Consider the following 71,778-nt stretch of genomic DNA (forward strand, 5'->3'; position numbering starts at 1 on the left):
GGAGGAACTCATCTTCCGTAGACCCCCCAGAAACGGGAGCGTGGGAGGCAAATGCCTTGAGACCTCACACAAGGTGGGACAAAAGCAAGTATGTGAAGCACGAAGTTTATTCTTGTATTATTATTTATTATTGTATTATTTTTCATACAAACAATTGTAAACCTACTTTTGCCCTACACTGTAGGTCTAAAAAAAATCTCTATTTTGCCCTCAGTTTTGAATAATTGTTTGGTCAGATATATAACTCTCAGGAGTACATAATTTTTACTTGCAATTTTAAGGACATTTCTTTATTCATTTTGCTGGGTAATAGGTAGCCCTTTCATTCTAGAAACTCATGTCCTTTAATTTTGAGATAGTTCCTTTAATTACTTCTAGAATAATCCTTTTTATTTCTCTATTCTACTTTATAAGGTGCCTGCTTATTCTCATTGGATAGATATGCTATTACTTTGATTTAGGCTAATGTTCCAATTCTTCTCCCCCCCCCCCCCCCCATTTGCAATTTATTTAGCTTTTGGTTTTACATTCTGGGAGATACCTCACAACCTCCAACTCTGATAGTTTTTTTCCATTTCAGTTATTTTATTATTTAATTTCCAACTCTATTATGTTCTAATGTAACATCATTTCTTGCTTGCCTGAGAATATTAAAGTTTGCTTTTTAATATGTTTTTCCTTTGGCTTATCTCCATTTCTTCCAAGCTCCACTTGTTGTTAATCTTGACCTTTCATGGTCAGGAGCTTTATCAGATGTGTAGTGACTTTTCAGTGTTTGCTAATATTTAAGAATATTTTAGGGTTGCACATACACACGCAAAAAAATGTAGATTGATTTTTTGAACTTGCTTAGAAACAAATATGCAAATTCCTAAATAAAATATTAGTGAATTAAATACGTAGTTTTTTAAAAATACATTAGGGTGAAGAGGAATTTATTCCAAAAATGCAAGAATGGTTAGAGGTTATGAAAACATTAATATTCTCTAAGAAGAAAAATTATTTGAAAAAATCCGTAGTTGCAGAAAAGTCATTGGACAAAAGCCAACACCAATTTGTGTTAAAAAACTACTTAATGAAATCGGAACTACTGGAGTGTGCTCACTGGTAATTCTTTGCACTCCGTGTGCACACGTGGTGTGAGTACGTAGACGAGGACTGTACTCACTGAGGAAACACTCGGGCCAACCCACTGAAGACAAGGCTCTCTGCACCGGCGATTGTTTAACATTATATCCGAGGTTTAATTACAAATGTGATTAAACAAGGAAAAGCAAGTACAGGCATCTCTGAGGAACCACGGACCCTGGAAACACAACTTGAAGGTCTATTTTTTAACATGCTCGCCCCATTAATTATTAAACGCACACATCAAGTTGTAGCAATTGTCTGAATGGGGTATCCCCTTGGGTGCACCCACGGAATAGGCCATACGGAGGCGAAAGCCCCACACAGAGTCGCGGGCGCTGGCCCGAAGCTGCCTGCCAGCACTGGGGCCACTCCCAGGGGCACCAGTGCGGCTGGCCCCCTCTGCCCTCGCTGCACACACCCTCCTGCTTCCTGGTAGGCTTGTGGCTTGGTCACTCTTGAAACACCACTCCTTGCTCACCAGCAGATCTCTGAGTAGCTTCAACTCAAATGATGGCTTCCCTCACCCTGGTCTCCCCCTCAGAGCTGCGCTTCAGCCAAAGTGGCAAATTCCTTTATCTGAGTGTTTAAAAGCCTGCTTCAATTCAGCCTCGGACCCGGCTTGCCAGTGTCCCCGTCCCAGACAAGCATGTTGGCTGACGCATGCAGGGGAGCTGGGTCTCCTGGCTCCTTGCAGACAGTCCTGGTCAGCCCTGCCCGACCATCCAGCATCAGCAGAGGTGAGCTCCTGGTTGTCAGGTCTGCCTCCCCTCCCCTGGCGGGTGCCACAGTGGGCATGCCCGGCTGGGTGCTCATGGGCCCTGCAGAGGTCTCCGGTGCTGCCCCTCCGGTGCTGCCCCGGCACCCTCCCTGGGAGCTTAGCAGAAAGCCAAGGCTCTGTGTGCTCACCTGTTTCCTCGGAGCCAGCCCTAAGCGGCCGCTTCCTCTCTGCAGGACTTTGTCCTGGGCAGTCCGAGTCGGTGCCCCCAGGCAAGGGCCCTCAGCCTCCAAAACCTCCCCTCACTGTCCAACAGGCAACTCCAAAGAGAGAGTGCAGCGACTCTGTCCCGGCCTCACACCGCGGTCGCGGGTGCCGCGGGCCAGTCCCTGCATTCACTCCAGTTCCTGGCACAGGCATGTGGGTGCTAAGGGTCCTCTCTGCTTTAAGAGCATGTGGGTGTTAAGGGCCCTCTCTGCTTTAAGAGCATGTGGGTGCTAAGGGTCCTCTCTGCTTTAAGAGCATGTGGGTGCTAAGGGCCCTCTCTGCTTTAAGAGCATGTGGGTGCTAAGGGCCGTCTCTACTTTAAGAGCATGTGGGTGCTAAGGGCCCTCTCTGCTTTAAGAGCGTAACTCTAATTTCACTCCTGCTTCCAGTGCACTAAGTGCACCTGGATTTCCTCCTGCGTAAATATTTATGTAGAATCAACAAATGTTTTTGACCAATTTGGAAAGATCTGGAGAACTATTTTAATTAAAATCTGTGTTTATCCTCAGATAGTTGTTTGGGGTTGCCTTTAAGAAGTTCCTACAAATAGGCCCAGTGAAGCATGCCCAGTGCAGGGCCGCGGCGGGGCTCCAACAACCCCGGGCCTGCAGCTGTGGCCGGGCCACATGGAGCACATCCGGAGCCTGGCCCTGCCACGCGGCTCCCCACGCGGCTCCCCATGCCCTGCCCTGCGCCAGCCTGCAGCCAGCACCCCCCCACCCCCCAGCACTGTCCCGGTGTTGGAGGTGGTGGCTTATGTGTGAGAGTGATGGAGTCAGCACTGTGCCCGTCACGATGTCCCCTACTGGCTTGTAGAAATGCCCGTTCATAAACTTAAAATCCTTTAGTTCAACGGGTAGCATTCAAAACGCTTACAGATGTGCCCTTTTGGTAAGGCATGCGGCATGTTGCATAATTCCCAGCCGCATACCCAGTTGTGGAAGAGTAGGAGACAGGAGAGCCACTTCTGTAGCGTTCACGGTCTTCTGGGACATGGGCAGCTCGCTGGAGCCTCCTCCCGGCAGCCCAGCCTGGTGAAGCTTCATGGTGGAACTGGGAGCGGGATTTCGTGGAGTGAAATGGAGGTGCCACGCCCATGGTTGGAGCAGGCTCCTTCCTCAGCCCCCAGAGCTCACAGCTCGCCCACACTCGCTTCCCTAAGGGCAGGACTCGGCAAGCACCGGCTCGGCTTCGCATTCACCTCTACGTGGCTGGGCCATTTTCGCAGGCATCAGGTAAAGAAGGTTTTTCCAGAACCTTGAGTTATATGAGAGAGACTTGTCAGCCTTCCACTTCAGAACCGTGTGAGATTTCAAAAGCTTCAGTGATTGGGGCAAGAATGTGAAGTCACTGACGGGTGCAAATTCAATTAAGATTATTTTGATTTTCCTTTCCACCAGTGCTTCATGGAGTCCACTTTCAAGTTCATACCTCACTTCGTTAAACATGTAACTTGTACTTAGGACAATGATTAGTCTTCGGCTTTGCTCTATCAGTGAATGGATTTCATCAACAACAGCTGAAAATGCAAGGCATGGAATATTAATTTAAGAGAACTGAAAGGGTGAGCATGAAGTAAAAATCATTCTGCACAGTCTAACTTTGTATTATTTAACTCTGAAGTTCACAAATAAGTTTTTCCTTAAGACAAACCATGTATTCTCAATTTTATATGCCTATTAAAAGCAGTTATCAAGGTAACAATAATAATGAGTACTTACTTATCACTTACTCTGTACCACACCCTTTACTACCTGTTTTATGTATATTAACTTATCTAATCATCATGACCCCATAAAGAAAGTATCACCCCCTTTTACAGATGAAGAAGCTAAAGCACAGAGTGGTTGAGTAACTTGCCCAGAGTCACACAGCTAATAAATGGCAGAAACAGAATCTGAACCCACGTGCTCTGTCTGGAGTACTGGTTTCTAACTGTGACACTGTCTTCCTTCCCACACACCTGGAGGAGCGAGCTGACATCGGAATTTAACAATAAAACCAAAACCTGCCATTATTTTAGACCAGAGGTTGACAACATTTTTCGGTTTGGGGCCTGATAGTAAATATTTCAGGCTTTGCAGTTCATACAGCTTTTGTCACAACTCACTCTGCTGTGGTGACTGAAAAGGCACCTGCCCTGGCCCTGCTGCAGGCGGGTGGCAGGCCTGGCAGCCTGGTTGGGAGATTGCCCCCCTCTGCTCTAGACCTTGATCTCTTTCCAAACAGAGGCTTTAATCGAAGCTCATTACCACTGAGGACAAACTTTCTTTATTTTTACAGTATTTAGGAACTAAGAAAAAAAATCAAATTTTCAAAATGGCTGCTAGAAAATAATGATAAATAATAAAATGGATGTAAAGGCCAGCAGTGATGCTCACTACGTTCTAGGAAGCGTTAACGCACGTGAATATCACAGTGTCACCTGCGTCTGCCAATGTGGCTGCTGTTCCTTCGGGAAGTTATTTATAATTAAGTAGCAGCATATCTTCTCTAACTAAAAGAAGGAAGGGAGGAGGAAGGACACGCTCGTTTCTCATTTATTGCCACGTCTGCAACTCCCAGTTCAGACCCGGCGCAAGGATGGCGCCCAGAGTGTCGAGAGATGAGTGAGGGACGGTGACCTGAGTCACATTGTTGGTGACACAGCAGCACCCACGGCACCCACAGCACCCACTTCCAAATGCTTGCTCTGCAGACTTCAGAGAAAACACGGAGCTGCTTCTCACTATCTTTGATTCTCACTGTGCTTTGCTTCAAGACATGCGTGATGGCCATTTGTATTCACATATAAATTTAAAAACTGAACTTTATAACTCAAACATGTGAACCACCAATCTCCTTTTATTTATTTTCCCAACGTCCCTATTCCCACTGAAGCTCTCTCCCCAATGTCAGCACAATAAAGATCAAGCACCGCCTGTGTCTGTGCTCGCAGGAGCACGCGTTCCGCTCGGACCTGCTGAACGAAGTATTTTCAGAAGAGGCCTTCTCAGTGGCTGCCAGAGAACCGCCTCCTGAGGGTGCCAACTCAGGCCCACTTCTGAAGATGCTGCCCCCATCCTCCAACCCCCATCGCACTAGTGGCAGGTCCCCACAGGAGCGGCCAGTCAGCTTCCCTCGCTGCTCACTATTTTGACTTTGCTGGTTATTTCTGGCAAGAGGACCAGGGTAAATTGCTTGTTTTTAAGCAAAACAGGGTTAGCCTAAGTTATTCATCTTATAAAGAGAAAGTGTCTCCACTAGTTTTCTACCTGCCATGCCCTTTCTCACCTCCTCCAGGTGCCACGTCCCTCTCGAATATGCATAACTTATACCCGAAGCGCTCCTCCAGCACCCGGGGCAAGACCTCCACAGCGAAGGCATGCTCCTCCTCGTGCTCAGGCCGGCACCCTTTCAGGTAGGACACAAAGGCATCATATGTCTTCCCATCTAGGAGGCAAGGTTTGTTCCTTTAATTAGTGCGTAAATAAAAGTTTAAGTTCAAATTTGAATGAAAGTCACGAAAAATGAACATGGAATTATTGAAAAAGAAAAGTTAAATATGGCATCCTTGTGTCCATACACATCAAATTGTAGAGATTAAATATGCACAGGTCTTTGTTAATTATGCCTCAATGAAGCTGTTAAAAAAATAAAGAAAATATTTTTGATAGAAAACAAATTGAAAAACAAGACTGTTTGGGTAATCCGTAAGGTCCCTACATAGTCTTTGGTTTTATTATCTTTTTTATGCATTACTAGAGGCCTGGTGCACAAAATTTGTGCACAGGGGGTGGGGGGATGTATCCCTCAGCCCAGCCTGCACCCTCTCCAATCTGGGACCACTTGAGGGATGTCCGAATGCCCATTTAATGGGCATTCAGACATCCCTCTCACAATCAAAGACTGCTGGCTCCCAATCACTCACTTGCCTGCCTGCCTGATTGGCCCTAACTGCTTCTGCCTGCCAGCCTGATCACCCCTTAACCACTCCCCTGCCAGCCTGATAGATGCCTAACTGCTCCACTGCTGGCCCGATTGCCCCTAACTGCCCTCCCCTGAAGGCCTGGTTGCCCCTAACCGCCCTCCCCTGCAGGCCTGGTCCCCTGCAACTGCCTTCCCCTGCAGGCCTGATCACCCCCAACTGCCCTCCCTTGAAGGCCTGGTCCCTCCCAACTGCCCTCCCCTGCTGGCCTGGTTGCCCCCAACTGCCCTCCCTTGCAGGCCTGGTTCCCCAACTGCCCTTCCCTGTGTCCTGGTCTCTCCCAACTGCCCTCCCCTGCTGGCCTGATTGCCCACAACTGCCCTCCCCTGCCGGCCATCTTGTGGTGGCCAGCCATCTTGTGTCCACATGGGAGCAGCCATCTTTGACCACATGGGGGCAGCCATCTTGTGTGTTGGAGTGATGGTCAATTTGTATATTACTCTTTTATTAGATAGGATTTTTTATCTCTGAATTTTTAAATGTCAATAAACAATGATTATATTCAAGTATCATTAAAAAACAAAAAATAGCATCCTCAAAGCTCGTATGATAATTGAGCAATCAATAAGCAAGTGTTTTTACTTTTAAGCAAGTGCATTGAGACCTCACTGTTTGACATCATGGAGGGACAAAGAGAAATGCATGTCACAGGTCAGAGAAATAACAGAGTTTAAAGGTAACAGAGGACCAAGTAGCCCAAATTCTAGTACGTCCTGGACCCAGGGTTAGAAAGTAAATGTCACCTCAGCTTATTCCACTTCAATCATTCAATTCTATAACCATCCCATGTACACCTTCATACCATCCCAGGAAGTGGCGATAAATTGGTTGTTACAAAATAGTCCTGGGATGTAAAGCACAGCCTGGGGAATGGAGTCAACGAAACTGTATTCACTATGGGTGTGCCAGGTGGATGCCTGAAATGCCAGGGGGGTCACTTTGCAAAGCATAGGATTGTCTAACCATGATGCTGTGCACATGAAACCAATACAAACTAATGTGAATGTAAACTGTGATTGAAAAATAAAATTTAAATTAAAAAATACAATGCTGAGTGTTTACACTGGCGAGTGGGAGGAAACAATGGAGGGAATTGAAACGGTGGAACGTGGAAACCCATGCTGGCATGGTGAAACTGTAGGGAGTGGTTATAGGGTTAAGCCTCAGAATGACCTGCTGGCAAAGTCGCAAACAAGTCCCAGCTTGGAGGGCACGGTCCTCTAAGAATAAAGCTTGATCTTGTGACTGCTCCCTAGATCTTTCCTGGGTAGCTAATGGGCTGTGGGAGGGGCAGCAAGTGCTGCCAAAACAAGTGAAACTTACAAGAACATTGTAGATTACCTTGTTTGTCCCTGACTATAAATAAAGCATCAGCTTTGCAGTCTGGATCTGTTCTGTGGCTTCAGCAAGGCACAGAAGATCCACCTAGACTCAGCTTATTCTCTTGTTCTGTCTTATTCTTCATCCTTCACTGCCCTCCCTCAGGCTCGCCAAACCCTTCGCTGTGCTGGCGCGCGGCACAGAAACTTTACATAATGCCAAAGGCCAATGCGGAAACTCCGTTGGTGGAAAGGTTTGCATTGACACATCTGCTGCTGTTTTATTCCCAACAATGAAGCAGCATTGCGTATTCAGATGACTAGAGACACATTCAAGAGGAATGCATTACCTAAAAACTAAGACCATTCTACTAACCGCGTTACTAAAAATTTATTTACATTTATTTCTTCTACCTTCTACTCGTTAGAGACGACGAGTTCGCAGACAAATGCAACAACTTGAAAAGTTTACAAATAACACATTGGCAGACACAACAAAGTGTAACACAAACAAAACAAAAAATAATCTGGTCAGAGAATGCGGAGTCACCGTGGACATGTGTTCTGAAAGGACATGTGTTTTAAATAACATATGCTTGTGAGAGGCCAGGAGAGGAAGAGGGGGCATGGGGACTCTCCATCTTTATTCCAGGGCAACTGGTTAGCTGATGGAGGAGTTAGATGTAAGCTCGGGTCTAGGATTGGGATTGATGAATTTGCTTCTGAGTTGAAGACTAAATATTGGCTCCTTTATTAAAATTTAATAGGACAAAACCATCTAGGCCCACATTCTTTGTGGCACCACATCATCTATGCTCAACAGCCTGGCCCCATTCTTCACAGCATCCAGGTTCACAAAGAAACACAGTTTCTGGCAAAAGCTGCTTCAGTCTCACTTATAGCCTCTTGTCCTGCAGTTTGAGTCAGAACCCATCATGGGTGTATTGTAAAGCAATTGCTCTTCAGAATGACATGCATGTGAATGACAGGACATTTTCATCAAAGTTGCAAAATTATCATGCTTATCAAAGATAGGTTAAAAGTTGGTAAAATAAAGTCAGTTGTTAATATAATAAGTAAGTAGTCCCTGGATTGTTCTGTCAGCTTGTCGTGAACTACAGCTCTGTATTAGGATGAGAGCTAGTGCTTCCATTAGCATAGTCATCATGTGAGTGAGTGAAACAGGCACCAAGATGCAAGAAATAAATGAGTACACTTTTTAACAAGGTATATTTTTCTCATAATCAGAATGTAACTACTTGCAATAAATTGGAAAGATAAATCAGTCAAATTTATGTAGTGATATAGCTTTCAAATTCATTTTTATGCAGTTCTCTTCTTGGTTTAGCAAATATACTAATCTATATTATAATTTATTTTTCAACCCAAGGAATGAAAGCTTTGGTGGCTGTAATAACTGATAAAGTGAGGTGCCCAAACTAAGCAAACTGAAAGCTAATAATTTTGTTCTGCATAAATGAAACCAACATGTGAATGGATATTCGGGACTACAAAGAGTCAGAACATGCTTCTGAGACAAACTCTGTGTGGCAAGTGGCCATGTTTTAACTTAAGTTTAGTTTTTGTTGTTGTTGATTGGTTTCTTTCATTTCCAATTATTCATAAACCAATAACTGAACACATTCTTGGATAGTGCAGCAATATAAAATTGCTATAATGTAAAAGTCTTAATTTTTTTGCACTCATTTCTCCATTTTTACTTTTCACGACTGCTCTCTGTGCATGGACCACACTCTCAGCAGATCTGCTGTGGAGTACATCTCCGTCTCCAGGCAAGCCACCCGGGGCGCTAAGAAGTGAGTTCTCCGTGCTCAGAAACAGGAATTTAGAAAAGTATCTGTGCACTGGGTCAGACACAACTGGAGGGTAAATAACATCTTAGTTGAAAATCGAAAGATATCAGTGAATGTCCATTCTGAGATGCATACTGGTCTGTGCCTGTAGAGACCTGGCGATAAAATATCCCACACAGACCTTCAGGCCTGGCTCAGGTGTTGGAGCATCATCCATGCACCAAAAGGTTGTGGGTTCGAACCCCAGTCGGGGTGAGTACGGGAGACAATGGATTGATGTTTCTCTCTCTTATTATTGATCCTTTCTCATCAATAAAACATCAATAAAAACACATTCTTGGGTGAGGATTAAAAAAATAAAAACAGACCCCCCAGTATGTTGGAGCATCTCTCTCCATAGCAAAATCACACACACATGCAGATTCAAAGCTAAATTAATTACCTTTGCTAATTTTATATCATTAAACTAAAAAATGTAAATGTGAATAATCAATCTTTAAAAATCTCAAAAAATATAAGAATTCTTTTATAACTAGAGCTTAGGAGGGTCTTTCTACTGTGACCATAAATCCAGCACCATAAAGGAAAAATAAATTTGGGGAGAAACCAAGATGGTGGCATAGGTAAGCACCTAAACTGCTGCCTCTCACAACAATTTCAAAACTACAACTAAAAGACAGAACAGACACCATCCAGAACCACAGGAAAGCTGGCTGAGTGGAAATTCTACAACTAGAAGGAAAGAAAAGCTCACAGAGAATTGGAGGTACGGCAAAGGGTCTTTGTGTGCGCAGAGAGAAAGGGCGGCTGAGAGCCTGGCTGACTTTCTCTGGCGGGATGGGGAAGGAAGCCCCCGACTGCACTGAACCCCAGTTCCGGGCGAAACCCCGTGGACCCAGGCTCATACAGGGGGAGTCTGGACTGCCAGGTAGAGAGAAAGGCACCTGGAGACTTAGAGACCTGGGGGAGACCCGGGGGAGCCCCAGTGGGCAGGGGTCTGGTGGCACGCGCACCAGTGTGCACAAAGACTGTGGAGGTTGCCACAAGCTTTCCTTAGCAGAAGGGAGTCGAAAGATCCTGACTGCACTGAACCCCAGTTCTGACTGCACTGAACCCCAGCTCCAGGCGAGCCCCTTGGGACCCACGCTCTTGTTGGGGGAATCTGGACTCTCGGGCGGAGACTTGGGAGCCGGGGAAGGCAGAGGTCTGGAGGCGTGCACGCGCAAGGGCAAGGCTGACGAAGCCAAGACTGTCTGCTCCCCCCTGAGACTCCACCCCATCCAAGCTGAGCACAGAGGCTTTTGCAATTTGGCAAGTCTAATCCTATAAGGCTGTCTCCAGCACCGAACTTCTCCCAGCGTAGACACAGCTGATCCTCACAGCCAACTGGCCTGGAGGTCAGTTCCTCCCAGTGATACCAACAACAATCAAGACTTAACTACAACAAGGCTGTACACACAGTCCACAAAGGGGTGCACCAAGAGTGTCCACCTCAGGTTAACTGGGGAGGCCGACCCACTGGGCCATAAAGGAAACCTAGCACACAAAGCTACCCTACCAACTCAGGGAAGCAGTGAAAATGCCATGACAAAGAAACAGATCACAAACAAAAGAAATGGAGGAAAACAAATGACTGGATATAGAATTCAAAACCACGGTTATAAGGCTTTTCAAGAATATCCTAGAAAAGGCCAATAAATATAACGAGACCCTCAAGGATATGAAAAAGGACCAACTAGAAATTAAACATACACTGACTGAAATAAAAAATATTATACAGAGACCCAACAACAGACTAGAGGAACACAAAAATCAAGTCAAAGAATTGAAATACAAAGAAGCAAAAACACTCAACCGAAAAAGCAAAAAGCAAAAAAAAATCCAAAAAGTTGAAGATAGTGTAAGAAGCCTCTGGGACAACTTCAAGCGTACCAACATCAGAATTATGGGGGTGCCAGAAGAAGAGAGAGAGCAAGATACTGAAAACCTATTTGAAGAAATAATGACTGAAAACTTCCCCCACCTGGTGAAAGAAATAGACTTACAAGTCCAGGAAGCGCACAGAACCCCAAACAAAAGGAATCCAAAGAGGACCACACCAAGACACACCATAATTAAAATGCCAAGAGCAAAAGACAAAGAGAGAATATTAAAAGCAGCAAGAGAAAAACAGTTATTACCTACAAGGGAACACCCATACGATTGTCAGCTGATTTCTCAACAGAAACTATGCAGGCCAGATGGGAGTGGCAAGAAATTTTCAAAGTGATGAATAGCAAGAACCTACAACCAAGATTACTCTACCCAGCAAAGCTATCATTCAGAATTGAAGGGCAGATAAAGAGCTTCACAGATAAGAAAAAGCTAAAGGAGTTCATCATCACCAAACCAATATTATATGAAATGCTGAAAAGTATTCTTAAGAGGAAGAAGAAAAAAGTAAAGATAAAAATTATGAACAACAAATACATATCTATCAACAAGTGAACCTAAAAATCAAGTGAATTAAAAACCTGAGGAGCAGAATAATCTGGTGAATATAATAGAATCAGGGGCATAGAAAGGGAGTGGACTGATAATTCTCAGGGTGAAAGGGGTATGGGGGGTTTAGGAAGAGACTGGACAAAAATCATACACCTATGAATGAGGACAGTGGCGGGGAGGTAAGGCAGAAGGTGGGGTGGGAACCTGGTGGAGGGGAGCTATGGGGGGAAAAAGGAGAAACAATTGTAATAATCTGAATAAAGATTTATTAAAAAAATAAAAATAAATAAACTAAAAAATATATAAATTTGAATACATTAAAGAATATTCCACATAAAAAAGTCAAAAGACAAATACAACCTGGGAACAATATTTGCCTTTCATATTATAGATAATAGGCTAACATCCTTAAAATAGAAATTGCTCCTAGAAATAAGCAAGAAAAGCAAAGCAAACGACCCAATTAAAAAACGGACCAAGGAAGGAATGGTCCTTTGAGAAAGGAAATACCATGAGACTCTGAAAACGCAAAGCTGCTCCTGCTCCTGTGCAGGAAGTGAAATGCAAAGGAAAACCACACTGAGCTACAACTGTTACCTAGCATTTTGCCAGATACCACAAGGTGGTGGGTGAGCTGTGGGGAGCAGGTATGCCCTCCTGTGAAGGCAGGAGGTTGTAGAGCAGTGGGGAAGGCAAATTGGCAATATTTTTCAAAATAACAATGGTGTCTATACTTTGTATTTCCAGCAATTCCACTATGGGGAATTTTTCCTTCAATTACACAGCGCACATATGAAATAATGACAGCACAAAGCCATCTGTCACATCCTTTATGTAATGACAAAAGATTACAAACAACCAAATGTCTATCAAAAGGTGACTAAAGCTCTAGCCGGTGTTGCTCAGTGGATAGAGCGTCGGCCTGGAGATTGAAGGGTCCCGGGTTTGATTCTGGTCAAGGGCACATGCCTGGTTTGTGAGCTCAGTTCCCAGTAGGGGTGTGCAGGAAGCAGCCGATCACTGATTCTCTCTCATCATTGATGTTTCTCTCTCTCTCTCCCTCTCCCTTCCTCTCTGAAATCAATAAAATATATAAAAGGTGACTAAATAAGCAGTGGCATATCCACAGAAATAAACCTCTGCAGGGTTTTATTTCTATGGATAAAAAATGAGAGACTTTATAAATTCATATGACAGCAGATCTTGAAGGAGAGTGAAGCAAGTTCAGAGCAGTGTGCATTATACAGCAAGACTTGTTTTTAACAGAAGTAGAACAAGATTCATACTTGCTTAGAGATACTCTCGGTGTGGGTGAGGTGGGAAGCACAGGCATGGGAAGGCTGAGAAATTTCTGTACAATTTCTTAGACTGTGCTTTGAATGTGTGTGTCCTACACAAATACATACACACACATACACACACATGCACACACACATACATGAAAACAAAAGCAAGTACAATGGATTAGACTGATTGGTTTTTTTTTAAATTCAGTAATTATATGGAACCTAGAGGACTTCTCGCTGCTCTTAAAAAATAGGGGAACCAAGACAGAGTCCCAGATAGAAACAGTACTAAAACCTGGCAGTCCTTCAGGCATGCCATGCAGCCTCCTTTGTCAGGTTAGAATAAGGAGCCATCATACAATTCAAATCAACTTAAATGATCTTTATTGAGTGACCACACTGTGTAAGGTGCCTAGATGGTGTGCAAACAGTGACGGTGAGTCCCTAGGAGCAGGCATCTCAAAGGGCATTTAGGAGGACACGACATATACACATACATGAAACAATTAGAGGACAATTTGGGGCAACATCTAAGTACAAAAGAAGGTGGCACAGACAAGAGACATAATAATGATACATTCTGAGCAATGTTCCATCTGGAAACCCCTACCACACATTAAGTCACAATCTAATGTAAATAAGATGAAGATTAATGTTTCTTTATCAGGTTTCCTAATGAAACCATAGGATAAGAAATCCCAACATTCCAATATTTGTTACCTGTTAATGTTTCATCTCTTCCCATGAAATGCCTATAAAATAGAGCCAAGTCAATTCTATAAATAACAGCCACAATCACTAGGCACACAACTCCCCCCGAGATCACAACAGCTGTGATCATTCCTCCAGTGAAGACATGGCCTGGGATGTCACCCCGATCTAGAAAGAAGAAGAAAACGGGAAGAATTAGTCACGGGCATTTTGCCACTATTGTCCACCATCACCCTGCAGATGTCAGTGTTCACCATGAACACTAACCAGCTGTCGGGCCCGACAGTCCGTTGAGCTGCTCCACATTCCTGCCTTTAGTTTGGAGGGGTGATCTTTCTACTCCCATTTTTAACGAATTCAAATGTGCACAAGGATATTCAGAGACTGAACTGAAAGCGTTATATTGTCGTCTATTCCTAGGGTTATAAGATGCTGGGTGAAATACACAAATCTCTGGCAGCAGCTGTGAACGTAAATGGAGGCGAGAGTCTTGGGAGAGCAAACACTTAACTAGACCAGTGGTCGGCAAACTCATTAGTCAACAGAGCCAAATATCAACTGTACAACGATTGAAATTTCTTTTGAGAGCCTAAAACCGACTTCTGTGCATGGGCCATGAAGTGTCAATCGCACTGTATGTGCGCGCCCGCACGCGGTATTTTGTGGAAGAGCCACACTCAAGGGGCCAAAGAGCCGCATGTGGCTCGCGAGCCACGATTTGCCAACCACTGAACTAGACTATCTGGGCTCCTAGCCCGGGGCTGCCACCAGTTTTGTGTCCTGGGAAATGTCCCTGATGCCCTCAACGCTTAGTGTCTTAATCTTCAACCCGAAGCTAACAGCACTTTGTGCTTCACTCAGGGCTGCCTTCTGCAGGAGATTCGATGAGACCTTGCCCTCAGCAGTTAAGACAGCATCTGGCACACAGCCCTACGAATGTTAGTGCACTTTCTATAAACCCCCTTTGGGGAAAATTACATTTCTTAGATTGATTCAGTTCATGCTCAATATAGAAAATACGAAATAGTACAAAAGAGTAAAAACTATAAGACAATTTTTAACAACCATCCCACAATGTGGTGATGGGCATGCTAACATGCTTATATATTTTGTTTTAGGTTTTTATTTTCCCTAAAAATATTGACTTAATTGGGGTCATAGGGTAATCACTCTTTCTTGCATTGCACTATATTATGAGCAGTTCGCTAGGTCTTTATAGTTATACTTCACAATATCCCAATATTTAGGTTGATTGTAATGTTTATAAATATACCAATGCTCCAATGAACAGCTGCACAAACCTTTGTGCTTGTGCTTGATGATTCTGCTAGAGCAGGTTCTAAACGCTGAGGGGTTTCAGGTCAAAGAGTAGAAATACATAAAGCTCTTGACATCTTGGCACAAATTTTAGTAATGATCTTTCCAGTGAAATTTACTCTTAGGATATAAGTAAGCCACCACATTTGCTAACTAAGTGAACTCCGAATAAAGCCAGTCCCCGGGATCCTGGTCTGTGAAAGGCCGGCCTGTCCGTGACTGTGGCGCACGCGCACGCGCATACGTTCACACGGGCGCACACTCCTGCGGGGTCATGGTGGAGTGGGAGGCCCTGTGCCGGGTGACATCTGTGAGCAGATGGAGGGGCATGGCTGGGAGGAACCCTCTGTGGCAGGGACAGGACATCCAGCACTGATAAGAGGGGAGGTGGCTGGTGAGCCATCACAAACCCAGGTGTGCGATAAGCAAGCGGAAGCATGTTGGAAACCCTCCCTGCACATGCCCATGGCCACGGCACGTGTGCCCATGAGGTGGAAGGGCATCGTGACGATCCTACAAGAGGCAAGAGCCCAAGCTCCATAGTTAGTCTCACAGCCCGTGGGGTCTCACAGCCCGTGGGTCTCACAGCCCGTGGGTCTCACAGCCCGTGGGTCTCACAGCCCATCAGGTCTCACAGCCCGTGGGGTCTCACAGCCCGTGGGGTCTCACAGCCCGTGGGGTCTCATGCCCGTGGGGTCTAGCTCTGCTGTCTCCACTTGTGTGACGTGTGGTACAGGTCAGGGTGAGCGGTGGTCAGAGCCTTGCACTGCCTGCGTGAATGCACATAAGGAGTGTCAGCCATCCTGTGAGTGTGTGGGTAGATCGAAGGCGTCGCAGAGGTGCTCCAGATGAGTCCTGGACGGGAACCAGGACCCCACACCCGGGGGGAGGAGGGAGGCTTCAGGCCTTAGCTTCTGTGCCCCTCACTCCTTCGGTTTATCACCAAAGCAAGACATAGCACACACTTCTCCCTCTCTCTCTCTCTCCCTCTCTCTTTCTACCTCTCTGTCTCTCTCAGATCCCGGTATTTCCCTGCATGTGGGTGGTGCCGGCCTGGGAACGAGTGGTGAGTGAGTAGTCACTGGAGCACAGCTTTCCGCCTGGACACAGCCATTGCTGGGAGCTGCGGCAGAGGCTCTGGGTGGGCTATTAGTGGGAGATGGGGGCGGCTCAGGAAAAACTCGAAGGGTCCTCTGACCAGGGCCGTCCATTGTCCACTTGTCAAGTTTGGGGACTGGCCCGAGGCAGGGAGGCCTCTGTTAGCTGTCATTGAGGAATGAGCACCCCGGGGCCATGCTTGCCCAGCTGCAGGAGGCTGGGGGCCCTCCAGCGCCGCTGGCTGCATCCACACTGAGCTGTGTCTTCCCCTCCCCCCGCCCCATGGCTGCCTCCCCGGACTCTCTCCTCACCACCCACCTGCCTCCTTGCTCTGAGCCCCTGGCTTCTACATAAGGATTGGAGCTGAGGGCAAAAGGATAACTCGTGTGCCTCCTGCTCTGCTTGGAATTGGGTCCCGGGGGTTCCGGCGCGGGCTGACCCCAGTGTGCACACCTTGTGGGAGCCTGCTTCATGTACACAGTGAGAAAGGGGTGATCTTTGAGGACTCCCTCAGCAAGCGTTCAAAATCCCCAGACTTCCAAAACCAACATTTTCTCAAACCTTTTATCAATAAGATGAAGCGTTTGGTGTCTAGGCCTTTCTCGCTGGATACAGTGCAATTATATGAAAAATTTAGGTTTTTTTCATTAATATTCTCAATTCTCAATATTCTTGAAGCATGCCATTTGCCTTCTGAAGTCCTATAAGGGAGGAAAGGAAGTTAGCAGAAGCTTCGTTCACTGCAGGGCATTACCAAGGAGGGGGCGCAGGCGCAATGGCTGCCAGCAGCAGCCCTGCTGACCCAGCTCATTCCCTTGGGAGTGCCTGCCTCCAGGGGCCTCCTGCTCTGCAGGAAGCCAGGGGCCGAGGACCCAGCCCCAGATGGAGAGCAACTACCTAGAATTGGTAAAACGCGTGGCAGGAAATGGCACTAAATTAAAATACAGGAAACTATTCCCTCTCTTAAATCTTTGTCCTGTTTCTCCTCCCCCACCTGCTCAGTGCTCCTTCTAAAGCCAGGCTAACTGTGGCAAGACTTCAAGGGGCCGGCCTAGACCACGTACACAGCGCTGCCCGTGCAATACCTAAGGTCCCTTTTATTTTGTTCAGCATTTAAAACCCATTTTAAACAACACTATTCCCAGGCACCACCCGGGGAGATGAGGACCAGGTAGGCTGCTCAGTGAGCGCCAGGAAATGACAACCGCTCAGCGAGGTTCCTCTTTCGGCCATGGGACTCACTCACGCTGTCCACACTGGGTGCAGGGGAACCCTCCCCCGCTTAGGGGTGGCTCCAGCAGGCAGCAGCACTCCCAGCATGGCCACCCTGCCGCCCCTCCCAGCAGGTGTCCCGCACCTGGGCTTGTACCCACTGTGGCCCCGAGCATCCCCAGCATGGTGGAGCGGAGTCACCAGCACAGAAATACCCGCGCTGGGACACACTGAACAACCTGGGAGAGAGGCCCCCAGGCCACGGAGAGGCCAAAACAATGACCTAAGAAGCTCGTGCACCGACAGTGAAAGAGACCTCCTGGCTTCTTAGCTGGCTTCAGCTTCACTTCAGTAGCCTGCTAAGTGGCCTGCTGCCTCGCCAAGGGTTACCGATGGGCACTGGGGGAAACGCGGGGTCCGTGGCCCGCGCGGAGGAGCAGTGGCAGCCTCGCCGCGCAGACTGCGAATGGCCAGAGGGGCTGTGGCCCAGGCAGCTGAGCTGTGGGCATCCCAGGGTCACTGCTCGCCAGAACCGAGGGTATCCGCGCACCAGCAATGACCGCAATGGCCCAGTCTCTCAGAACGTGTGAATGACAACACACTTAGCTTGTTTTGTTTTCCGAAGTCTGGCCACTACTTAAGGAAAGAATATAGGTGACTCAGGGATCAATACATGTCACTTGGGGCGTTTTGCACCAACAGTGCCTCCTAGATGTTTATACCTCATCACTGTTCGCTTTTTTTTCCTGTTCTTACTGTGTTTCTAATTTCCGTGAATGAACTCTGACAAGAAAATAATTAGTATGTTCAATGTCAATCCAGGTGACTGGTGATTTACATTCGCATTTGCTGAGACAATCTCTGGAACCTTCCATACTTGATACAATCCCTCAGTGCTCTGTTAATTATTTAAGGAGGTAACCACTGCCAGGGGTGTTCTGATATGAAGCTACAAGCCGCCTTTAAAGGGCAGGAGCCAGCGGCTATGTCAGTGGATCGCTTACCCATAAGGAAATTCCCAAAGCACACACATTATTGCGTTTGCACGACTATTTCCTTCTTTGTGATTTTCAGGATTTCTCAAGTTTCTCATAATGGATCATTTTCAACCATCAGACAAAAGAAAGGCCTGCGTGTAAGGACAGGATGGAGACCGGCCGGCAGCTGCTGCATGGCCTACGGGACTGGGATGAGGAGCTGCTGTGCATGCAGACCCTACTGCTCCCATGGTGGCACGGGGACACGGCTCCGGACACCCACTGTTCACAGCGCCCACATTAACTTGCACATGTCACAGGCTCCGGACCTGGCCTTTATTCTGGCACATTTGTAAAAATAAAGCACTTAACAGAATTTTCAAAATCCGAACACCTGTGGGCTTGGTGCAGGTACAACCTCTATCCCCATCAGAACCTGGCGGACTAGGGCTGCTCCTGTGAGGCGATGCTAAAGAGCCTCCTTGACGTTCTTTCCTCAGTTTAGATCTCAGCAATGAGTTTCTGCACAACCCATCAGCACAGAGTGTGGGAATTATAATTATAACACATAAATTACAACTTATGCCAAACATTCCGTTAGCTCTTCAGGAGTCTGGAGTGTTTAAATCAGGCCTAGATGATACAGGGACACTCACATATGTGACGCTGTCCATCGCACATCGCATCTACATACCTGGCCTTTATTTCCTCCCCTTCGTGCTCATTTGGGTCCTGCCCATCGTCTCTACGGAAGTTCCAATAGACGTAATCCTTTTCATTCAGCGAAGCAGAGCAGTTGAGCTGCACATCTGTTCCTAAGAGAAGTTGACAAAGTTCTGATTTTATTTTTGTTTTTCATATGTTCTCTATTGATTTTAGAGAGAGGAAGGGGGAGAGAGAGAGATCAATGTGAGAGAGAAATATCTAGCAGTTGCCTCCCATAAGCATCCTGACCAGGGCTGGGGATCGAACCTGCAATGGGTAATGGAACCTGTGACCCTTCCATGTGTGGGCTGGTGCTCTGCCCACTGAGCAACACCAGACAGGGTCAAAGTTCTGATTTTAGAAACTCAGATTTCCAAGTTTTAACTTAATATAATCAATATATGCTAATGGATATATAATGCGAATATAGTGCTACTTCCAGAAAGAAAACAGACATGCTTTGTTTTAAATATGAAAAGTATATCAAGCATAGAAATTAGGTATCCGTTATAACTCATCACCAAAATATGAATTGGCTTCTCTTCAAATTTATGTTAAATAAATGATTAAAACATAGGTGACCTTCAGCAGAAATATAGTAGATAATCTCAACACATATACAGCAAAGCCCTGGCTGGATGGCTCAGTTGGTTGGAGCATCATCCCATGCATTGAAAAGTTGTGTGTTCAATTCCTGGTTGGGGCATGTACAGAAGGCAACTGATCAATGTTTCTCTTTCATATCAATGTTTCTCTCTCTCCCTCTCTCCTTTCCCCTCTCTCTAAAAATCAATAAGAATATCCTCAGGCAAGGATTAAAAAATTATATACATAAAGCAAAAATTAACATAACTAAAGGATATACAGACAAATTGGCTCTCCTAGAGATTTAACATCTCTCTCAGCAATAGTTAAAGAAAGCACACAAAAGATTAATAAGGATATAAATGACTTATCAACTTCACCTACTTGACATTAATAGGACGATAAAACCAAAACATGCAGATGCACATTTTTTCAAATGCATTTCAACATTCATCAAAATACACTATATTCCACCCGGCTGGTGTGGCTCGGTGACTGAACGTCGAACTGTGAACCAGGAGGTCACAGTTCAGTCCTGGTCAGGGCACATGCCTGGGTGTGGGGTCCATCCCCAGTAGAGGGTGTGCCGGAGGCAGCTATCAATGATTCTCTCTCATCATTGATTTTTTTTTCTATTCCTCTCTCCCTCTCCCTTTCTTTCTGAAATCAATTTTAAAAATATTTTTAAAATACACTGTATTCTGGTCCTTAAGCAGGTTACTACAAGTTTCAAAAGATTGAAACAATATGGTATATAATCTTGGATCATAATAGAACTAAACTGGACATCAATTACAGAAAAATAACTACAAAATTGTCCAAATATTTGGACAGTAAAAAACACAAACAATCCATAGATGAAAGAGGAAATCATAAGAAAAAGTTTTTTAAAGTTTCAAAGGAACAGCAATGAAAATCTGGTGTTTCAGTACTTGTGGAACAAACAGCTAAAGGCGTGATAAGGGAATTTAGAGCTGAAATTGCATATACTGCAAGAGAAAGTAACTGGAAATAACTCCCTAACTCTCCGTGAGGACAAATACAAAATGAGGTGCAAATTAAACCCAAAATGAGGAGAAAAATAATAGACAAGTTCATAAAGCAGTAAAAAATAGAAAGCAGGAAAACCACAAATACAAGTGGCAGAGTACCCGAGCAACATAGAACGTGTGTGTGGTTAACAGCCAGGACCAGTGGTGACCGGGTGTGGGCTGCAGAAGCAGGCCTGGAGCCCGCCTGCGCCACTGTCCAGTGGCTTCGCTCAAGACAAACACTTAACCTTTCTGAGCTTCAGTCATTTCTTCCTGATATGGAAAGACTCTCCGAGTTGCTGGCAAATTTAACTCATTAACATATTTCAATCACCTCACAGAAAACTTGGTTTACACTGTTAATGTCTTCGTTCCTTCCTTTCTTTTCTTTTCGAAAGAAGATGTTGATTCCTCCAGACCTCTCTAGACAATTCCTGATTGTGCAGTCAATTCAGGGTTCAATTCATTAATCAGATACTCAAATCAGACAAGTCTGAAGAATGTCCCTGAGCATTCTTACTGAGTTTTCATACTTAAAAATGACCATAGAGACTGTTAGAGAAAAGCCACAAGCAGGGTGAGTAAAACCCTAATTTGCAAACCACAGGCCGTTCCAGGCTGTTCATTTTCATTAGCTAAAAATGGCAACACTCAAACCATGACAAGCTTTGCTGCTTTTGTAATGTTCCGCCCTAAATATGCAATGTGTTACACACACAACATTGATCAGTAACGATCAGGTTTAGCCTTGGAGTCTCTGTAGGCCCCATTCATAAATGCAGAATACATAAGCATGTGAAAGCATACCTAATTCCACTTCAACATGGTTAATCTTTGATCCAAGAATAACTGGAATTACAGTACTGTGACCTAAAAGTGAAAAAAGAAAAGTGTGTTGGTATTACTCCTGCGGAGGAGGCAGCAGGTGAGGGCACAGGTGGTTTAATCTGCTTATTCCGCACAGCACAGACTCTCAGTCACCGCGGCTTCCATTTCAGTCATGCTTGCAATGGCGCGGTGACTATTGCCTCTCGTTTCGCTTCCATCACCTCCAGAGCTCACAGGGCTGGAGAAAGCTCACAGGGTTAGCTTTCCCTCAAGTCAAGTCCCGGCCTCTGCTGCTGTGCTCAGTGCGGGAGGAAGCGGCTCATGGGGGGTACCGAGGCTCAGGCTCAGGCTCAGGCCAGGCCTCTGGTGCCTCCTGCTCCCCCTCCACCCCCCTCCAAGGGCCTCCTCCACTCCGTGCAAGACCCACTCCCTCTCAGCCTCTGCCCTGGTGCCTCGCCCCAGGCTCAGCTCTCCTTCTCTCCCTCAGTGACCTATGCACCCCCCCCACCCACCCAGGAGCTCTCGTCTAGCTATTCTCAGGAAGGACATCCCAGCAGCTGCTGTGGACGCCTGAGACAACCTGAAGCGGCTAATCATTGCAGAGCCCCTAGAGCAGCTGTGGGCAAACTACAGCCTGCGGGCAGGATCTGGCCCGTTCGGCTGTTCTATCCAGCCCGCGGAGCCGAAAGAGCGGAGGGTTCTCTTGCTCTCCCCTCCACTCCTTTACTTTGAATTTATATTAGTTCACACAAACACTCCATTCATGCTTTTGTTCCGGCCCTCCGGTCCAGTTTAAGAACCCATTGTGGCCCTCGAGTCAAAAAGTTTGCCCACCCCTGCCTAGAGCCACTGTCACACACTGACCGGCTAGCAGGGGTCCTCAAACTACGGCCCGTGGGCCACATGCGGCCCGCTGAGGACATTTATCCGGCCTGCCGGGTGGCGCTGCCTGTCCTGCTTAGCAGCCGACTTGTCCCGGGCCCGCAGTGCGCATAGGAATTTGTTCATAGTTCTTTTTTTAAACTATATTCCGGCCCTCCAACGGTCTGAGGGACAGTGAACTGGCCCCCTGTTTAAAAAGTTTGAGGACCCCTGGTACAGGATCAAGTCCTGCTGCTTCTGTGACAGCACTGCCCACCTCCTCAGGGCTGGACCCTGGTGCACATCTGGTGTTTGGGGGCATTTACACCTAGTCTGGAGCAGCCTTCCCAACCTCCTGGCACTCAATGCGGGGAGGGAGGGGGGGGAGGAAGGGGAGGGGGGGAGGTTCCCGCAGCACTGCCTGCCGGAGCCCCCTCACACCAGCAAGGCAGGTGCCAGCGGAGAAGGGGGTGGAGCAGCATATGGGCAGGAACTGGAGAGTGAAACTAGGGCAGGAAACCCCAGCAGGTCTGGTTCCTCTGAGATTCAGACTCGCTGGGCAGGTCTGGAATCCCCGTGGGCACCAGGAGCTGAAGTGGCTCCAAAGAACTGCTGCCCGGGCTGGGAGTGTGAGGAGCAGGTGTCCACGCAAGGACACAGGGCGGGCAGCTCTGAGTCATGGGAAACGCTATGGATTCTCTTCCTCTGGACCCGTCTCTAAAACGTGAAGTGTGTGACTGGGAACCAGAGCAGCACTGGATTAGTGGGATTGGTGTCAAGTGAAGGGCGAGACCCTCTTTAAGGTACGAAAGGAAGAAAGCAGCCTGGGACATGCCCTGGAGGCCTAGTCTGACAGTAATCAAAACAGCATGGCGGCTGCCAGCAGGAGGGCACATCACCAGCTCAGCCAGGCAGGAGAAGAAAACATAGGTGCCGGGTGGGAGACAAGAGAACTGACTCAAGACCACCGTGCTCAGCTCCTGGTGGCTTAGGGACCTACAGCCTGATCAGGTGTAGGCAATCACCGCACCACACCGACTGCGTTGAGCTCAGCGTCCCAGTGTCCTTAGTGGAGGTCAAGATACCTCCCAGCTGTTCAGCTCTAAGCTCTGTATTTTAGAAGAATGATGCAAACATCACCAATCCAAAGGAAAATGGCCAGGATGGTTAAGAGTCTAGACTTGTGGAATGAGGCTCAATAATTCACTCAACAGACATGTACTGAGCACCTACTATGCACCAACTGCCAGGCGTCCATGTGGGAGATGCAAGGTGTGGAAGAGAACTCAGTTCGATCCCTTCTTTCCAAGAGCTTCTCAGTCTACTGTCAGAGACAGACACGTGACCCAAGCTCTGGCAGCAATCTGAAATATGAATAAGAGGCATGGGGACACAGAGGTGGGGAAGCATTTGAGCTGAATCCTGAGAGACAGCTGGCAGCCCAAAAGAAGACACAATCCATGCGATGGGTAGTTGAGGCAGGAAAGGAGCCTGTGGAGCGGTGGGTGGGGGGTGGGACGCCGAGAGGTGGTAATGACAACATTGCTCTCCCTGTCCTTGGCACCATCTCAATGCCTCACTCACATCCCTCTGTCCTCGGAACAGCCCGGAGGGAGGAACCCGCACTACACCATTGACTATGAGGCATCTGAGGCACAAACAAGTAATCTAATTCACCCAAGGCTGCTGGGAGGAGTATAAGAGATGATTCCATTCAAGCATCTGGTATAGTGTCTGGCCTGTCCTAAGGGCTCTTTCCATCATGAATATTCTTAATCCTTCCAGGGCAGAATAAGAGAAGAGCTGATGAGTGAAACGCGGGGACGGGTGGGGTGAGAGTGTTGGTGGTGGAAGTGTCAAAGGACCAGAGATGTATATGAGATTGAAGGATATATATGGGAAAATAAAACCGAAGAATTTAGGGGACATATAGAGAATTTAAGATATCTGAGTTTCAGAATTAAGTTATGGAATTCCCAGGTACAGGTTGTGGCAGGCAGAATAATGCCCCTCCAAAGAGTTGTTCCCATCCTACTTCCCAGCTCCTGTGAATATTACACCTCACATGGCAAAGTGACCTGCAATGTGACTACACTGAGGAATTTCACATGAGGACAGTGTCCTGGGTCATCCAGATGGACCCGGTGTTATTACAGGGGTCCTCATAAGAGAGAAGAAGTGTGTCAGGAAAGGAAGTGTGATTGTTGGGAGCAAAGGTTAGAGAGAGATTTGAAGATGGTCCATTGCAGGCTTTGCAGATGAAAAGAGTGCAGGAGGTGAGGGCACAGGTGGGAGATGCAGGAAGTGAGGGCACAGGTGGGAGATGGAGGAGGCGGGAGGTGAGAGCAGAGGTGGGAGATGCAGGAGGCAGGAGGTGAGGGCACAGGTGGGAGATGCAGGATGCAGGAGGTGGGAGCACAGGTGGGAGATGGAGGAGGTAGGAGGTGAGGGCACAGGTGGGAGATGGAGGTGGCAGGAGGTGAGGGCACAGGTGGGAGATGCAGGAGGCAGGAGGTGAGGGCACAGGTGGTTTTTAGAAACTGGAAAAACAAGGAAACCTATTTCCCCCAGGACCTCCAGCAGGAATGCAGTCCTTCTCAGACCTTAATTTTATCCCAGTCAAACCATGTTAGACTCCCGACTTTCAGAACCATTGGATAAGTAATTTCTGTTGTTAGGGGACAGTGAGTGTGTGGCAGTTGAACCGTGAGCAATGTATGGAGTACAGCTACGTAAGTGGATAATTAACAAGAAGAGGAACACATGGCCGGAGCCCAGCAGCTCTGGTTCCTATGAGTTCCTGCTTGCGGAGTGAGGTGTCACAGGAGTCTTACAGAAGGCGGGGAGGAATGTCAAGGGGAAACACGTTAGGAGGGGGCAGCCCATCTGTGTGTCACTGAAGAGAGGCTCATGAGGCATGTTGGACTCAACAGGGAAAATGACTCTCAACAACCAAATAGTACAATCTGGGCCTCTGTGACCTGGTGGTGTCCATAGTCATTACCCAGACGCACTGGAAGAGTCGTCCTGGGCCACGCAAAGGACAGCTTCCCTGGGAAAGGTTAATTAAGTCACCTCTAAGGCCTCCATCACTCAAAAACCCAGGCCTGAGTTTTTCCACTGTATGCAATCTGGGTCCATGATAAACCAGACCGAGAGCCATCATCTCCAAGTGCACCCTCCCACCCCAGGCCTGGCTCCTGGCACCCTCTCCTCAAGCTCCTGCCTCCTGCCGCCCATCACGCCCGCCTGGACCGGTGAGCCCCCTTCACCTGTCTTCACTCTGTACTCCCTCCAGGCCCTGAATATCTCCTGGATGACTCCAGGCTCATGAGCAGGTGACCCTTGAACAATGCAGGTCTGAACTGCATGGGCCCCCTTATATGCAGACTTTTTCATTAAATACAGCAAATGTACTTCCTCTTCCTTAGGATTTTCTTAATAAAGTGTTTTCCCTCTAGCTTAATTAATTGTAAGAACACAGAACATAATGCATATGACATACAAAATACGTGTTATAAGTAAGGTTGCTCACCAAGACCTAGCTATTAGTAGTTGCGTTTTGGGAAAACCAAAAGTTATACCCAGGTTTTTGACTGTGAGGTGGATCAGCATCCTTCACCCCTGCGTGTAGCTCTATGAGGCTCATCACCTTTCCTGACTACAATCGGGTTCTTGAGGAGAGTACGTTACTCACTTTATTTCCTATTTCCCTGCTCCCATCCCTCCCAGTGCTCAGAGGTTATTAAATACAGGTATCCTCAATAAATATTTGTTGTGGGAAAACAAATGCTTAACAATAAAAGACCCCATAATTTATTCAAATACCAAATAAGGGAACTGACTCAGGGGAGGTTCGCCTTTATGAACTTTAATTACACCCCCTTTCCCCAAGAATTTCAGGCACAGTGAACATAGCCCCATGGCTGGGAGCCTTCATTTGAATGAGTGGTGTGGCCCCGGCGCCCACTAGGTTGCCTCTGGCTTCCTGTACTGCTTTAGGAGAAAAAATAGTCTATTTTGCTAAGATACATTTGTTTCCTCCCAAATCTAAAATTTCTCTTACCTTCAACTATTGTTATATTGTAGGTGCTGGTAACATTAAATAGTTTTCCATTGTGATGAAGGAAAAACATGCAGGTGTAATATCCCTGGTCTTTAAACTCTGCATTCTTCTTTAAAGATGGGTTTTTATTGTTCTCTATCTTTTCACAGTTCTGTTTTTAAAAAGCAAGTTAAAATATTTTAGGTAAAAGCAATGTTATATTATAAGAATTCAAAATTTTACATAATTCTATTTCATGACAGGTGTAGGGGTGGGGCACGGGAGCAAGTGACTCTGAGGACTGAGCACTTAGCAGACACCTCGTTTGATGTCCTGCACCAGGAGACAGTGCCTGATTGGAAATGCATGGAGAATAATCAAGTCCAAGGACACATACGCACGCATGCACACGCCTCTGCATCACACACTTCCATCTATGTCAGAGGGATTAACAACAACAAGAATGCCACCTTGGCAGTCCTCTTCACTCAGAGGTAGGTTATGAAGCGATCTTAGAACCAGCTGGGAAAACAGGAACTGAACTGCTAATCCTGACTGCGTGCCCCTGTCCCCGCAGCTCCTCTCTCAAAGTGGCCAAGCTGGTGGCACCTGGCAGAGGGTGCAGCGTGGGCTGGCGAGGGATTGCTTCTGTGGACACCGAATGTTTATAAACTCAAACTGACCCTTCCCTGGCCATGTTGAAATATCAAGGACTCTTCCTTTTTTCCGTCAATTGTTTACTGATTCAGTTTCCTTGCTCCCCTCCCTCAAGTAGGTCAAGATGTGTAAACAGGCTGTGAAACTGAGCCCTGAGGTCATCTGTCCAGCTAAGAGCACCCCCAGCTCCATCCTCTAAGCTAACGGTCTGCATGTGGGGATTGCTGAGACCCCGCACGCTGAGCCTCACATGTCATGTGCTGCAAACATTTGCACGCTTGGCAGGAAATGGGGTCAAGTCCACTGCAGACTGGCTCAGACATTTAGAAAACATTTTGCGTAAGAGCTGTCCTTGAAAAACACAAGTAAACAGTGTTCACTCAAAAGGAACAAACAAAAGTTCCTAGGAAATCAGTTTCATCTTTTCCAAGGTCTTCTGTTCAGACCACCCTCTCTCAGCTCTGCAATGCAACCACGGCCTTCATGCTTGTGCTTTTACAGAAATAATACAATTTGGGTTGTGTGTGTGCATGCATATTATTTATGTATGTGTGTATATTGTATTTGCATACATGTGAGTGTGCAAGTGCATGTGTATATATAATATACATGTGAGTGTATACAAATCTCTCTATATAATAATCTCTATAGTATTGCCTAAAAGAGCTCTTATAGCTTAACAAGTAAAAGATACACTAACTGAAGAAAGTAGACAATCCACAAAAGAAATAATACAAAGATGCAATTAATACACAAAAAAAAGTTTAATGTGTTATTGAGAAGAGTGGGGGGACTACTAAGAGCTGCAGAAGGTTGACATGTCAGGGGTTTAGAGGTCCCTGAGCAGCCCGCCAGGGTGATGGCCAAGGCGGGAGGAGGGGTTAGCTGGCCTGGACCCTGGCACAGAGTTTGATGTGTGTCAAAAGGCACACACCTGCTCTTAGTCTCTGACCCAATAATTCCACGTTTATGGATTTGGTTAGAGGATAAAGTCATATATACACTCAAAGACTTACAGGAATAATATTTGTTTTAGTCTTAGTAATAGTGAAAAGTAGAAACTAACAAATGTCCATAACAGGGGATTAGTCAGGTACAAGGACATACACATGGAATCTCATGTCAGAAGAATGTTTAAAGATATGGAAGAATAATCACAATATAATTTTTAGTAAATAAAGAAAAATACAAGCCATTAAAAATACCACTTTTAAAAAAAGATGTTTACACAGGGAAAAAAATGTCTCTGGCTGATGGGATTATAAGTTATTTCCGCTATCTTCCTAGTCATTTCTCTACCTTCCAATTTTATAAAATGAACTTACATAATCAGAAAAATCTATACTAATAATAGGGTAATTGGTCAGGACGCCCTCACAGTAATGACCGAACAGCAGGCTGCGTGGGGCAACCAGGCTGGCAGGTGGGCAATGAGGGGCGACCAAACGACCGAACAGCAGGCTGTGTGGGGCAACCAGGCTGGTAGGGGGGGGGCAGTTGGGGGCGACCAGGCTGGCAGGGGGGTTAGTGAGGGACAAACAAATGACTGAACAGCAGGCTGCATGGGGCAACCAGGCTGGCAGGAGGGTTAATGAGGGATGACCAAATGACTAAACAGCAGGCTGCGTGGGGTGACCATGCCAGCAGGGGGGCAGTTGGGGGCAACCAGGCCAGCAGGGGGTCCATGAAGGGTGACCAGGCTGGCAGGTGGGGGCAGTTAGGGGCAACCAGGCCAGAAGAGGGGGGCAGTTGGGGGTGACCAGGCTGGCAGGAGGGCGGTTGGGGGCAACCAGGCCGGTGGGGAGGGGGGCAGTTGTGAGCGACCAGTCTGGCAGGGGGGGCAGTTAGAGGTGATCAGGTCAGCAGGCAGAGGTGGTTAGGGGTGATCAGGCTGGCAGGGAGGGGGGCAGTTAGGAGTGATCAGTCAGGTAGTCAGGTGAGTGGTTAGGAGCCAGCGGTCCCAGATTGTGAGAGGGATGTCTGACTGCTGGTTTAGGCCTGATCCCTGAGGGGTCCTGGATTGGAGATGGTGCAGGCTGGGCTGAGGGGACCCCCTACCCCATGCACAAATTTTGTGCACAGGGCCTCTAGTGTGTATATAATAGAATTTAAAATTTTAAGTATATGTGGAAGAGGAAAATAAAAATCTTTAATATTTCTAAAAATTAATTTATTGAAAAAGAAGACAAACTAATGAAGGACAAGAGAGAGGAAGCCTTGTAATTTACTGAACCTCAGTATCAGGCAGGAGCTGTGCCCCATGCCTCATGTGTAGGCTCTCATCACAGCAGCCCTAGGGGTCACCTCACTCAGAGAGGGCCAGTGAGCTGCCTGAGGTCACACAGCTTATATGTCCCGAGAACAAAAGCTCCACAGCCACCAGACCCTCATTTTGGAATTTTGTCTTTTCTACCAGGTCTGAAGTTAAAACATTTTGAAAGTGTTACCTTATACAGTGCCGTTCTGTTGACCAGGTTTCGATAGTAACTATGGTTACAGTCCACCTGCAAAGCCTTCCCAACTTCCACAGTTTTACTAATTACTTGTTTTTCAGTAAAACAGTTGTGTTTACTTCTTCTGATGACATTTAGTCTCCATTCATGAGTATGATATCTATGACATAAAGGTTTAAAGATATTTTATAATTAGTACAGGGACTTTGCAAATACCATCATTGAGTAACCAATGCAACAAAATTTTTTTTCCTATTTTTATATAAAGAGAATCATTTACTGATGCCCAAACTCTGCTCTGCCTCTTTTAGGTTCAGCGTAGCAAGAAATTTAACTGTCATGGGATGGGGGTAGAAGGCGGGGATAAAGATAAACCTGAGCAGACCTGAAAGTACACACATGCGTGCACACACATGTACACTCGCGCACTCACACACACACAGACACACACACACACAAAGCCTACTGCAGACCAGAAATTTTTAAAACATCAATGATTTTGGCGATAAACAAGTTCAGGGATTCTTAACCCAAGACAGGAGGGAGGCAATATCTTCATGAGGCCCGAACTTGCTTTCTGAAAGTCTGAATTTCTCAGGGTTGCTTAGGCCAATGCTTTTCTCTTACTGTGGGTTGCCTTCAGCGTATCCTATTAGCACTTACGTGCCTCGCTGAGCAAAAGTTAATTTGAATATTATTGTTCCTTCTGATTAGAAATTAGAAATCTAAAAGAAAGAAATTTTGCAGTTTTTAGAAGAAAATTGTTAGCAATCTAATGTTTGCTTAAACTGTGTAAGCAGTATGTAGAGTCCTATACCAAATCCAACAGTTGCCCTGTGTGTGTGAAAAGTCTGTGCCCAAGGAGGTGCTCCCGGCTCCCCTTTGAGTCTGCACTGAATGGAACCACTGGCACCCCTGGTCCAGCGGCTGCACTTGCAGTGGCGCGGGATGACTTTCCTTAGGGTAAGTGAGAAAGCTAACCTTCAAGTAAGTTAAACAACTCCCGTGGCACACGCCTGGGAGGCCTTCAGCCAGGATGCACACCCATCTCTTTGGTCCTAAAGGCCAGGAGTGTTTTGGAAAAGACTATGTGATGACAATCAGTGTGAGCCTGGCCCTTCCCTTGCATGTGAATTTATATAGGATCGGCTGGGCTGGGAGCAGAGGGCGCGGGCAGGCCTTTGTCGTCCTGGGCTTATAGGAGGGGTCAGCGGCCATGACAGTGTGGAGCTGCAGGGCCTCTCCCGCGTGGCCGGTGCTCCCTGCTGGCCCGCTGCCCCGGGCAGGCTTGTGTCTGGATCTCTCTGGGAAGCTGATGACACCTCCCCATGCTCTCAGGTCAGACTGTTTCCTGCTCTGCAGCGCTCGGCCCTATCACTCAGCAAGCACTCCCCCGGCTGACCTGCGCCCCAGGCACCTGGTGCTGAAACAAGGGGTGCCCTGTGCCTCAAGGAGCTCCAAGGGGGCGTGCAGCTGAGCCCCACCCAGAGGGTGACCGCCCACAGCCCTGTCAGGGCCAGTCATCCTGGTGCGAGAACCACCCCTGGCGACACAGAGGAATTGAAGAGACCAGCCCACTCGCCGGGGCCCTGGCAAAGCCCACCACTGCTCAGCCTGTGCCTGATCTGCGGGCACTGTTCCCTCCGCCTTCACGTCTTGACTCTGACATCAAGGACTCTCCTGCACCCTCCTTCTCAGTGGGTTTCCTCTTAGAACTTATCTGACCCAGGGATTTCACTGCAGGAGTGGAGTGTCTGTCTCCAGAGGAATGTGACCACTAGCCAGCGTTTCCTGAAAATGCCAGGCTGCAGTTCTAAGGGGGCAATCCAGGAGTGAGGTCTGCATGGACACGTCCCACAGAGACCACAGGCCTCACTCACCTACAAGGTGCCCACTGCCATGTGCACACACGTCAGTTGTACCACCTTCAGAAAGCCTGTATCTTCATGGTTCCCACTTACTTTCAAAGCCATTGTTAAGCCTGCTCTTTCCACCATTGCTTAGTCTCATCTCACTCACCAGCCTCCACTCCCCACAGCCCGTGAGCTCCTGGGCTGCCGTCTCCTCCTGGCCTCCTGGTCCGCACCCCTCTCTGCCATCCGACCTCTGATGATCCCACTTCTCTCCCTAATGTAGGCTGTGTTCTCCACCTTCTGTGTTGGAGACAGGTCATGCCCCCTATCCCTGTCGGTCTGTGAGTGGCGCTGGGGGAGGTGGGCCCCTCCCGTGCTCTCTGCCCTGTTCATTCAAATGCTGCCTTCATTCTCCAGGCTCAGGGAGCAGTGCTTCTCACCCTGATGGCCAGTGTTGACGCTACGTTACTGTGAAAAGTCCAGCTGTGACTCACTTCTGGAATCATGTCTCCTAAAAGATCACATACATTTCATTGGTTAAAAACAAGAGTTCTTGAATTTCTTTCTGACTCTTGGGTGCCTATATGTAAAAACAAACCAAGTGACCTCACTTCCCTAAAACCGCAGGAGTGATGCTAGGCTTCACTGGGACATCTCACTCTACCTTCACCACACCCATACGATCAGGACTCACTCCAGGTGCTCCTGACATTGGCACCATCACCACTCCTCCGGCCCTGAGCTATTTCCTATAGGTCGGTCTCAAATTTCTATAAAATACATGCACACATAGATACCTAAGTACATATATAAGATCGCCAAAGTAATTGATCAACACGGACCTCCATGTCCTCACCAACGCCCATCACGGGACATTCCTTCTCCAGGTACTCGCCTCCCATCTCATCAAACAAAGGATAAAGAGAGCGAACTCAGCAGCTGGCACGTTCAGCCGGTTCCCTCCTTTCCTAGACATGTTCTGACTCTGGGAGTCCGCACGCTTGGTGCCAGAAGAAGGCTGTGCCAGGCCCTTCAGTGCGCCCCTCCCCCGGCCCTGGGCAGAGCTTTGTCATCGACTGCCAGGCACATCTCCTCCACGCATTGTCACCAGCCCTCAGCAAACACCTGAGAACTAGACCAGGGTGTATCTACACCCATCACCCCGCCATCTGTGCGCACACTGCCAGGAGCAGGCACTGCCCCTGTTCATGCTCACAACGTCCGTCCCAGCCCAGCCACGCGTTCCGCTTGACCAGCAGCTCTAGCCAGCAGGCCTGGCTGAATCTGAGAATGAATGCCACTCAGCCTTCACCTACCTTTGGCAAGAATACCCTAAAAGGAAACAATTTTAAGGTAATCACCTTTCATCGTCTTCATTTCATTAAGACCACAAAGAACATAAACACAGGGGCACCATCTAGTTTAATTTTCCAATAATGAAGTGTTTATTTCTTATTGTAGGAAGAGTAGGAGAGACAAAATGCTTGGGTTATCTGACCTTTCAGATTACTGTCCATTTGATTTGCTGAACCAAGTCCTGGAGTGCCGTGAAATACACTAACACAAAGAGAAAGGATACTCACCCCATTTGGAAAAAGTAAGATCCACTGTCATCCAACTCAACTGGCCAAAACTCCAAAACATAATCATGCAAAGTCATTCTGGGTGAACTGCTTGAGCGGAGCTCAGCACGTCCATGTGAGTCATTGCTTTTGAGCCACTTTGTGGTGCTTGGTTCATTCTCATGCCCAGGAAAAAATGGGCAATATTTCAGAAAGAAAGGTTCCCCTTCAAGGGCATTAATATGAGGACGTGCAGTACAGGTTTCTTCAAAAGATTAGCAAAATAAAAGAAAAAATCAAACACATGGTGACATAGATGATTTCCCAACACCGAAGCATTTCCAGAACATAAGTGAGGGCAGAGATACCAACAGGTCCTCCCAACCATGAGGGCAGCGACTGACCCCCTACCCCAGCAGGCAGGCACATGCAGTGTAATCTTTTAAAAGAAAGTGTTGCACACGACAACTTCCTCATACGGGAAGCCACAGAAGACACAGGGTTGCCACACCTTCCTGAAAACATCCTTACTGAGGAGTCTCCATAGAGAAGACGCCAGAAACCCAGAGACTTCAGAGGGGCTTCTGCCCTCAACCAGTCTACTCAGCCAGACACTGAACTGGTAGGGGCGGTAGTGGGTACAGATGCTGCATCCCACGTACTGAGAGGTGGTGGGTTTGATTCCTGGTCAGGCACATGCCCAGGTTGCAGGCTCAATTCCCAGTAGGGGGCATGCAGGAGGCAGCTGATAGATGTTTCCATCTCATGTGGATGATTCTCTCTCCCCCTCCTTTCCTCTCTTTCTAAAAGTCAATTTAAAATATTTTTTTAAAGTCATCAAGCAGTCACTGCTAATAAATTAAAATTGGTATTCAACACCTCCCATAAAGCTTCCTTGACTTCCCTGGCCTAAGACGTGTCTTTCATATATACTAGTAGTTGCTCTGACTAGAATATTTTCCTTAATATTTGTAAGGTATTCCCACGAACATCCTTCATTCCCTAAATTATGACATGGATCTTTACCTTCATTTTGGGAAGGAGATAATTTGTGTAAAATGTTCTAAATGTCAGTAAAAAAGTCATCTGTGACATATTCAGTTTCAAACAACACAAAGCAGATTTTCATCCAGACAAATGTAATTTACTTCAGGATGCAAGGTTTCACACTCTGCTCTCTCTACATTAACTCGGGGGCCACCTTTTCTTCTTTCCAATAAACCAATATGTTTCTTTATTTGATCCCACTCCTGTGGGATTTAGTCTCTGTGCCAGAGCAGAGACACCAAAACATTAGGCAACTCTTTGAATTTAAAATCACTCGCTAATTTTAATAAATTCAGCCTCCTCTATAGCAACCTCCTAAAACAAGCAGCAAAACCTTGCTATGACTTACCTGTGGTGTCCCTAAACATAAGCACCAAAAGCGTCAAGGGCAGTTGTCCCAGATGCATGTTTTAGGGTTCTGCTTCAAAAAGTTTTCCTGGAAAACAGAGTAAGTCAGGTTTAGTTAGAACTTTCACATAAAAACATACCTGTCTTATGAAGAAGGTTTTAAAACATCTTCTGGCACACAGAATTTTTAAAATGAACCCAGAAAATGTTCATAGACCTTCATCTAGTCACCAAGTCTTCTTGGAACTTTCAGGCAAGTAGAATTAATAAAATTTCAATGAAGTTTGGCATCCAGAAGAAATCCCTGGTAATACAATTTTCTAATACAGAGACCCTCATGTGTTTTAGGCTTGGTCTACTAAATCTTGCCTCCAAGAACAAAGTTGAACTGTATTTATAGAAAATCTGCTATTCTATGAATGCAGTCTGCAATCTACTGAAATATGTTTGACATCCTGCCCCTGTAGGAGTGTGTGTGTGTGTGTGTGTGTGTGTGTGTGTGTTCCAGTTGTTGTTTTTCCATCTTCTTCAGAACACAAGTTGCAGAAGTTAGGAACTAAGTCTACTTTACATAACTGCCTCCCTGAAGTTCAGCACAATGGTTAGCACATAGTAAGGGTTCATCAATACTCATTAATGAGAAATAGGTGTGTGGATGTGTGTGCATGTTTCTGCACTCATATGCCCATATGTGTTTATTTTAGGAAAATGGAGAGACAAAGTGGGAACTGCATACATTCCAGACAGAAACAGACTCAAAGAACTCAAATCTGAGTTGACTTTCGATCTTACTCCAACCCAAGTTTTGTCCTACTAATTACAAATTTAGAGGTAGAATAGGTAGGAAGGATGCGTTGGGGCTCCTATACCAGGTCTGAGTTTTTCATAAATAATCCCATGTTTCTTTTATTTTTAAAAATATATTTTTTATTGATTTCAGAGAGCAAGGGGGAAGAAAGAGAGAGAGAAATATCAATGATGAGAATCATTGATTTGCTGCCTCCTCCACACCCCCAACTGGGGATCAAATCCCACAACCCGGGCATGTGCCCTGACTGGGAATCAAACCGTGACCTCCAGGTTCATAAGTTGATGCTCAACCACTGAGCCACGCCAGCCGGCTGGCAATCCCATGCTTCTTTTATACCAGACACCTCGCTTTACTGATTGAGGAAGCCCGGCATCATGGAAAGGGCTTGGTCTCTGGGGCACATGACAAACTGTGCAACCTTGGGCAGGTTACTTAAAAGTCTGAGTCTGTTTGCTCATTCCAAAATGGAGATGGTAAGAATGCCCGTCTCCAAAATTACTGAGCAATCTAAGAGCTAATGTTTATGAAGACTTCCTGGGTTGGGTGCATGAAGCCTCTCAGCCCAAAGTAATTCTCTCACCAGTTACAACTCACCTCCCACACTAAACAAAGCAAAACAAAAACACACACAAACAACAACAACAAAAAAAAAACCATTAATGCCCACATCCTGGATAATATTTAATGGCTGAGCTGCCAAACTATTTACATCAATCTTTATGAATAAATCACCAAGTATTTGATGTCATTTCCAGGAGATAATAATCAATAATGTAAAGACAAAAGGAATAAGGAAGTATGGAAAGTACCAACTGTTCATAATGAAATTAGAATATTTCTATGGCTTAAAGCAGCCCCTCCACACGCACATGCACATGCACACACACGTTTTGTTGTTAACTATCTATTCTCTTATCTAGGGTAGAATGAAAAGGGCTGTTTCCTCTGGTTAGGGTTGACACCGCTCTGGTGTCAATCCTAACTGTTTGCTGTTTTCTTGGTCTGCAGTTTTTTAAATGTTCAAGGTCTACTGAGAGATGAAGTTATTATGAGATAACTCGTCATTCTGATGACTTAACTCAGTTTCAATATGAAACATGTTAAGATTCCAGTATACAAATTAGTTGGTATTTGCCCTGCTCTATGTATGTGTATATATAAAATTACTGATGTACTTATTGCAGATTTAAAAGATTAAGATATTAAATTATAAAAGTTAATTTCTAAAAGAAAAGTTATTCTGAAAAATATCGTAGATAACTTAGTTATAAAATATATGTAAGAAGATATAGGTATTAAATTTCTTGCATGTGGAAATTCTGGAGTTTTTTTAGTGCTATGTTTGATGTTGATATTATTTCTTGCCTTTACATAATTTAAAAATTTCTTCCTTCTTTCCTTTCTTTTTAAATATGTTTCTGATTTCTAAAGTAATAGATGCCAATTATAGGACATGTATAAAATGAAGATTGAAAAGAAGAAAATAATATCAACATGTCTAATACTTTATTTAGTGTGTATTCTTGTACTTTATATGTTTTCAAATAACTAAGATGACCTTTAAATAATTTCCTATCCTGCATTTTCCTGTGTTGCAGAAATCTTTGTCAACCCCGTTTAATTGTCACACCATATTCTTCCATATGGACAAGTTATAATTTCAGCATGTATTTCATGATAAATGGCCCACAGCCATGTTCCCATGTAAAGCAGTTGGGGTCAGTTTCTGAAGCATGGCCTGTGCTGCCAGACTGGCGGGATTCACATTCTCGCTTTACTCCTTATCAGCTAAATGGTGCCGAAAAAGTTACCCTCCCGGTTCCTTGCTTTATTTAGCCATGAAAGGGAAGAGCAATACCACTGCCCAGAGCTGGTGTGAAGGTTACATAAATTGCTATTCCAAAATACCTGGTGAATAATAAGTATCACTTAAAGGTTAGCTATTATTATTTATCTATAGTTCTTACTTTCTTGGTGTCACTATAAGCCAGTATGAAGAATACATTTTAAACATTTAAATGCATACAGCATTCCAGAAATGCGGTAATAATTCATTATTTGCCTACCACACCCAAGTAAGCACTGAGCATTCTCATTCTTCAATTAGGTACTCAAATTAGTACAATGTATCTCATGTTTTTTATATGCATTTCTGTTGGTATAAAGAAAGCAAAATATTAGTCATGCATTTTGTAGCTAGTTTCCTCTTTATGAACTGTCCTTTCATGCCTTTTGTCCATTTTTAGAAGTTTACTACAACTTGTTTAGTTTACCTTTTAATTCCTCCTACAGGGGTCCTCAAACTACAGCCCGCCGAGGACATATATCCCTCCCGCCGGGTGCTGCTGCCTGTCCTGCTTAGCAGCCCACTAGTCCCTGGCCCACACAGTGCGCATAGGAATTTTTAAACTGGCCCCCTGTTTAAAAAGTTTGAGGACCCCTGCTCCTTTGATGTTTTAAAATCCGGAAGAGTTTACATTTGTGCAGCCACACCTGTCGGGCCTTTTTGCTTTGTGATTTTCCCATTGCGTACTTTACCATTTAGAACATGCCTTTCCCCTCAGTGGTCAAATACATACTTATCTGTATTTTCTTTATTTTTATGGCTTAGTTTTTCTTTACATTTAATTTGTTTCATCCACTAACATATCCTTTTCTTGTTTGGTATGCAGATGGGGTCAACTTCACTTATTTTTCCCAAGTAGCTACTCACGGCTGACTTGTGATGGGATTCACAGCCTGTCCTACCTTTCAGCGCTGTGGGCTGCGGCCTCTCCCGCCACCCACGCCATCAGCCCAGCACGTCTGCTCCACGCGGGCGCTCCCTCCCCGCCCTCCCCCCTCTCTTGGTTTTCCTATTTATAGCACTTTTCACTAACTGACATAGTATCATTTTATGTCTGCTCGCTGATTTATTGGCTGAATTAATGAAGGCATTACATTAATGAAGGCAGAATATATGATTTAGGGCGCCTCTCTGTAGCGGAGCACCTGGCGCATTGTTGCGTCTGCTTACGCCGCTGCCTGCGACAGGCTTCTTAACCGGACACCTTGGCAAGTGTGTTTTCTGTGAGATCTAGCGCCCGCATTCTCACTTGGAGTGAGAAAACATGCCCGGGTTCCACATGAATGCCCATTACTTCCCTGATGCTTCCCCCACCTCCACCACTTACTATTCATGTGTGTGTGCATACACACATACACATATACTTACACACGAATCTTCATATGTAATGTATAGTATTACTATATACTATAACGCATATGATATAATAGTATTGTTTTCGAGGTTAAGGCATTCCCATTTTTTTCCTGAAAAGTGAAAACAGCTAAAGTGAGAGTTTTCGTTTATTAAGCGCTTAATTTGTTTCTGACACTATAAAAACATCCAGATGCGTTCTTTTTGCTTCCTCTTCCTCAGGCCAAATGAAGTAGGCACTGCCCAAGGCACAGAGAGGTGCAGCGACTTATCCCAGGGCATCAGCTACAGATCCCAGGTTCACACCCTGATTCCTGATTCCCCAACCTTTCCCTTCCACCTCAGGGGTCCCCAGGAGTAGACCCTCCCGCAGGCTGCATCCCGTTATCAGAAAGGTCAGGACTGGCAGTCCCAGCAGAGGGATACCTTTTCCCTGATCCCTTCTTAAAGTGAATTTTGTTTTCAGAAAACCTGCCCAGCAGGCGACGGAGGGCATTGGGGAGGGGCACAGCCGCGGGGCGCGGTCCTTACCTCCCAGGAGTTGGAGGCTGGCGGGGCGGCGGTCCCCCTCCACCGGGGCAGGGGGCAGGGGGCAGGGCGCAGGCGGCAGCCCCAGCTCCAGAAGCAAGGACCAGAGCAGAGGAGCCCCAGGTTTGGGGAAAGGGGAGAGGCAACTGGAGAGTCCAACAGAGAAAAGAGACAGAAAATTGGAAGAAAGAGAAGCCGCTGGCTGAGTGGGCAGGCGGAGGCGCGGGAGGGAGTGGGGGCGCGGAAAGTGGGGGAGGCGAGCGGTCGGAGGTGCTGCTCCAATCCTGGCGCTGGCCGGGGTGCAGGCGGGGATCGCGGGGTGCGACAACAGGTGGCGGGTCCCTGGAGCTCTGGGCCGTGGGTGTGGGTCTCTGGAGCTCTGGGCCGTGGGTGGAGCCGCGTGGCTGCGGGGCTGTGAGGCGCCGGCGCGGCTGCTGCGCACCCTTAGGGCTGCAGGGCTGTGAGCACCTAGGAAAAGATGAGGGAGCCACTGTGCCCAGCCCCGCGGGGGCGGGGTGGGGGGGGGCTCTGCACCGAGGGAAGCGGCGTGGGGCAGGCTGGGGCAGGGTCCTGAGGTGAGCCAAAGGTCAGGAGGAGGTCCCTATCAAGCACCCACATTCCTTGCTTAGCCCAGCGGGGTGTGGGTGGGGGAGTCCAGGTGGCGGGGGTGGGGGGCTTGCAGTTGGGAAGCAATGGAGCGGCCGGCTGTGTGGAACTGAGATGAAATTGCTTAGAGGACAAGCTGAAGGAGAGCTGCATGGTGGGACTGAGGGGCACATTTCAGACTGGTCTGTGGGTGAATCTTTCAAACAAAAATGAAGAATGAAACCCTGGCTTACAGGAAAAAGATTTAATGAGACTAATTTTCATTTCTTTTATACAATTACTAGAGGCCTGGTGCATGAAATTCATGCACTGGGGAGCAGGGTTCCTTTCAGCTGGGCCTGTGCCCTCTCCCAGTTCGGGAGTCCTTGGGGGATGTCCGACTGATGGCTTAGGGGAGCGGGCCTAAGTCGTCAGTTGGACATCCTTAGCACTGCTGCTGAGGCGGTAGAGGCTCTATGATTGCCAGCTGTGAGCCCTGCTTCTAGCTGAGCCGCACTCCCTCCTGTGGGAGTACATTGACCACCAGGGGGCAGCTCCTGCATTGAGCGGAATTGGGCCAAAACCAGCTCTCCAAAATCCCCCAAAGGTCCCAGATGACGAGAGGGCACAGTCCAGGCTGAGGGACCCCATTGGTGCATGATAGGTGTTGGGGAGGGACCATGGGAGGGCTCCAGGGTGTCTGGCCCATCTCACTCAGTACTGATCAGAGGAATCCCAGTAGCAAGCTAACCTACTGGTCTGAGCATCTGCCCCCTGGTGGTCAGTGCACACATAGCGAGCAGTTGAGGGGCCTTAGCAAATCATTAACATATTATACTTTGATTGGTTGAATGGATGACCGGACATTTAGCATATTAGGCTTTTATTATATAGGATAATAAGTCATCATATGGTAAATATAACATATAGTGCCAATATAATATTATATATAATAAACTAGAGGCCCAGTGCATGAAATTCGTGCACGGGGGGGGGGGGGTGTCCCTCAGCCCAGCCTGTACCCTCTCCAATCTGGGACCCCTCAAAGGATGTCAGAGTGCCCATTTAGGCCCGATCCCACTGGGTGTGTGTGTGTGTGTGTGTGTGTGTCCCTCAGCCCAGCCTGCACCCTCTTCAATCTGGGACCCCTCAAGGGATGTCCGACTGCCCATTTAGGCCTAATCCCGGTGAGATTGGGCCTAAACAGGCAGTCGGACATCCCTCTCACAATCCAGGACTGCTGGCTCCCAACAGCTCGCCTGCCTGCCTGCCTGATTGTCCCTAACTGCTTCTGCCTGCCAGCCTGACGACTCCCTAACCACTCCCCTGCCAGCCTGATCGATGCCTAACTGCTCCCCTGCCAGCCCGATTGCCCCTAACTGCCCTCCCCTGCAAATTGAGAAGCTATTTCTAAAATTAATGTAAAAACAGAAACAATCTAGTCGCCCCCAACTGCCTTCCCCTGCTCGCCTGGTAACCCCTAACTGCCCTCTTCTGCCGGCCTGGTCGCCCCCAACTCCCCTCCCCTACTAGCCTGGTTTCCCCCAACTGCCCTCCCCTGCAGGCCTGGGTCCCCCCCCCCCCCGCCCCAACTGTTCTCCCCTGCAGGCCTAGTCGCCCCCAACTGCCCTCCTCTGCTCTCCTGGTAACCCCTAACTGCCCTCCCTTGCCAGCCTAGTCACTCCTAACTGTCCTCCCCTGCAGGCCTGGTCACCCCTAACTGCCCTCCCCTGCAGGCCTGATCACCCACAATTGCTCTCCCCTGCCGGCCATCTTGTGGCAGCCATCTGGTGTCCACATGGGGGCGGTCATCTTGTGTGTTGGAGTGATGGTCAATTTGCATATTACCTCTTTATTATATAGGATATAATAAAAGGAAAATCATATGATTAACTTGATAAATACAATTTAAAGATTCTGACAAAAGTCAACACCCTTTCTTGATTACCAATGCTTGGAAAACTGCAACTAGGAGGGAACATCTGCAAGAAACCTACAGGCAGTTTCATAGTTAATAGGGAAATGCTTTGCTTTTGCTAAGATGAGGAACAATATAAGGACAGCTCTCAACTAGGACAATCGATTTGTATCAAATAAAATAATGAAAATAGGAGGCCTAAAGATGGGAAAGGAAGGACTAAAACTACTCTTTTTGACAGAGAGCATAATTTTATGTAGATCATCCTCTGAAATCTACAAAAATCTACTGGAAATAATAAATGAGTTTAACAGGATCATGGAATACAATGTCAACACACAAAAATCAGTTGTAATTCTACACAGTCTTAATGGCAATTTGGAAAATAAAATTTGCTAGAAATACGATTTGCAATAGCATAAAAATGAAATACCAAAGTATAAATTCTTTGAAAAATGTACAAAATATCTACTATAAAATCTACAAAACACTGCTAAATAAACGAAGAGATATACCATGTTTATGGATTGGAAGACTCACTGATCAATATCTATTCTCCACAAACTATAGAGTTTATAGTCTATACATTTTTAAACTCAATAGGTTATAGAGTTCATGTATTTCATGCAATCCCAATCCAAGTTTCATTAGGAATTTTCATATAAATTGAGAAGCTATTTCTAAAATTAATGTAAAAACACAAACAATCTAGAATAGTCAGAGCAATCTTGAGAAAAGAAAACAAAGTGACTTGAAGTTTTACAATAAAGCAATAGAAATCTTTACAGTGTGAAGATTCCTGTTTCCATTTATATGCTCTTTTGCATGAGCATATAAATGGAAAATAATAGACTAGGATAATAAATCCACACATATGTAGTCCCTTGATTCTTTACCAAAGAACTATTTCAATTCAAAGGGGAAAGAAAAGTCTTTGACATATGTTGTTGGAACAACTGGATATCTCTCTAGAGAGAGATAGAGAAAAAAAAGAGAGAACCTTGACCCTTATCTCATTCTATATACAAATATTAATTCACCAGGGATTACAGACCTAAACAGAAAAGCTGGAACCAGAAATATTTCATAGCCCTGGACAGTGTTGCTCAGTGGATAGAGCCATGGCCTGAACACCGAAGGGTCTCAGGTTCAATTTCCAGTCAAGGGTGTGTACCTGGGTTGGGGGTTCATTCTCTCACATTGATATATCTCTCTCTTTCTCTCCCTCCTCCCTTCTTCTCAGAAGCAATGGAAAGAATAACCTCAGGTGAGGTTTAACCAAAAAAATATATATTTCATAAAAATACATAGGAGAATGGAAAAAAAGTACATAGGAAAAGGAGAACCAAGATGGCAGCATAATAACCTTAAATGTTAATAGCTTAAATGCTCCAATCAAAGGGCAAAGGGTAGCTGAATGGATAAGAAAACATGATCCATATATATGCTGTCTACAAGAGACCCATCTCAGAACAAAAGACTCACACAGAATAAAGTGAGGGATGGGAAAAAATTTCCTATTTAAGTGGAAATGAAAAAGTAGCAGTACATATCTGACAAAATACACTTCAAAATGAAGGCCATAACAAGAGACAATGATGTCCACTTCACAATACTTAAGGGATCAATACAGCAAGAGGATATAACTCTGGTAAATATATATGTACCCAATACAGGAGCACCCAAATAGATAAAAACACTTCAGGAGGATTTTAAGGAAGAGATAGAAAACAACACAGTCATACGTAGTAGGTAACATTAACACCCCACTGACATCACTGGATAGATCTCCTAGACAAAAAACAACAAGGAAACAGGGACTCTAAATGACACACTAGATCAGATTAATTGACATTTACAGAACATTTCACCCCAAAGCTACAGAATATACATTCTTCTCAAGTGCACATGGGACATTATCAAAGATAGACCACATGTTAGGACAAACTAAGTCTCTAAAATGTCAAGAAGATTGAAATCATATCAACCATCTTCTCAGATCACAATGGCATGAAATTAGAAATCAACTACAGTAAAAATACTCAAAAAAATTCAAACACATGAAGGATAAATAACATGTTAATAAACAATGAATGGGTTACTAAAGAGATCAAGGAAGAACTAAAGAACTTCCTGGAAACAAATGAAAATGAACACACAACAACCACAAATCTATGGGACACAGTAAAAGCAGTCCTAAGAGGGAAGTTCATTCCATTACAGGCCTATCTCAAAAAAACAAAAAAAACTTCTGATAACCTATCTAAACCTACAACTTAAAGAATTAGAAAGAGAACAACAGGAAAAGCCAAGAGGAAGTAGAAGGAAGGAAATAATAAAGACCAGAGTGGAAATAAATGACATAGAGACTAAAATATATATATATATATATATATATATATATATATATATATATATATATATACAAAAGATCAAGAAAACCAAGAGCTGGTTCTTTGAAAAGATAAACAAGGTTGATAAACCTTTAGCCAGACTCACCAAGAAACAAAGAGAGAGGACCCAAGTAAACAATATTAGAAATGAAAGCGGTGAAGTAACAACTGACACCACAGAAATACAAAGGATCGTAAAGAAAATACTATGAAAAACTATAGTCCAACAAGCTGGACAACCGGGATAAAATGGACAAATTCCTAGAAAAATACACTCTTCCAAAATTCAATGGGGAAGAATCAAAAAACCTTAATAGTTCAATAACTAATGATGAGATTGAAGCAGCAATGAAAACTCACAGCAGGCCAGCATGGCTCAGTAGTTGAGAGTTGACCTATGAACCAGGAGGCCACAGTTCGATTCCTGGTAAGGGCACATGCTGGGTTGCAGGCTCGATCCCCGGTATGGGGCATGTAGGAGGCAGCCAATCAATGATTCTCTCTCATAATTGATGTTTCTATCTCTCTCTTCCTCTCCCTTCCTCTCTGAAATCAATAAAAACATATGTTTTTAAAAAATCACAGCAAACAAAAGCCCTGGTCTGGGCGGCTTCTCAGGGGAATTTTACCAAACATTCAAATAAAAACTAACAGCTACCCTCCTCAAACTATTCCAAAATAAAAAATAAAAATAAAAAAAAATCCGAGGCAGGGACACTCCCAAGCTCTTTCTATTAGGCCAGTATTACCCTAATTCTAAAACCAGATAAAAACACTACCAAGAAAGAGAATTACAGGCCAATATTCCTGATGAACATAGATGCTAAAATCTAAAACAAAATATTAGCAAATCAGATCCAGCAATATATTACAAAGATCATACACAATGAGAAAGTGTGATTTATTCTATGGATGCCAGGTTGGTACAATATTCACAAATCTATAAATATTATACATCACATAAGCAAAATGAAAGACAAACATCACATGATCATATCAATTGATACAGAAAAAGCATTTGACAATATCCAACACCCTTTTTTGATAAAAACTCTCAGAAAAGTGGGAATAGAGAGATGATAATTCAACATAATAAAGGCCATATAGGACAAACCTACAGCCAACATCATACTCAATGGGCAAAAACTAAAACCATTTTCCCTAGGAATAGGAACAAGACAGGGATCTCTGCTTTCATCTCTTATTCAACATAGTGCTAGAAGTCCTAGCCACAACAATCAGACAAGAAAAAAAAAAGGCATCCAAATTGGAAAGAAGGAAGTAAAACTCTTTATTATTCACAGATGGCATCATATTGTATGTAGAAAACCCTAAAGACTTCACCAAAAAACTATCCTATCTAATAAAAGAGTAATATGCAAATTAACCATTACTCTACTACACCCACAAGCCACGCCCACCACTCAATCAGGAGCAAGTATGCAAATTAACCCAACCAAGATGACTGCAGCCACGGAGCAAGCAGGAGGCTTGGGTTTCCCCGGCAATGGAGGAAGCCCAGCTTTCCCCACATCCTGGCAGGCCCAGGCCTCCAATCAAGGCTACAAAGTTTCAATTATAGAAGATAAATAAATCCCAACAAAAATGGCGGCAGCCACAGAGTTGGAGAGAGCAGGAGGCTTGGGTTGCCCCCAGTGATGGAGGAAACCAAGTTCTTGCAGCCCTGGCCTGCTTTGGCCTCCGCTACAAAGTTTCAATTATAGAAGAGAAATAAATCCTAGATACCAGAGCCTCCACTTGGGTCACTGGTGGGCGTGGCCGGCCTGCAAACCACCACAGGCCCCTTGCCCAGGCTGCCCCATGCCCCAAGGGAACCCCCTTCCTGATCCAGGACACCCTTCAGGGCAAATCAGCTGGCCCCCACCCGTGCACCAGGCCTCTATCTTATCTAATAAAATAGTAATATGCAAATTGACCATCACTCCAACACACAAGATGGATGCCCCCATGTGGACATAAGATGGCCAGCAGGGGAGGACAGTTGGGAGGGACCGGCCTGCAAAGGAGGGCAGTTGGGGGCGACCAGGCCTACAGGGGAGGGCAAACAGGCTTGCAGGGGAGCCGTTAGGCATCAATCAGGCTGGCAGGGGAGTGGTTAGGGGGTGATCAGGCTGGCAGGCAGAAGCGGTTAAGGGCAATCAGGAAGGCAGGCAGGTGAGCAGTTGGGAGCCAGCAGTCCTGGATTGTGAGAGGGATGTCCAACTTCCCGTTTAGGCCCGATCCTACCAATATCAGGCCTAAACCGGCAGTTGGACATCCCTCGAGGGGCCCCACATTGGAGAGGGTGCAGGCTGGGCTGAGGGACACACCCCCCTGTGCATGAATTTTGTGCACCAGGCCTCTAGTTAGATTCAATAAATGAACTCAGTAATGTTGCAGGATACAAAATTAACACCCAGAAATCAATGGCATTTTTTAAAAAATATGTTTTTATTGATTTCAGAGAGGAAGGGAGAGGGAGATAGAAACATCAATGATGAGAGAGAATCATTGATCGGCTGCCTCCTGCACGCCCCTTACTGGGGATCAAGACTGCAACCTGATCATGTGCCCTTGACTGGAATCGAACCCAGGACCCTCCAGTCCGCAGGCCAATGCTCTATCCACTGATCCAAACCAGCTAGGGCTTGATGGCATTTTTATGCACCAATAATGAGCTCCAAGAAGGAGAAACTAAAATAAAAATAATCCCATTTACCATTGCAACAACAAAATTAAGATACTTAGGAAAAACTTAACCAAGGAGGTAAAAGACCTGTACTCAGAAAACTATAGGATGTTGAAAAAAGAGATAGAGAAAGATATAAATAAATGGAAGAATAAACCATGTTATTGGATTGGTAAAATCAAGATCATTAAAATGTCCATACTACCCAAAAGCAATCTACAAATTTGATGCAATCCCTATTTAAATGCCAATGGCATATTTCACAGACCTAGAAAAAACATTCCAAAAATTTATATGGAACCAAAAAAGACCCTGAATAGCTGCAGCTATGTTGGGAAAGAAGAACAAAGTTGGAGGGATCACAATACCAGATAGCAGTTATACTACAAAACCACCGTAATCAAAACAGCCTGGTACTAGCATAAGAACAGACAAATAGACAAGGGAACAGAACAGAGAACCCAGAAATTGACCCAAGCCATTACACTCTATTAATATTTGACAAAGGAGGCAAGAGCATACAATGGAGTAAAGCCAATCTCTTCAATAAATGGTGTTGGGAAAATTAGACAGGTACATGCAAAAAATGAAACTAGACCACCAACTTATACCATACACAAGAATAAACTCAAAATGAGTAATAGATTTAAATGTAAGCCATGAAACTATAAAAATTTTGGAAGAAAGCATAGGCAGCAAAATCTCAGACATCTCTTGTAGCAATATTTGACAATACTTCTCCTAGGACAAGGGAACCTAAAGAGAAATTAATGGGATTATATCAAAATGAAAGGCATCTGCACAGAAAACAAACAAACAAAAAAACAACCCATCAACAAAATGAAGAGAGCCCACTGCATGGGAGAACATATTTGGCAGAGATACATCTCATAAGGGATTAATTTCCAAAATATATAAGGAATTCATACAATTTAACAAAAGGAAGACAAACAATCTAATTAAAAATTGGGCAAAGGACCTAAATAGACATTTCTCCAAAGTGGACATACAGATGGCCAAGTAACATATCAAAAAAATGTTCAAAGTTACTAATCATCAGAGAGATGCAAATTAAATGACATTGAGTTATCACCTCACACCTGTCAGAATGGCTATCATCAACAAATGACAAGTGTTGGCGAGGATATGGAGAAAAGGGAACCCTCGTGCACTGCTGGTGGGAATGCAGACTAGTGCAGCCACTATGGAAAACAATATGTTTTCCTCAAAATTTAAAAAACGGAACTGCCATTTGACCCAGTGATCCCACTTCTAGGAATATATCCTAAGAAACCCAAAACACCAATCAGAAAGAATGTGTGTACCCCTATGTTCATAGCAGCACAATTTACAATGGCTAAGATGTGGAAACAGCCCAAGTGCCCATCAGTAGATTAGTGGATAAAAAGCTGTGGTACATTTATACCATGGAATACTATGCAGCAGTAAAAAAGAGGGATTTCTTACCCTTTGAGGTAGCATGGAGGGACCTGGAGAGGATTATGCTAAGTAAAATAAGCAGTAAGAGAAGTATCACATGATGTCACTCATAAGCTGAATCTAATGAACAAAATAAACTGTTGAACAAAATAGATCCAGAGACATAGAAGCATGGAACAGACTGATGAATCTCAGAGGAAAGGGGGGTGGTGGGGGGGAGAGATTAACCTGGGACTTAACCGATATAATAAAAGGCTAGTATGCAAATAGACCGAACAGCGGAACAACCAAACAACTGAACAACCGATTGCTATGACATGTGCTGACCACCAGGGGGTGTGCACGGAACATGGCAGGCATCAGCCACGGTGAGGTGCCAGTCGCTGTTATCGGGTGAGCCTCTGGTGGTTACTGAAAATTCTTTGTTCCCCCGTGCTGTGGTCCAGCCTAGTGCTTGCACCTGCTGCTGGCGCCCAGCACTGGCCCCGATCGCTTGGTGCCATCAGCAGGTGCGAGTGGTGGCTGCCAGCCATGATTGCCCCTGAGGGCTTCTCCACCTCTCCCTACTCCTGAGGGGTGATCAGGGCAGCAGCTGCCTCTCGCACCCACTGACAGCACTGGCCCCGCTCGCACCTGCTGCTGGCGCTGGCCCCAATCGCTCCGCGGTCAGCGGATGCGAGTGGGGCCAGCACCATCAGCACATGGGAGCAGTGCCAGCAGGAGTGGGGCTGCCAGCAGACAGGGGACCGGGGGCTGTGGTTGGAGGGGCGGGTGAGGGCATGGAGGATGGGCTGAGACTTGCCCCTATGCGCACTGCAGCCTCACAGCCCACAGTTCCTTTCAAGGTGCACGAATTCGTGCACTGGTACCCTAGTATGTATATATTCATGGCCCATGGACACTGACAATAGTGTGGTGAAGGCCTGGCAGGGGCGGGTGCGGGGTGGAGGGGGTCAATGGGGAATAAGGGGGACATTAGTAATACTTTCGATAATAAAGATAAATTTAAAAAATAAATATTCACCTTCACAAAATGATATATGAATGACCAACAGGAGCATGGAAAAGGCTCAGCATCATTCGTCATCAGAGAACTGCAAATTAAACCACGAGATTCATTAGCACCCACCTAATAAGACAAAGGAAACCTGACAATGCCAATCACTGGGTGAGGAGGGGGAGCCACAGAAGTCCCCGATGTAACTGCAGGGGATAGAAAACCGTACAATTAGTTTGCAAAACAATTGGTCAGTTTTTTTCAATGTTAAATATATACCTACTAGAGGCCAGGTGCACGAAATTCATGCACGGGGGCAGGTATCCCTCAGCCCAGCCTGCACCCTCTCCAATGTGAGACCCCTTGAGGGATGTCTGACTTCCGTTTAGGCCCAATCTTGGTAGGATTGGGCCTAAATGGGCACTCAGACATCCCTCTCACAATCCAGGACTGCTGGCTCCCAACTGCTCGCCTGCCTGCCTTCCTGATTGCCCCTAACGGCTTCTGCCTGCCAGCCTGATCACCCCCTAACCACTCCCCTGCCAGCTTGATTGATGCCTAACTGCTCCCTGCCAGCTTGTTTGCCCCTAACTGCCCTCCCCTGCAGGCCCAGTCCCCCCAAACTACTCTCCCTTGCAGGACCGGTCCCTCACAACTGCCCTCCCTGCTGGCCATCTTGTGGCGGCCACCTTGTGTCCACATGGGGGCAGGACCTTTGACCACATGGGGGCAGCCATCTTGTGTGTTGGAGTGATGGTCAATTTGCATATTACTCTTTTATTAGATAGGATAGAGGCCTGGTGCATGGGTGGGGGCCAGCTGGTTTGCCCTGAAGGGTGTCCTGGATCAGGGTGGGGGTTCCCTTGGGGCATGGGGTGGCCTGGGCGAGGGGCCTGTGGTGGTTTGCAGGCTGGCCACATCCCCCAGCGACCCAAGCGGAGGCCCTGGTATCTGGGATTTATTTATCTTCTATAATTGAAACTTTGTAGCCTTGAGCATAGCCAAGACTCCTGCTTGCTCTGTGACCGCAGCCATTTTTGTTGGGATTTATTTATCTTATATAATTGAAACTTTGTAGCCTTAAGTGGAGGCCTGGGTCTGCCTGGGTGTGTGGAAAGATGGCTGCGGCCACGGAGCAAGCAGGAGGCTTGGGTTTCCCCGGCCTCCTGCTTGCTCCATGGCTGCAGCCATCTTGGTTGGGGTTAATTTGCATATTCGCTCCTGATTGGCTGGTGGGCGTGGCTTGTGGGTGTAGCAGAGTCATGGTTAATTTGCATATTACTGTTTTATTAGATAGGATGACTTCTCCAAGGAATTGAACCAAAAAAATGTGTCCACAAGAATGTCCAGAGTAGCCATATTCATAATAGCTATAAATGGAAAAAGCCCGCGTGTCCATCAGCAGGGAAATGGTTGGGAAACTGCTGTGCAGCCATGCAATGGAAACCGACTCAGCAATACGAAGGAACAAACCACGCACACAGGCAAAGCATGGGTGAGCCTCGAGACCATGACATTCATGTGCGGAAGTCAGGAGCCACAATGTCGTCAGACTTTATTGATATGAATATCAAGACCTGACAAATCTAATCCACGGAGATAGAAATCAGAACAGTGCTTGTCTCAGAGGCAGGAGGGGAGTTTGTAAGGCGATGAAAACATTTCTACCTTGTTTTGGGTGATAACTACATAGGTGTGTGTAATTGTCAAACTCACATAGCTTAGGATCTACATTTTATTGTATGCAAATTTAACTGAACTAGAAATACTTCTCTGTGTGTGTTTTATTCACAGGAATTTTCAGCACAACCATATGGGATACACTCAACAGGTTTGGATGGATTCATTGTACCCACACGGCCTTGTGTGGGCGGGCAGCACCGTTCCTTTCCTTGCGGTGAGGACACGGCTGAGTGCTGGTATGCGGTTCTCTGACATCTCTGTGTGTGTGCAGCTTGATCACCAGCTATTGGAGCTGAGAAAGCGCTTGGAGCTCTTCTCCATCTTCCCCTCTTCAGTTACAGACACTGGGGCCCAGAGCTCCCAGGTGCCTGGGGAATGGTGTGCAGGTTTAGGAAAAGGAACGACAGAGAGAAGAGCTCAGAGTTTCCCTGAGACCAGCCCTGCCTGGCCTCTCTGAAGTGTTTCCCTCTGCCTCCCAAGTTCCCACAGTAGGTGCTACACCCTGTAAGATAAGGCAGGAGTGTACCTTACTCACCTCTCTATCTCCCCGCCCTCCAAGGGTGATACTCATTTAAAAATAAGAAATATAGGTCAAACAGAAAACAAAGGTATTATGTAGCCAGACATTATTATAAATTCCTTGTTATGATACCCTCTATACTAGCTGTAGAAAGATTGCAAATCTTACTCCATGCTTTCAAGAAACGAAGGAAAAGGGGAATAAATCAGATCCAAAAAGCCTTGCTGCCCTGGCCAGTGTGCTCAGTAGGTGGGCTCCGCCTGTGCACTGAAGGGTCACTGGTGAGATTCCCAGGCGGAGCCCAGGCCTGGGTTGCGGGCTCCAGCCCCAGTAGGGGTTGTGCAGGAGGCAATGATTCTCTCTCACCATTCACGTTCCTATCTCCCTCTCCCTCTCCCTCTCCCTTCCTCTCTCTCTAAAAATCAATTTAAAAAAACATTATAAAAAGTCTTGTGTCCAAAATCAGTAAGCTTCTGTCATTCGAGGAGGGTGGGGGAACAGGAAGAAAGATGCGTTTATTTGATAGTGAGGCCCTCACTGAGAGAGGACAAGGAATATAATCCACTTTGCAAGAAGCACAGGGAAGTGTCCTCACCACTGCTGCCACTTATTGAATTCTTACTCCAGTCCAAATGCTAGTACTTTTCTTTTCATTTGATTAGTACAGAAATGCAAAGGGGTTTTGGTATGATTATGCTCATTTACCTAACTTGTTCATGATTTCAGAGAAGTTCACTTGCTCATGGTTACACAGCTGGCAGGTAACAGAGGATGACTGGTTGATTCCAAATTCTGTGATGTAAATCAACTATACACATCCTTTTCACTGGCTAATTTTTTAATAATTAAAAAACCACACACACAGAAATCACCACATAAAAGTACAATAATCTACAGAGTAGGGTAAGCAGATTTAAGAAATAAAGATACCAGATGCCCAAGTAAATTTTAATTTCAAATCAATTTCAGATGATATTTCATTCTCTGAATTGAACTTTCACTTTATCTGGCAACCTTAATCCAAGGAGTACAGATTTAGGTTACAGGGTACCTAGAGGATGGGTAGCTGTAGGGTATTTATTATAGGGTATCTAGAGGAATGGGTAGCTATTCCCTGAGACCAGCCCTGCCTGGCCTCTCTGAAGGTCTTCCCTCCACTTGATGGTGCCCTGAGGATGGGTACCTAGAGGATGGGTAGCTATCGGGTATTTATTATAGGGTATCTAGAGGGATGGGTAGCTATAGGGTACCTAGAGGATGGGTAGCTGTAGGGTATTTATTATAGGGTATCTAGAGGGATGGGTAGCTATAGGGTACCTAGAGGATGGGTAGCTAGAGCTCCTCTAGGCGACTTTCCAGAAATAGGGTTTCTTTTCGGGTGAGATTCTGCAAGGGCTCAATGCAGTGAGTTCGAGACTGCACTTCCTGGCAGAACCGCAGTGCCTGTTTGTTTGTTTCTTATTGGGGGGGGGGGAGGTGCAGCTAAATAAACACTCATACCCTTCACTTAGCAGCTCCATTGAAGGCAGAAGTGCCATCCCTTGCCAAATCTGTTCCCTGGCAGGCCGCCCAGCCCGGGCACTCGCCTGAGTTTGGGGCCTGCTGATGTCACAGAAATGCTACAAGTAGAGTTTCTTAAATTAAAAGGTCTTTTTTAATTGGAAGATATAAGATATACTGATATGGTCAGTGCAGAATTATTGTAATGATGCCTATTTATATTGGACACAAGTTATATATTTAACAATAATTAAACACAGCAACTATAGCACAACTATGAGATGGAACACTATGAATATTTTAAAATGTTAAAATTTAAATGACATGTCAAGTACTTTGATCATGATGTGAAGTTGAAAAAATATAAAAACTACACACTATGTAATCTTAGCTATATAAATGGTATATTTAAGTATGAATTCCCTCTTAAAAGCAAATACATAATTTTAGGATGATAGATCTATGAATTATTTTATTTATTTACTTCTTTTATACTTACTGTTCTATATTTCTATAGACAATATTTCTATAGACATAGCAATATATGAAAGAAATTATATTTATTTATTTAATATATTTTTATTGATTTCAGAGAAGAAGGGAGAAGGCGAGAAAGATAGAAACATCAATGATGAGAGAGAATCATTGATTGGTTGCTTCCTGCACGCCCCCTACTGGGGATGGAGCCCACAACCTGCGCATGTGCCCTTGACTGGAATCGAACTGAGGACCCTTCAGTCCACAGGCCTACACTCTATCCACTGAGACAAACCAGCTAGGGCTATGAAAGAAATTTTAGAACTGAAAAGAATCCTATATAATAAAGATGTAATATGCAAATGGTGTTATGCCATGAAGCATAACAACCGACTGCATAATGACCGGATCACGGATCAGCAGGAGGGTGGGGCAGCGAGCTACAAGTGGGCGGTGGAGAGCTACAGGAGGGGGCAGGGCAGCAAGGCATGAGGGGGGGCAGGGCAGCAGGCAGTGAGCTACTGGCACGGATTCATGCACAGGGCTACTAGTTTGATTATAATGGCAATTGGGTAAGATACTCCAACACATTAGGCAATGATGAAATGATAAAACTAAGCTTCGATCAAATAAAATATAATAAATTCTGGCATGTGGGAACAAGATTTACTAACAACATTCTGCACAAGGGAATCTGAGTGTTCTTCCAGCTTATATAAAAATTTAACTCTAAAACTCAGTTTGATGTTCAAGTGTAGGAAATTGACGAGGACTAAGGAGATGGCAAACAGAAAGAGGAAGGGCACAGTGAAAAGACCCCAGGCCAGGCTGGAGAAAAACCAGCAAAGGAGAGAGGGGAGAGGGGGGGTGGAGAGAGGGGAGGGAGGATAACATTTGGAAGCATTTTGTAACCACCCAGAATCAGGAGAAGGGAGGTGGGGTTTCTAGAGGAAAGCTGGAGGCTGAGCACCCTCGCCCTTCCTCCTCTCAGCCCCGCCCCCTCTGCGGGCTGCAGCGCAGGCCCAGGCGCAGCTCAGGCGGATGCGCACATCCGGTGGGCCTAGTGCTGCGGCCATTTGGGAGCCGAGTGGGAGGTCTTCCCAGGAGGTTTGCTGGGCACCGGCATGTGGTACCTCACGCGCTTCCAGAACCTGGAATTCAGGGACAGCTTGTTGGCCACGTGGTCTTCCCTCCACTTGATGGTGCCCTGAACTTCCACCAGGTGCTGGAGGGACCCTGGGAGCCCCGCAAGCTGCAGGCCGCCAAGCCCACTGGGAGCCGGCACCTCGATGAGAATGGCCTTGGAGTCGCCCTGGACGAGGGCGCTGTGCAGCGCCACCTCCTGCTCGTAGGCCAGCTCCTCGCTGTGCGCCGCCTCTGGCGTCAGGATGAAAATGTGCCGCCGGCTTTTTCGGATGTTGGTCTCCACCGCCGTGGCCACGTCTAGTAAGGAAAGACATGGAAAAGATTGCCTGATCTGCGTTTTTAAGTCTAATGCTTTCGTCATAAATGTTCTGAACCTAAAAAAATGTTATTCTCAGGAGTGAGATTCTGACCATCAGTTCACCTATTGGGAAAAGGTCCTGTACTGGATGGAGAGCCCCTGCGTGAGTCAAACCCCTTTCACGGTGCCTCGATCACCACGCCCTTCTCTCCCCCAGGTAGATCAGTCCTAAGAATTCAGGCTCATTAACTACATCGTATCTTTCTAGAATATTCGTTTTCAGGTTTTGAAAGAGATTAGAATTTTAACTCTCATATTAAGGAGTGCAAACTCAGGTCTGGCCGGGTGGCTCAGATGGTTGGAGTATCATCCCTTACAACAAGGCTGCTCATTCCATTTCCAATCAGGGCACATGCCTAGGTTGCAGATGCTGTGCCCAGTCAGAGCATATATGGGAGGTCAATGTTTCTCTCTCACATCAATGTTTCTCTCTCTCTAAAAAAAAAAAAAAAAAAAATTAAATCAATGGAAACATATCCTCTGGTGAGGATCAAAAGAAAAAAAGAGTGCAAACTTGGGAGCCCTTGTTCCCCTGGATGACTAAAGTCTCTAGGAAGTCCTGGATCCACTTCAACCCCATGATCCCTGTTTTAGAAATGGATGTGATCCAGACTAGAAAAATCTTTAGGAAGACAGATCCACATCTGGGTGGACTTAGATAAACATTAAACCCAGTTCTCACTGCAAATGTGATGCATGGTTAAGAAAACCCAGCCAGAGGCAAAACCACTCCACATATTCCCGAGAATAGTGGCTGAGAGACTGCCAATTTACTGGGTCTGAAATAAGGAAGGGAATGTTAAATAGAGCCAGACAGAGACCTTGGGCCAGTCAGGATCCTAACAGAAAACACCCCACACTCAGAAGGACTGATGAAAGAGAGTTTGTGTGGGCAGAGCCAGGGAAATCAATGAGAGGCGGGGCAGACCCCCAAAACTGGCAATATCAGGGAGCCATTGCACCCTCCAGTGTGTGAGGAAGGAAGCAGCTATGAGAAAGCAGCCAAGGAGTGTAAAGGCCGGCAACAGGAGCCCTGCTCCAGCAGAGAGAAGAGCAGCTACCCTGGCAACATCACCCAGGGGGCAGGACATGTGCCAGTGCCTCCCTGACCGAGGGGCAGGAGGAAGCAAGAAAAAACATCTCCTTTCTCTGGAGAAATAGTTAAAATCACCAGTTGTTAGGCCTGGAATAATGACCCTAAGTCTGTATCCACTGCAAGGATGAGACCACCCATCCCTGAGCCTTCTGAGGAAGTGCATTTCTGTCCTGGATGTATGTTGATAGTGTTACCTTCTCCAGGTAGCAGATCTCTCCCATAAATGCATAAGTTATAGCCACATTTATTTTCAAGAACATCAGGCAGAATCTGGTGAACAAAGTACTCCACAGAACAGGTCCCCTCTGGACTATCTTTGTGGGTCCGTGGATAGATAACATAAGCATCATAGATCTTTCCATCTGAAAATGAGAGCAAAAAGTACAATTTTATTATTTGATTCTAAGAAATTAGAATCTGGAGATGACAATAGTATACTGCCACAAATGTCATCAGAAAACCAATCTTAATTCAAAAGTTCTCCTTTTTACTGTCCAGACTGAATGAGAGAGAACCAGCAAGAGGTTGGCAGTTTAGTTCAAACCATATTGTCACATTTAATCAAAACTCTATTAACAAGTATGTATAGTCATGGATAAGGTACGCTATGCTGTAAGATCTCGATCTTATCTTTTGTTTGCCTGATGCTTCCCCTGGGGAAGTAGAATTGCTAAAGGCTAATAGTGGCAAGGGAGTAAAACTGTTTAAGGGAACTGAGTTTCCCACAGATCCAAAAAGTAGCCCATGTGGAGTGGACCCTGTGGACGAACTGAAGCCCAATTCACGTCAGAGGCAGAGCTGTCTTCTTTCATGTGCGTACTCCAGGCCTTGGTCTGACCATGCAGCAGGGCCCCCGAGCACCAATGGACCTATCTGACCTCTGCATGTCTGGGAACAGGAGCAATTTAGTTAAGGTTTAAATTCCAAAATATTTTTCAAAATGTGTCATCCTTTCTGGGCTTTGGGCAGAGTCTGTTACTGGGGCTTTAGTAGGAAAAGCAATCTATTGGGGAGGAAGTCTGAATTGTTAAGTTGCATCTTAGAACCACAAGGAGCGGCAGGCAAGATGAAGAATGGCTTCTGAGTGGACTCAGAAAGGTTAGCGAAGTACATGCTGCTAATCAAAAGGAAAGCTGGGTTTTGTAGCATAGCCATAAGACAGTAGGAGACAAGTAACAAAGAGCCATTATGGTACCTTTTCTTTTGAAGAACTTGAAACTTGCCACTTACCATTTCTAGCTTTGTAAGGCCTCGCTATGTCCCTCCAGAGAAGAATAACCTCAATCCAGAACACTTTCAGCATTATCATCATGATGTTAATTAGCATTAACAATATGCCAAATCCAGCAAGCATGTAGTAGGTGCTCTGACGATCAACTATTCAAAAGATATGGAAGGACAAACATTATTATTGTGAAAACGAGCGTAAGAGACATAGAGACACGTAAACGTAATTAATATAGGAGATAAAAGCCTGGTTTTAACTATCAGAGGTTTTAGAAGGAGTGCTCACTCCATGCTGGACTGGGAATGAAGACTTCCTGCAGGAGGGTCCCTGAAGAAGGCGAGATTGAGATTGCTGCAAAAAGAACTGTATTGCTCCTGGCAAGAGACTCCTGTCAGCTCAAGGGCAGGGATGGGAGTATGTTTTCTGAGGAACCGGAGTAATCCAATTTGGGGAATGAAGATATGATAAGAATCCAGGCTACAGCTAAAGGCTACAGCTAAGGCGTTTCACCTTTATTCTGAAAGTCATGGGAGCCAATGAAGAGTGTTGAGTGATGTGTTAACAATGAATGTGACTTTAAAGCAGGATTAATTTGATGGCAGTGGAAGGCTGGTTTCTGTGGAAAGAAACTCAGAGTAGAGTTGGCAGGAAGTTTCTGCAGCTTGGATTAAGAGGTGAGGAGGGCTCGAATTCGTGCAATAATGAGAAAGGAGTGGACAAGCCCAGTGTTGGGGCATTAAGGAGAAAGCGTCAATAGGTCTTCGAGATTTCTGAATCTGGAGTTGGTGGCCTGGTGGAGTGGGGAAGAAGCAAGAGCCATTTAAGCCTCTAAAGCTCTCTGGTGGAGAAGTCAAAGCTCTGGGCTCTAGGTCCCACACAGACCCCTTACCTCTCTTATGGTGAACATTATTTAGCCATCACTGAACTGTATCCTGCACTCATTGCCCCACAAAATACATATGCATGATGGTCCCCATCTTCAAGGACTTGTGACAGGTATGTACAAACTGAACATAAGAGCTGTGACCATTAATGGTATTGGTGCTGTTTCAGGTTTACTTCCCCCTTTGGAACTGCTAACTACTATATTTTTCAAATAACCCCACTTAGTGATGCACATGAGAAGAATCTCAAATGAGAATTGGTTATATAGTTCTCCTTTGATTTTCACCTTAAATCTCAAAGCATGGGCTCCCAGGTTTGACATGGAAAAGCACAGGCCCATATTCAGGATTCCCTTCAATTAATTGCTCACCACTTCCTGAGCGCCCAGCACTGAGACCAAGAATGACCAAGACAGACTGAGGACAAGCACAATGGACTTCACTCAGATGTGGACTCTAATGAATAAAATGAGCTAACAAGCAAAATAGAGACAGACTCATCGAGAGAAGGTGACAGCTGTTGGGATGGGGTGGGACAGAGTGTGTGGAGGGGAGAGATTGAGCGAAAGGGAAAAAAGAAGAGAAAATTCATGGACATGGACAACAGTGTGGTGATTACCAGGGGTAGGGGGGCTGGAGGGAGAGGGAGGAAGGTAAGGGGGATAAATGGTGATGGACGGAGACTTGACTGAGGGTGGTGAACACATGGTACAGTGTACAGATGATATGCTGGAGAATTATGCACCTTAAACCCATATAATTTTGTTAACCATTGTCATCCACCCCCCCAAAACACCAGAAGTATATCACGATGCATCATAGCAAGTCCTCCTGTACCACCACACGAAAAAGGTAACACTTAGAACTCTGTTAGAAGTAAATAGGGTACCCACTCCTTACTCTGCAAATCAGCAAAGAGGCGGAAAGGTCTGGCACTTACCCTGCCTCTCCTGCATGCACTGGAACCAGTTAGGATCACCAAGCAGCCTGAGGGGACGAGGGGAAATTCCATTTCACAGAGTTCCAGCTAATGAGTGTGTAAGGTCAGCAGAGTTACAAACTGCCCATTTCTGAAACTCCCACTAAAATGATGGGTCCTGAGGCAACCTCGGCAGGCGGCTGTCAGGGAAGCTCCGGGCCTCAGCGGGAGGAGGACACTGTAAAGGACTGAAGCCGGCAGGCTGAGGTCACCTCCAGGGCATGTTGTCAGGCTGAGGTCACTGCCAGGGCAGCCAGACCTGCGCCTCATGACTGAATGTCATGTGAAACCCACAGCACCATGTGTGAGGTATCTTTGTTAAAACACTTGCATCTGAACCTGACTTTAAAGGGTGGGTATGTCAGCCTCTGAAAGAAATGAAATCCTGGCACAGGTGGCAGGAATTCTGCTGAGTGAAATAAGCCACATATAGAAAGGCAAATATTGTATGAGTCCACTTATGTGAGGCACCTAAAATAGGCAAAAAAAAAAAAAAAAAAAAAAAGAATGGCCCAGGTGAAGTGACTCAAAGCTGGGAGGGGCGGGAAGCTGGCAGAGAGCTCATTGGGCTCTCCATTGGTTTAAAGTGAAGTGCTCCCTAAGCACAGGTCCCCACAGGCCTCCTCGGCTCCCTTCTCCTACAGCTCCCGGCCATGAGCATGGCTGGCTACTTCCAAGGAAGGAGAGAAGTTAATCTGGGACATCAAAACAAGTGGTTCTGTGCCTTCCCAGGTGTCAGGGATGCTAATTAGACCAGACATCCTTCCGAACGAAGCTGGGGCTGTGAGGGAAGCCCGGGTCCTGGGTGCCAGAGGGAATCTGGTGCCAGCAGCTGTGGGAAGGAAGGCCTACTCTTGCATGAATTTCATGCATCGGGCCTCTAGTCAATGCATAAAGGACTGTTTTTACAAGACGACTGAGCACTGACTGCTCCCTGGAAGTGCTTATAAACGGGAAGCACTCTCCAAGTGTGGTCGTGGCTCTGGGACCCCAGAACTGGGCAAGCTACTGGGCCTCGCTGTGCCCAGTTTCCGCATCTTTATAATTAGAGGGTAGTAGCAGCCCTTCCTATGGATATAGACCAGGGGTCCTCAAACTTTTTAAACAGGGGGCCAGTTCACTGTCCCTCAGACCGTTGGAGGGCTGGACTATAGTTTAAAAAAAAACTATGAACAAATTCCTATGCGCACTGCGGGCCCGGGACGAGTCAGCTGCTAAGCAGGACAGGCAGCGGCACCCGGTGGGCCGGATAAATGTCCTCGGTGGGCCGCATGTGGCCCGCGGGCCGTAGTTTGAGGACCCCTGATATAGACTTTTAACTAAGGAGAAATCAAATGGAAAATAATCAGGTCCTGGTACAGAGGAAATAATAAAAATGTGTAATATTATTATTATGAGTATCACATACTTATTGAATAATATTTAATAATATGGGGATACAGTCCTTTTAAGTTTTTGTTTTTAAAATTAAAGAGAATGCTGTAATTTCTTTTATTCTGTGACTAGAGGCTTGGTGCACAAAATTTGTGCACTGGGGTAGGGGTGTCCCTCAGCCCAGCCTGCACCCTCTCCAATCTGGAACCCCTCAGGGGATGTCCAACTGCTGGTTTAGGCCCATCCCTCTCACAATCCAGGACTGCTGGCTCCCAACCGCTTGCCTGCCTGCCAGCCTGATCACCCCCTAACCCAGGGGTGGGCAAACTTTTTGACTTGAGGGCCACAATGGGTTCTTAAACTGGACCAGAGGGCTGGAACAAAAGCATGGATGGAGTGTTTGTGTGAACTGATATAAATTCAAAGTAAAGGAGTGGAGGGAGAGCAAGAGAACCGGATAGAACAGCTGGATCCGGCCCGCGGGCCGTAGTTTGCCCAAGGCTGCCCTAACCCCTCCCCTGCCAGCCCAATTGCCCCCAACTGCCCTCCCCTGCTGGCCCAGTTGCCCCCAACTGCCCTCCCCTGGGCCTGGTCCCCCCCCCCAACTGCCCTCCCCTGACGGCTTGGTTGCCCCTAACTGCCCTCCCCTGCCAGCCATCTTGTGGCAGCCATCTTTGACCACATGGGGACAGCCATCTTGTGTTAGGGTGTGAGGGTCAATTTGCATATTTCCTCTTTATTATATAGGATGAGAAATAAAGGAATTGGTCATGACAGTACAACAATAGCAACAATTTTTGTTTAATTTACACAGTTGTTGAGATAGAACATAACCACGTTGATTTGAAGAAAAACAGGTGAAAGGTACCAAATACAGAGAAACTAGAAGGAACAAACACCAGGTACATGTAACATGAAAGCAGTTCCAGCCCCAGTTACCAGAGAACATTCCTAAAGTGGCAACATAAGCAATGCATAGGAATATGATTTTCTTACTGGAACGAACAGAAATTAAGTATTTCACCATTTCGTTCATGTTGCCAGCTCCACTAACAAAATGTGTGCTTTTTATGACAAAAAAAAATACATTATAAAAGGGACGATGTTTATGACATGTTATAAAAGGTAACAAAAGAACATGTTCACAGATTGCTGTCTTCTTTCACACATAGTGGGGCAGAGAGGGCTGCGGAGGCTGGAAGCAGGATGCCCCAGGAAGTCGCTGGTGTGGCAGAGGAACCAACAGGGGGCCAGGCAGAGGGAGGATGGGGGGAGGCAGAAGAGGGCAGCGGAGGGGAGAGGTAGAAGAAGGAAGTAAAGCGGTGGAGAGGCTGCCAGACACATTGGCAGGTGGCCTGATACCAGGGTCATGTGTTCAAGTGGAGAAGCACCTTTGCTGGGAGGCCCAGCGCTGTCCTGCAGGCCCTGGACCCTGCAGCACCTTGCTCTCTAAGAAAATGCTTTCAGTTCACAGCTGATACAACAGGCTCATGACCAATGTCTCAGAAACACTCCTTACTTGGCTTTTTCCTCCTGAGTCTTAGCGAGTGCCTTCTCACGCCATGGAAATTCAGGGCCAGACAGTCGTACTTGAGCAACAAATCCTCTTCTCTCACATCTGCTATTCTCAGAACGGAGCTCAGACAGGCCAGCGCGTTGCTGGAACTGAGAAGGTGACTGGTTACCTTCAATGCTATTTTGCAGTTGCAATTGTGTGGGAGGCCAAGGGGGTGTTTTGACTTCAATATGAAAATACCTTTGATTTTGCTCTTGCTCCTCCCAAATTCTTGCTTCACCAAAGTTCCCCACTTTGCTTCCATTGACCTGCCACAGGACAACGGCCAGGAGCTGCGAGCCTTTCCCAAAGCAAGCGGAGCAAGTGATGTTTGCTGCTTTCCCTGCATGAGAAGAAATTCACCAGTAAAATTAAATACTGCAAATAGTATTTATTTAATGTGAAAACACGGTTGATGACTCTCCCCACCCCCCCTGTCTGCGCCGCCCTCTCTGCTATCTTTATGTCACTCACAAGTAGGCTTAAAGCTCAGCCCTCCCCACTCTCATCGGATGAGGAAGCCCAAGAGACAAATGACTCCAGCTTCAATCCCATGTTAGTTATAATAGTGTATTCCCTTCACGGTAAACTGGATTTTCCTTTAACTGCTCTCCCGCACGCATTTCTCTTCCTTTTGAATTCTTTTCATCTCACTCCAGGCGAGTAAAACTGCTTTACCTGACCTGGCTACCATCCCAGTATTTCATCATCCAAGAGCCCTCTCCTTCCAATCCTTTAATGTGAGACTTCCTCCCTCAGATCTGAGGCCAGGCTGCCTCCCTCAGACCTGAGGCCAGAGCTGCCTCCCCGCAGGGCCCAGGGCTGCCTCCCCGAGAGGGCCTGGGGATGTGCATCCAGCCCCCTTCCCGGCTCCTGCCTCTAGAATTAGGTGTCTGGAGAGAGAAAAGGATCTCAGTGTCTCTCCACGGCGGACAGGGTATAAACAAGCAATGAGCACACAAGGTGTTCTCTAGAGAGGTTTCAGCGACATGGGACGCAGGCAGGGAGAAGTCCTGCAGGGAGAGGCCGCTGGCTGCACGGGTAAAGGGAGGCCCTGGGCTCCCTGACAGCTGTGCTCCTGCTGTCGGCTGGTGCGGGGAGGCATGGGTCTTTGCAGAGGCGTGCCTCTGAGCTTCGTGTTGAGAGGTGAGAAGCAAAACAATGGGCAGAAGCAGGCACGGAGGTAGAAGTGCCCATGTCCGTGTCACAGCCACGGATGGCCGTGGGGGAATGGCTGCAGATGAGCCAGGATGTGGGTAAGGACCAGTCGGGCGGGACATTTACATGCAAAATCTTATTTGCATCTCCCATCTCTGGGGGGACCAGGAAAGGTGGAGATGGCGAGTCGGAAAGTCTGGGTTCTGGCCTATCACTGAATATTCACACCCTCGGGCACGTCATTGGTCCCTCTGAGCCTAAGTACCCACAAGCGTAAAGGGGGAACAGTCTCCACCCTGGGCAGAAGTGACAACGGCGCAGGAGCTACAAAGTCGACACAGGAGTAGATGCCGTGCATGGCTGTGACCACATGTTCCCACTCTTAGCCAGTGCCCGAGGCAGGGGCTGACACCCGCACCTCATGTAACCCTCAGGACACTGGGCACAGTGCGGACCCATCTGGGGGTCTCGGGGGGCAGGGGGAGGGTTTCCAGGCCACAGTTACCAGGTTCTTAGAGTTTTCTTACCGACTTGCACGTCCCGGGTTGCATTTTGTGGAGGTGCTATTATTACTGGAAACAATGAAAAGCCATTCTCATCTTAAATCAAAGACAAGAAGAGAATATAATGTTAGAACAGCTTTTGGATGGTCATCAATATAAAACATGTATTTCAAATTTCTATCCTATTTCATAGCGATGTTTTTCAAATTTTCTCACGACAATGGCAGCAAAATACGCACAGACGCAAAGAAACAAAACTTCAAAATAAAATAGTATTTTCCCTTACTGGTGATTATGCTCTTTGATATTTTCTATTCTCTTTTATCTCATGACACGAATACTAGACCAACCCATTAATTAATCGTACGACCTAACAATTGTCAGAAAAGTACACTTCGGGGAAGGAGAGTTCAGAAGACCCGTGAGAATGATCAACGTGGGAGCCCCGATTCTGCTGGGGCCTCCCCCTGGTGGCCCAGCCTCTCAGGAAGTGCTGGGCCTGTGGCCTGGTGCCCAGGGACCATGCACGGGTGGTGCCCCGGTGGACTGTGTGCCCCACACTGGGCCCCGCCACTGAGGCCCGTAGTCAGGAGTCTGCGGTTCCGCTGTGAGCATGACGGCTAATGGAGTGTGGTCTGCGGCCCCTTTCCCTGCAGGAGCCGAGGGCCCACCAAAGCCTTTCCCTCACCCCCCCCACCCCCCCGTGGCTTTGCCCCAGGAAATCTCTACAAACAGGCCTGCTTCCTCCACACCCACGGTCAAGCCAGGCCGAGGAGACCATCTTTGTCCACGTGACACTCTTGATTGTGATATCTTTCCCTTGAATGGGCTTTTGTGGAGTTTAAAATAAATTGGAAAAAATTTATAATTAAGTGACCTACTTGAGGCCTTTGATGATGTTGAAAGCATTGCAAACTAGGGCTGAAAGTCACTTGACAACACCCAGGTGTCTTTATAAAGCTGCTCACTCAACTTTGAGTCCAATGAGTTATATTAGAGACTAAATAGACTTTTTTTCTATCTACAGAATCTTTGACAACAAATTGGGGAAGAAATGTTAATCTTGCTCTTCAAATAGTACTGTGGTCAAAAACGTTAAGTTAGCATCCGATCACATTATCTTTGAAAATTAAGTAAAAAAAGGAAAGAACAGGTGATTTCAGGTGAGTAGCACCATCTCCCTCTGGAATGTCTAAGTCCTGATAGTGGCGACAGCAGAGATCATGCCGACTGAGGGGCAGCAGGAGGCGGCCGGGGCAGCACAGTAACACCAACAAGCAGGGCCACTCCTCCCGCCTGATCTTCAGCAAATGTTCTATTGTGCTAAGTTCTGTAGCTTACTGTGAACGGTGAATGATCTGGTTGCTGTCACACTGTAACTGACTCCATTTTCATTGTGCATAAATTTGCATGTATAATCACCCGCATCCTTGCTAGTTGCATTGTCAATCAGCAAATAAGTCTCTTGTATGTAGTACCTTGATCCTTGAAGAACTTTACAATTCTGAAATACAAAATGCCATTCCACTCTCAATAATCCTAACTTCCATCTATTTTGTGTAATTTTCATTTATTTTCCCCAAATTTCCTTTACCTTAAACCACTCAACAGGTGCTGTCCAATTGTAGAGGTCAATGGTAGGACAATATATTTTGGAATTTTTTTCTGATCCAGAGGTTGTTGAATATATTAGGTCATCTGGAATTTTGCAGCCTGGTTGTTTTTTATATATGGTGACATTCACATGTCCAGTCTTATTGAAGGTAGAACTATTAAAATAAGTCCAACAATTTAAAAAAGTTACTTAGCATTATGAAATAATTTTACCCAAATCTGGTTTATATTATTTATGTAGGTTACAGATGAGGAAATTGAGGGACAGAGAAGCAACCTGCAAGCATCCAGCTGACTAGTGATGGAAATGAATCTGAAATTGAATCTTGTCTGCCCTCAGGACCTAGGCACACTAACTATACACGTCCTGCATTTCAGTGAAGTTCATCTGACATTTTGTCTGTACCAAATACAGGCACACAATCAAAACATGTAGCAGTCTGTATGTAGGGAGAATAATTTGTAGGCACACAATCTCACATCCCTCCTTGGCTCACCTCTCAGGTGTCAGGCACTGGTGATGCCTCCTGTGCCACCCGCAGGCCCCCAGTGGCCATTGCCTCGCTAACTGTTTGCTATGCTTATTTACTCTCACTTCCAGCCAGAATTGAGCAGCTGGTCTCAGTTTTCTTGGTCACTAGAAAAACAAGGTTTTTCCTAACTGAAAAGACTGGGCTAAAAATTAATCCCTGCAGTTTTACATCCAAGTAATTAGTTCATAACCACCTACACCCCAACCTGAGGGTGTTCCTAGAAGCACTCTTTTACTCAAATCACTTTGCAAAGTCAACAGTACCAGAAAAGTCTATAAAGATAAGGTAAGTGAGGGCACCCAGGCCATCATCTCTCAAAGAAAAGAGAGCAAGCCTAATGATCGGGGTGACTGGTACTACCTTCTGAGAATGCAAGTGTAAACTCCAGAGTCCTCAGCTTTGGCTGGGAGAAGTTTAAGACGTTCCCCTGCAGCAAATACACGGTTTCCTTTCTGGGTGGTGACACTTTGGTTGGTTTTTGAGTAATACCAATCCACAGGGTATTGAGATCTTCCTTGTCTAGGACATCTCACAATTAGAGCCTCATTTTCCATACCCCAGGATGATTTGCCTGCAAATTAAAAATATGAAATGATTCTGAAATGACCATATAACGATTACAATTCTTATCCTCTAGGACCGTGGTCGGCAAACTGCAGCTCGCGAGCCACATGCGGCTCTTTGGCCCCTTGAGTGTGGCTCTTCCACAAAATACCATGGCCTGGACCAATCTATTTTGAAGAAGTGGCGTTAGAAGAAGTTTAAGTTTAAAAAATTTGGCTCTCAAAAGAAATTTCAATCGTTGTTCTGTTGATATTTGGCTCTGTTGACTAATGAGTTTGCCGACTACTGCCCTAGGACATCCTCCTCTAGGATTGAGCAATGGGCCACACTTTGTGATATTAAACTGAGAAATAAGAAATAAGTGATTAAGATCTTTTATGAAATGCTCTAATGGGTACCAGAGATCGGAGAGTCAATTTGGAACTAAGTCCCCCAAACTTCTCCCATGGGAGAGGCATGTCCACTGTACAAAGCAGGCTGCCAATCGGAGGATGCATACAGTGCCTCCACATGCAGGCGCCCTGGCTAGCTGCAACATATTTGAACATGTAAAGCTAAAATGCTATATCTATGCGGAACTCATGTTCATGGGTTTGTAATAAAGATGACTGTAGAGCATAAATAAATTTCCAGGTTACAATTCAACTGGAATGACTGTAAGCAAGCAGCTTAAAACAAGGCAAATGTTCTTGAACATTTTAATTTACAGTTGCAAAGCAATACGTACTGAATGAAGCTGTTGTGAAATGTATGAGAACTGTTAAAATCGCCAGGACTCGAAGTCTCATTCTTGGTTTATCAGCTAGAGCAGCGTTGCCCACTGATGGTTGAGATGATTCAAGTTGAATCCCTGGCATATGAGGTAAAGGTCTCCAAGGAGGCTGACGGTGCTCCTAGGATTTATCACTGGAAAGAGTTGTCAGTCTCTCCACTGAAAAAAAATCATACAAAATCACTCGTAAAATATTTACACCCATGACTTTTACTTGCATAATTACACCCAGGGAATGTTCCACACCAGGTGTTTCTTGTGAAGAAACATTGGAAACAGCGGTTTCAGGAGCGCATCGCTGCCACTGTGCCCGGACCTTGGACCTGGAGAACGACCTCGCAACGGCCGCGCTATTTCACTGTCTGATGACAATGGACTGAAAGAAGCTAAATTAAAAGAAAAGAAAATGAACTTGTATTATTGAAGAAATTAAAACCATAAAATTTGACAGACCCTGGAAACACAATATTATCAATGCTAATATAAAATTAAGACCATCTGTACAGGCTGGCAGCTGCATGCACAGCGTGGCCACACTCAGGCACACGCAAACAGTCCTCAGAATGCCACTCAGGCGTGTGTGAGAGTGAGGGTAAAGCATTACCCCAATAGCTTCCCTGGACACTGCACCGACCCTCAAAGGTTTGTCCCTGCCCTGCTTGTCCCCAGGACTCACGGAGGCTTTCTAAAGGCACTTGAAAGTCTGTGGAAAACAATTACATGCTCTCCTTCTTTCCTGCAGCAAAAGAATCACTTAACTACATCTTTTTTCTTTAAAAGTCAGGGGAGGGATGAAACCAATATAGAATTTGACAAATATAAGAATGCACACAACTTTTAAGAAAGCACACTTCCTCTAAACATAGGTTATTGATAGTTTTTATTAAATGAGTAGAAAGGCTTTTAGCACAAGCTTTAGGTAAGTAATTGATGCTCACCCAACTGGAGGACAGCTCAGGATCGCCGCTCTGCGCTGCTCCCTACGGCTCCTCACGTGCCTGCGTGCTCTTATTCCAAGGGCGCTGCTCAGACATTCTCAAGCCAGCACCACCCCACCCACCACTCCACCCACCCTCAACATTGATTTTGTGCCAAAATTCATGACGTTCAAAAATGCTGGTGCATCATGTACCAGGAATCCCTGACCTTGGTACACAAATATTTAAGCCTAAGGACAACATTCCTTCAGAGAGGAAGTCATCAAATTGCCTCCCTCTATTTTAGCATCAGGTTCTCAAACTAGAAAGTGCTTGCCATTTATCGCCCTGGCATTATTACCCTTTTGGTTCCGAATAAACTTGAAATGCTGGGGCCTTGAAACCGTCCTCCCAGAGTCCTGGACGCTTCTGGCTCAGCCATTGGGGGCAGATGAGAGTTTCAAAAGCAAGCCAGGACAAGCCATGAGAAGCAAGCAGGCCCTGAAGAGAGCCTGAAAATGTTTTGTTTATGGTTCAGAATGTGATGCAATCTCATCCAAAAACAGCTTCTAGCTCCTTAGATTTAAGTCCCTGCTGGGCTGTCAGTTCTGATGGAAAAAAGAAGGTTTCTCTAAGGAGCTCAGGGAACTAGAGGGAGGCTGTGAGTAAGAAGGCCGCCTCAAGGGCATGGTAGGAAGACATAATTCTTGGGCTCCTGTGAAACAAATTTTAGCGCTGCATAGCTGGTATGACTCTACTTGAGTAAATGCAACTTAATTTTGAAACTCATTACATCCCAGAAGGATTCGGGGACTAATTCCAGACCAGCACAATGTCATTAAGAATGATAACAGCTAAGCTTTTCCTAGAACTCTCTCTATGCCAGATACAGTTCTAAGTGACTCAAATGTATTGACTCAGCCATGGGCAAACTACGGCCCGTTCAGCTGTTCTATCCGGCCCGTGGAGCCGAAAGAGTGGAGGGTTCTCTTGCTCTCCTCTCCGCTCCTTCACCAGCAGCAGTGTTAACATGGCAACATCGGGAAACACGGCCGCAGCTCCTTCTTCTGAGTGGGCAGATTTATATCCACCCATTCAGTAGAAGGAACAACCTCTCAATCTTCCAGAGGCTCCTTGTAATGCCTGAGGACGCGTCCCCCGACATCACCCTGGGAATGCGTAGACACGTTATCGTGGTGATGTAGGGAGACACGCCCCTGGAGAGCACAGTATCAGAGCATTAGCTAAAAAGGAGACCAACAACACTGTACCCACTGAAGTTGATGTTTTAAAGACCAAAAACCTTTCAACCCAGTCTACATTGCCATCTACATCTACATCCCGGGCATAATTTGGAAGTTGCACTAAAGAAAATGTTTAATTTACTGTTTACACATTTTGTTCTTTTCTATTTGTTTTAGTTTTAAATTATTTTATTATATTTAAGTTTAATTTGAAAGGCTTTTGTACCTTTCCTTTGTTAGGCAATTTTATTTTGCCTTTGCCATCTTCAATATAAGGTATGTTATTGTGCTATGATTCCTCCATTTTTTGAAATTTCAAATTATAATAATTAGTGTTTACATTCTTCTTGTTAAAATGTTTGAAATGAATAAAACTATTGAAATAAATAAAAAAAAGACCGTACCCTTTTATGTAATGATATTTACTTTGAATTTATATTAGTTCACACAAACACTCCATCCATGCTTTTGTTCCAGCCCTCCGGTCCAGTTTAAGAACCCATTGTGGCCCTCGAGTCAAAAAGTTTGCCCACCCCTGTATTGACTCCATTCTCATGAGCACCCAACGAGGCAGATGCTATTATTAGTATCACAATTTACAGAGAAGGACCCTCAGGCACAGAGCGGCTAAGCCACTGTCCAAGTCACACACCTTGAAGGGATAAAGCCAGAGCTTGAACCCAAGCAGGCTGGCTCCAAAGGCGAGGTGCCTAATCACGAGTCCTAGTGCCACCAGGTAAGGAAGGCGAGGAGTGGACCACAGCCTTGCCCTCACCGCCCAGCCCAGCCCAACCTGCATAGAGCTGATCAGATTTTGGACTCAGTCATGTGCTCAGACGGAAAAGACATTCTTGTCACTACTGGAAGACCAAAGATGAGATGTTTGGCATAAATTTGGGGAATTAGGTCTACTCATTGTTAATCTCAAGTTAGTTTTCAAAGTTCTTGATCCTGTGGAGGGGCACTAACAGGAAGAGAGCCACAGCTGTCTAACAATTACTCACCTCACTAACCATAGATGAGAAGTTTTCTTACAGACCCTGGGACGCTGGAGGATGAAATGAGGCTGTAAAAAGATAAGATGCCTCGATGGGTCCATGACTCAGAGAACAGACCAAGGGCAGGACACGCTTTCATTTGGTGGCTGTGCTGGGACCCTGACCCCCTCTGGGAGTTTTTCTCAGAACACTGACCGTCCTCAGGGCGCAGGCGCAGGCTGAGCTGTGTGTAACATCACAGAAGATTAGCCACCTTGTTATTGGACTCTGAACTACCGAAGGCCGACTGGGGACCCTCCCTCCCCTTTCCCTGTGACACTGGCACTGCATGTAGCTGTCTCCCCTCGTGTGTATAACCAGCAGCTGGCGAGGGGGTCAGAGCAGAATTTCCAGGGTGACCTGCTGCTCCCCATGCTGCCAGCAGGACTGGAATAAATGCTCAGATAGGATTCAACCCTGTCTCATAGGGTTTGGCTCAAGCAGGGGCTGGCGGCCTTGGACCAGTTGAGTCCAGTTTCTTTCTTATTATCAAAGATCATATGAGTTTTGGCCCTGAGGCCACAGAATCAGGAGCAGGTGAGCTTGGGACAATGTCTGGGGAACCGTGAACTCTACATAATGTTTTGCTAAATAACATAATACAATCCTGAATGTTCTTATACTTGAATATGGACTTATATTTTGTATTCTAAGACATCTTTTCAAAAATGTTATTCAGGCATTTATTCATTAAACTAGGCCACATTTACATTGCCTTTTTAGTTTTAAATTAGGTTTCTTAGTTTAAAATGAGGTTTCAGTTAGAATCCTATCTAATAAAGATGGAATATGCAAATTGACTGTCACTTCTCAACAAAGATGGTGGCACCCACAGCCAATAAGAAAAGAATATGAAAATTAACGTGACAAAGATGGCCACAGCCAGCCCAGAGCCAAGGCGGGAGGTGGCAGCCAGAGCAAAGGCCCGGGTCCTGGGTGCAGGAGGGAAACCAGTGCTGGCAGCCAGAGGAAGGAAGGCCTATTCTTGCACGAATCTTCATGCATCGGGCCTCTAGTTTTAACATAATAACCATGAAATCTTACAGAAACATTTAATAAAGCCTATTATTATAAAAACAATTCAGCCATCCATTCAACAGGTAAGTCCTGTCATTCAAAGTATACTACTCTGTGGTACTTACATCAACATCATTAAAAGTTTACAGATGAAAAGGAAAACCCAAGGATGGGATCAGTGAAGTCATGTGACCAAGCTCCCCCAGTTGTGGCTGGAGCTGAAACCAGGCTTGCTGAAACCAGGCTTGTTGAACCTCAAAGCCAAGTTTTTGTTTTGTTTTCTAATATAAACTTAAAAAGAGCGAGGTTGGAGCAGTAAGTCTTTCCTTCTTATATTAAACAAAATAAACTCACCCACTTTCCCTTAGGCCCCTTATATACCATGATACAATCCAATACAAAATTATAGTACTGTAGTTTATTTTTTGTTAATTCTCGTCTAAAGATATTTTTCCATTGATTTTTAGGGAAAGCAGAAGAGAGAGGGAGAGACAGAGAGAAACATCGATGTGAGAGGAACACGTCGATTGTTGCTTCCTGCACATGCCCGACCAGGGCCAGGGCCAAAGAGGAGCCTGCAACCCAGATACGTGCCCTTGACCGGAATTGAACCCAGGACCCTTTGGTCCACAGGCTGATGGATGCTCTATCCACTGAGCAAAACTGGCTAAGGCTACAGTTCAGTAGTTTATAGTAACTTAACAAGACAAAATGTGAAAGGCAAGAGCTATTAATAAATAAATCAGATTGAGCAGCCTTGAATTCCTGCCAACTTAATCAGAACTC

At 45.9% G+C, this 71,778-nt stretch overlaps 2 protein-coding genes across 2 annotated transcripts; both read right to left on the reverse strand.

Moving 5' to 3' along the window:
• Window positions 1–1,231: 1,231 nt before the first annotated feature.
• On the reverse strand, window positions 1,232–34,361 carry IL18R1 (interleukin 18 receptor 1). Its single transcript, XM_080684650.1, has 10 exons — window positions 34,275–34,361; window positions 32,900–33,143; window positions 29,458–29,623; window positions 26,375–26,525; window positions 21,427–21,489; window positions 18,993–19,113; window positions 16,671–16,810; window positions 13,704–13,862; window positions 5,387–5,545; window positions 1,232–3,632 (listed from the first exon to the last, which is right to left on the reverse strand). Exons 1-10 carry the CDS (start codon window positions 34,330–34,332, stop codon window positions 3,271–3,273), a joined length of 1,623 nt encoding a protein of 540 aa, XP_080540776.1. The 5' UTR covers window positions 34,333–34,361; the 3' UTR covers window positions 1,232–3,270.
• An 18,759-nt stretch (window positions 34,362–53,120) lies between these two features.
• Window positions 53,121–67,781, reverse strand: IL1RL1 (interleukin 1 receptor like 1). Its single transcript, XM_080685710.1, has 11 exons — window positions 67,716–67,781; window positions 66,733–66,936; window positions 65,802–66,012; window positions 64,889–65,063; window positions 64,636–64,798; window positions 63,319–63,390; window positions 61,835–61,976; window positions 61,598–61,743; window positions 56,844–56,990; window positions 55,808–55,975; window positions 53,121–54,456 (listed from the first exon to the last, which is right to left on the reverse strand). Exons 2-11 carry the CDS (start codon window positions 66,860–66,862, stop codon window positions 54,074–54,076), a joined length of 1,737 nt encoding a protein of 578 aa, XP_080541836.1. The 5' UTR covers window positions 66,863–66,936; window positions 67,716–67,781; the 3' UTR covers window positions 53,121–54,073.
• Between the last annotated feature and the right edge of the window lie 3,997 nt (window positions 67,782–71,778).

Source organism: Plecotus auritus (genome assembly GCF_963455305.1).
Source record: "Plecotus auritus genome assembly, chromosome: 8".
In the NCBI taxonomy this organism is placed as follows: domain Eukaryota; kingdom Metazoa; phylum Chordata; class Mammalia; order Chiroptera; family Vespertilionidae; genus Plecotus; species Plecotus auritus.

Excerpts from the sequence above, each read along its gene's own strand:
- IL1RL1 (XM_080685710.1), bottom strand. The coding sequence starts at position 66,862 with ATGCCAGGGATTCAACTTGAATCATCTCAACCATCAGTGGGCAACGCT. Across the intron at positions 66,013-66,732 it reads TTTCACAACAGCTTCATTCA|GCAAATCATCCTGGGGTATG; the intron begins GTACGTATTGCT and ends TTTAATTTGCAG. Across the intron at positions 61,744-61,834 it reads GAGCAAGAGCAAAATCAAAG|TTCCAGCAACGCGCTGGCCT; the intron begins GTATTTTCATAT and ends TCACCTTCTCAG.
- IL18R1 (XM_080684650.1), bottom strand. The coding sequence starts at position 34,332 with ATGCATCTGGGACAACTGCCCTTGACGCTTTTGGTGCTTATGTTTAGG. Across the intron at positions 33,144-34,274 it reads TATGTTTAGGGACACCACAG|AAACCTGTACTGCACGTCCT; the intron begins GTAAGTCATAGC and ends AATCTTTTGAAG. Across the intron at positions 3,633-5,386 it reads GGACGTGGCACCTGGAGGAG|CTGTTGTTGATGAAATCCAT; the intron begins GTGAGAAAGGGC and ends TTGCATTTTCAG.